Below are 70,244 nucleotides of genomic sequence, written 5' to 3' on the forward strand. Positions count from 1 at the left end.
TAATAACACCCCCGCCGCCTCAACATAAAAATCACAACTGTTTTTGCCAACACTTACTTTATTGGAAGTGCACAACAGTAACATCAAAAATACCTCCTGACATTTTAAGTTGAACTTAAAAACTATTTCCTGGAGGAAAAAAAGAATAAAAATAAAATAAAGATAGTCTTATAAAAAATAAAATAAAGACAGTCTTTCTTTACCTGACATGTCCAAACTTACCATTTATAATGTACATTGTTTATATATGTAACTATTACATTCTTTTTAACATGTTTTATGAATATTGGACCTGTTGTTCACAGCATTAGAGCAACAAGGAGTGGTTTTACAAAACAAAACAAGTGTATAACACCACATGTAGGCTGATATCATGTCTACTTTTGTTACTTATCACATGCTATGAGTGAAACAGTGGAGTGGGGCGAGTAAACCAGTGGTTGTACCTCATTAAAAGAAGCTTCTCAAACCTCTTGTCAGAAAGTCTATTTCTTCTAGGCGTGAGTACCAAACCTGAAAAGCCGCTCCACAGGAGCACTTGATGGAGTTGGAGTATTATATTTCAAGAAAATGTTCTTTATGTCTGAAAACTGATGCAGAATCTGAAGGTCATAGGCTGACCTCAGGTAGTCCATGACTTCATTTTCTGCAGAGTAGGTCTCCTCTGGCTCTGCCTCAAAAGTAAAAAAGTCCATCTCACCTCGGCTGGCAGATGTGGTGGCCACACTGGCAGAGCTCTGTGCTGCAGGAGCAGTTGTGCGGCGGCATTCTGCTGTCAGAAGCTCTTTTACTCGCTCCCTCCTACTTGCAACTCTCAGCCATCGGAGTTTGAATTGTGGACAAATGACAGCTGCAAGAAGGGCATCTTTGTCGTCCAGCACACCAGCAAAACGAGTTTGAACAGCCTGAAAAATATAATTGATATGTTTATGCCTACAAGGCCAACTATTTATTATGTCATTGAATTACTTGCAAACCATGCCTAATATGGGATTAATATTATGCATTTAATTTTGTTTTAAGTTACTTATTGACATTTGTATTTGTTTTAATCTTCTTTTGCAATGATAATGAATATTCTGTTCCATCCATGTTCATGAATAATGTGATGCAAGAAATTTTAACTAGCTTAAAAGATGGAACATACCTGCACTATGGCATCTGGAAGGCCTGCAGTCATCCTGGAGAGGGTGTCTTTTTACAGCCAGGGTCTTCTGCGTCAGAACTTCAAGTGTGGGTAGTAAGGTCCCATAAGGACAGTCGCCTTGTAAAATGTCCAGTGCTGTAGTCAGAGGCTTCATGGCTGTGCAGTACTCATGCAGGAACTGGTACTCTTGGTCTTTGAAGCACTTAACTCTCAGATTGGTGCTCAGAGTATTCAGCTCACTCATGGGGATTTCTGCAATTTTCTGTACAGCATCAAAAAAAGAATTCCACCTTGTGGATGTTGGTACCAGGAGCTTTCTTTTGCTGACTTCCTCCACTGTTTCTGATGCAAGGGTAGATCTACTTGATTTGGTCCAAAGAGCTGCACATTTTGCTGTGCTGCTCCTATACACAGCCTTGCTCTCTGCATTGGAAGTTAAATATTTCTGCACATCATTTGTGCAAATGAGGTTGATGGTATGTGAAGCACACCTGTGGTGCGGGGGAAGAGACAGCTGGCCATCACTTTCATCCTCAGCTGAGAGGATTTCTGACAGATCTAAAAAAGTAACATCATCATCATCATCTGTGGGGGTGGACTCTCCCTCCTCCGTATCATCATCGGACTCTGTGACGGGCTGATAAACTTTAAATGCCTTAACAAAGTTGGATCCATTATCAGTCACTGTTGCAACTACTTTGTTGAGTAGTCCATATGAAGAGTGAATATTTTCGATTTCTGCACCAATAACATCATGCGTGTGTCTACCGCGAGTTCTCCTACATGCCAATGCAGCCTTGTTGCGCTCTAATGTGGATCTACTGATCCAGTGGAGCGTTACTCCCATATAACTTCTGTTGTTAGCGGTCCAAATATCCGCGGTAGTTGACACAAAGTCGACCTCATTCAGCGCGGCCTTCAGATTTCTCTCCATCACTGCATACTCCTTCTCCATGTAAGAAGAAAAGGCTGTTCTGTGAGGCAGCTTGGCATTAACAGTAGTAGGGATCTTGTTTATAATGGCACGAAACGAGGGCGAGTCAACGGTGTTTAATGGCAGCATTTCCTCTACAACATACTGCCCGACCAACTTTTCAACTCTTCCCCACTTACTGGTTTTGCACTGAAGTCCAGCTTTTGTTGTTTGGGTGGTGGCGGCGGTGGGGGACCTCTTGCTTTCCGCTTCGCACCTGGTGGGACTTGCTCTGTAAGTTTGACTGTGCAGTGCTGCGACTCCAAGTGTTTCTTCAAATTTGACGTAGTGTTTTTGTAGCTAGATAGCACTTTGTCGCCACCAGCACAGAGTGTACAACAAACTTTAATATTGCCATCATTAGCTGACACAAACTCAAAATAGTGACTGTATTTCCAGCTAGAAAACGCGCATCTCTCTCCTCCCTCCAGTCTCGCTGCGTGTGTATTACACGTGACGTCACGTGAACTGTCCTCATGCTGAAAACGTGACTTGTTGCATACGTGACTTCTTTTCCCGAGACGCAAGAAGAAAGCAAAAATATATATTTTTACTAAGGAAAATGATACAAAATAGTAACGCACAGTGACTTGGAAAAGTTACTTTAATCTGATTACTGGTTTGGAAATAGTAACGCGTTAGATTACTCGTTACTGGAAAAAGTGGTCACATTAGAGTAACGTGTTACTAAGTAACGCGTTACCGGCATCACTGGCCGTGAGACGGCACACGGCGCACTGAACACTCAAGAGCTTATGAAACAGGCAGGATTAACAATGCACCAATGTGGTCATGCTCTCATGAGAAAACATGAACCACCCACGAACACAGTCTCAACATGCTTGCGATGCGACAGAGGAGTGGGGGCCCACGGAGATGTACTAGGCAGGGAAGCCTCACTGTAATCCTCAGGTCACCCAGGCTTATCAGCCAAAGTAGCCCCTTTCTGGTGCACCAGAAAATAAACTAGATCTGGGTATAAGCGAAGGGACTCAACCCCGTTTGAGGTTTCATAGTCTCGACCGCGCATCTAGAGCGCCGAGCGACACGCTGGGTTGCCGTGACAACCCGCGCTGTCATCCGGCAGCTAGACGGCACACGGCTCGCTGAACACTCAAACCCTCACGAGGAAGGTGAGACGAACAGCGCGTCAACGTGATCCCGTTCCCCTTAGAGAACACGGATCACCCACAAACACAATCTCAACATGTTTATGCGAGAGGGATTGTGGCCGTCAACAAGGACAGGAAACAAACACATCCAGAAACGCACGGGTGGAATGACGTTTTGTAAAAGACTCAGTGTCACACTCGCGCTGCTCTTTTAGAAGAAAAGCTCTTTAAATGTGCTGAAGCACCCAGGAACGACCGCGGCAAAACACAGGAGAGTAGTGCAGCCTGTGTATGCACTCACCATTGGGAACGCCCTCACCGAACCAACAGATCAAACAGTGCTGTGAAAATAGTTTATCACTGTATCAGTGAGCTCGTGGCCGCCACTGATTGCACCTTCTCTCCCAGCACTAAGCCTATTCTCTCATTCTCTCGCTTTCTCTCTCTGCTGAAGCAGGAACAGTCTCCTTCATCGACACCGTGTTTGGCTCCGAAGTGAATGACAATGGTGCGCTGAATCCGCGTCCTGTTTATACCCGCAATGCGGGGTGGAGCGCGAGATGCAAATCTCCCATGCCAATGGCCATTGGCCCATTCTCTATATCTCGATGCTTCTATACAAAATCTTTGAGCAAGTGTGCATTGAATTAGTGCGAACAAAAGTGGAGCTAGTGTGCGAGTGAGCCATTTTATCAGAGCAATATTGTCAACGTCACCGAGTTTTTGCATTAAATTATTATTATTATTATTATTTTCTAATGGCATCAATAAAGCTTACCTGCAATTAAGTGTTGGGTCTTCTATTCGCAGACCCTTATTCTGAAGGGGAATATCTGCCTTCAGAAGATGACGGTGATTCTGAAAGTGAAAGTACAGCCCTATACCAAGCACAAACGGTGAATCCTTTGCCCAATGTAGATGGTCCTTTGCCCAATGTCAGTGGTGGGAACAGTGTTTCCCGGGGTCGGAGTGTTCATCGCAAAGTTAGCAAGCGTGTTAGTGTTGTGGGAACAAGGCGTGTGCTGTGCACACTTGGCGAGCTCGAGGCAGATCTGGCACGGTGTAACATGGGGCAGAGGGGCCCGTATTATGCATAGTCTACTTGTGTTTGTGTGTCATATGAATAATATACATGTGCCCCGTACATGGAATCAGGGTGCCTACTGTATGTAGTAAATGGAAAATCTCTACAGCAAAAGGCCAACCGCTACATGCATTCAGTTTGTTTCTACCATTTATTAGTAATGATTTACACAGTTTGTTTACTATTTACCTGAGCATTCAGTATTGTGCAATACAGCATACAGAAGGTGAGGGACATTTTGGGGGATAAGAAGTGCTGCATTTTATCATTTAAACGTGACTTTTCATGAAAATTCTATAATCCAAGATGGCCACCACCATATGACGTCATAATATGCAAATTATGGGAAAATGCAATCCCTACATAAACTTTGGGTCATCTTTAATATTTCTCTAATTTACAGAAAGTCTCTATCTTTTATCACTTTTAAGATATAGCCTTTTGAAATTAAGATGTCAAAATCGAACGTTTTAGGAAAAAACCTCTGGCATACAGCATACATATACAACATACAGGGCATGATTTAATGGCTCATAAATACATGTTAATAGATAATATGATAATAGTGTGTTTAAATTAGATTGCAAAACATTTGAAATGGCATTGCAACATTTGCATAATATGTTTTGGAAAATAAAATAAAAATATTATTCTGTTCTTAGATGTTTTATTTTTTTCAGATAGGGCTCTTCCACAGTTCTGCAAAAGGGTGCAAACAACTGATAAGGTCTTATAGCAGCATGATTTACTGAGATATCAAAACTATTCAAAATTTGATTTGATATGAAAAGATATGCTTAAGCTTGTGCTCAGAGAATTTGTGACTGATTTTATCAAAGGTACTTGGCCTGAAAAGTGTATGATCCTCTGCATTACAGCATGCATAAACCAGTTCACCAGAAGGCAGGGTTTAAGTACAACTTTATTAAACATAGAAAAGTCCAATGGACAATCCAAAATGTAATTTTAACCAAACCAAAAAACTCAAAAGGCAATAATCTACTTAAAACACACTGACTTCCTCCATAATCAGAATCCTCAAATAATCAATAAGACCAGTGAGGAAAAAATACATGCATGACTGATAACTGAATGAATGATGAGCACAACAAATACAGCACCCCCACCCCCAAAGCATCCACAGCATCCAAAGAAGACCTTCACTATTCAAGAAGCAAATGTGACCTTATAACATTACAGAAAACTAAATATTAATATATACAGTATTGATATGTAAATGTATTGTATTGTCTGTGCACAAATATTCTCTAGAAAGCACACAATTTCATTCAAACTCACAAATTATGTTTGAACAGCTTTGATCAATTAATACAGTGATAATATAGCATTATATCACATCATTATATCATTTTCAGAGTGCTCTTTTCTGATTTTTTCTTTAACTAGCTGAGAGATTATAACATTCTTTCATGTATCCCAGCACTTTGTTTTTTTTCTTCTCCCGCTGTCTTCTTGATGTTTTCCAGTGTTTCTGCTTTTTCAGGCTCATTTATTTCCTTCAGCTTCTCAATCAGAAAATCAATGTGCTGAAGTACGATCAGTGAATCAGTGTTGAGTGCGATCATCTCCAGAGTTTCCGCACAGTGAAAAGCATCAAACACCAGCTTTACTTTCTCTGTCTCTGGTTCTTGCAGTTCTTCTTCCAGCTTCTGGACAAGAGACTGACCATCTCTAATCTTCATCATATTGTCATCATATTTACTCTTTAAATCTTCATATGTCCTCTTTTCCTTCTTTGTCTTTGTTTCATATATTTTTGCTTCTTTGACGTGTTTGCTGTAGTGGCATTTATTAGTGCACACTGTACAGTGCTCATCTTTCATCACACTGCACCATGAGAGATCTCTGACCCACCAGCATCCTGGATAATGACAGTTCTCCTCACAGATGGTGCAGCACATCGCCTCTTTGGCTACAGCAGGATCAATATCAACCTTCTCTTTATATTTCACTTCAACTTCAGACTCAAAGTTCTTCTTTTCTTCAACAAGTTTCTTGTGTTGCTTCAGATCTTCTTGAGTTTGTTTTAGCTGATTCTGCTTTAGTTCCATCTTTTGAACATATGATTTTATTTTGGAGATATTTGCCTCAAACTGCTTCCTTTTCTTTAAAACATCTTGAGTCATCTTCAAGGTTTTTGGTTTTATTTTGTCAAGAAATTTGAAAAATCCTGTAATTTCTCTAGAACTAAGATTCCATGAATGCTCTTGGACCATCTGGTATTCTGGACGAAATGTCTCTCCTTGGCAGTTGTCAAACAGGAAATACACTGGCTGATTCTTGTCATCCACTGCACTCTTGACTTTAGCCTCTTTTACAGCCGTCAGAGCATTTGTAGGGATTTCTCCACGTGAGTATGTGAAGAGCAAGACAATGTTTTCATCAATATTACTTCCAAATAAAGACTGAACTGCATCAAATATGTATATTTGTCTGTCAGAGAGTCGATTTTGGGTTGCTTTGATCACCAGACACACTGCATCTAGTTTATGGACCCAGTCATCACATTTGCTTAAACCAAGCAAATTCACAGCGATCTCTTTATCGTTCTCAACTCCATGTGTGTCTCCATATCCTGGTGTGTCGATGATTGTTAGATGGATTGGACTCTCTTGCAGATAAAACCCATAAACATTGACACTGGAGGTCTGACTCTGAACTGATGTTCGGTCACTCTGGTCATCTGTGATCTCAAACCAAACCTTGTCTTCTCTCTTTACTCCTAACATGTAGTTGATCATTGCATTGATCAGGGTTGTTTTTCCTGTTCCTGTTTCTCCCACCATCAGAATGGTTTTGTGGGGTTTGTTTTCATCTCTCTCACCAAAGGTCATTTTTTTATATGGCTTAGATTGATCATGAGACTCTGTCCTCAGTGTCAGATGGTATCGGGTTGGAGTCCCCTCTTCAATTACACTACTTTGATTGATGATTGCATCAAATCTGTGTAATTCTGGTTCTAAACTGGCCATATTTTTCCTGTAATGTAAAGAAGAAAACACAAAAACAGACATTTAAAAATGCAAAAAAAGAAACAGTTGGCTACTAGTTATTTTTTTCTAATACTGAGGTTCTGAACTCTGGAAGTTCAGTCAATTCAGAGTATGTTCATGGTGAACACACAACATATTCTCAACAGAGCACCGAATCAACGAGTCACCATAGAAAGAGACACTAAAAAGCACACCATACTTTTGTTTAGTTAGTTACATTCTTAGTGCATATTGCCACCTAATGGGTGGTGTGCAATAATTTTTTTATCTTATTAAATATACACTGATCAGGAATAACATTGTGAATAACACAGATTTTTTGATTGTTTACTTTGCTGGATATACAACCCCAAATCAGAAAAAGTTGGGACAGTATGGAAAACGCAAAAAAAAAAAAAAAAGAAGTGATTTCTAAATTTACTTTGACTTGTATTTCATTGCAGACAATATGAACACAAAATATTTCATGTTTTGTCTGGTCAACTTCATGTAATTTGTAAATATGCATCCTTTCCTGTCATTCAGACCTGCAACACATTTCAAAAAAAGTTGGGACAGGAGCAATTTAGGGCTAGTAATAAGGTAAAATGGTTAAATAATTATGTGATTTGAAACAGGTGATGTCAACAGGTGATTGTAATTACGATTTGGTACAAAAGCAGCATCCAAGAAAGGTCTAATCCTTTAGGAGCAAAGATGGGCCGAGGATCGCCAGTTTGCCAACAAATACGTGAGAAAATTATTGAAATGTTTAAAAACAATGTTCCTCAAAGAAAGATAGGAAGAGATTTGGATATTTCACATTAAACAGTGCATAACATAATGAAAAGATTCAAGGAATCTGGAGGAATTTCAGTGCGTAAAGGACAAGGGCGCAAGCCTAAGCTGAACAACCGTGATCTCCGATCCCTCAGGCGGCACTGCATCAAGAATCGTCATTCATCTATAAGCGATATCACCACATGGGCTCAGGACTACTTTGGCTAACCTTTGTCAAGTACCACAATACGTAGTTACATCCACAAATGCCAGTTAAAACTGCACTGTGGCAAAAGGAAGCCCTATGTTAACAGTGTCCAGAAGCGCCGTCGACTTCTCTGGGCTCGGAGGCATCTGGGATGGACCATCACACAGTGGAAACGTGTACTGTGGTCAGATGAATCAGTATTTCAGGTATTTTTTGGGAGGAATGGACGCCGTGTGCTCCGGACCAAAGAAGAAAAGGATCATCCAGACTGTTACCAGCAACAAGTCCAAAAGCCAGGGTCTGTCATGGTATGGGCTTGTGTCAGTGCCCTTGGCAAAGGTAACTTGCACTTCTGTGAAGGCACCATTAATGCTGAAAAGTACATAGAGGTTTTGGAGCATAATATGCTGCCTTCAAGAAGACTTATTTTCCAGGGACGTCCATGCATATTTCAACAAGACAATGCAAAACCACATTCTGCACACATTACAAAGTCCTGGCTGCGGAGGAAGAGGTCCCTAATATATATATATATATATATATATATATATATATATATATATATATATATATATATTAAGGGTGTAGTGATATATCGTATATCGCGATTATATTGTTGATGTAAAATATGACTCGCGATAGTTACTTTTATCCAAGACTCTGTATAAAAGTACTCACTGTATTTAAATCACCCAAAAAAATGTATTCTGTCATCTACTCACCCTCATGTCGTTATAACCTATGAGATTTTTGTTTTTCTTTCAAATACAACTGAAGATATTTTTTATGAGAGATTTCTGTCTCTCCAATTAAAGTCAATTCCCCTAAAACTTAAAAATGTTCAAAAAAATAATAACAATTGTATATATAAAAAAAAATATATATATATATACTGTTTATATATATATATATATATATATATATATATATATATATATATATATATATATATATATATATATATATATATATATGTATATATATATTTATTCTTATGTAAGTACATTAATCTGCGCAGGTGCCTTGTCTGTGTAAAAGAGATTCAACAAATGCATTGTAACGTGTATACTGCATTAGAAAAACGTTAAAGCTTACAGAGTTTACAGTAGCTACTAGCTACTACATTAAATTACTATATAATGTATAATAATGCAATGGGGCAATATTTGTGGGTCCTGAAAATGCCAAATGTCTAATTTTACCAGTAAAAAGGGCTTACATTATTTATAGGCATAGTAGGCCTGTAATTCTGTATTTTCAGGTTCAGAATCATGAATATTTTTATTCTGGTGTCACCATTGTTTTACTGCATTACCTGTACTCTCTTAGGTTTCATGGTTCAATTTCATGTTAAAATGTTATTGTTCAGTGACACACCTTTATTAAGTTGTATGTACAACAAAATTATTGAATTTTATTTGATATTTAATTTATTTTTTAATTTTGTTCAAAATATCATGATACGTATCATATTTGAACATATTGTTTAATAAACACTTATGGCACTTTTTCATGGAAAACATTTCCACTTTTCATTTGTCTAAGTTTTCATTTGTCTTTTATATATATATATATATATATATATATATATATATATATCATACCGTGGACTAGGACTGCACGATATATCATTTTAGCATCGATAACGTGATGTGCGATAGTCACATTTGAGGATGTGCGATGTCAAGTATAGGGATTATAGTTGATCCATGATCCATATGGACCAGCTGCACCCTGCATGTGATTTGCGGATTAATTCCATCATAGAGTGAAAGTTTATCATTTGCATCAATGCATGAGTTTTAATTCAAGTCAGGCATCAAGTGCAAGGGGACTCACGCGTTATCTTAGCACACACACACACACAGACAACACGTGAACAAATTCACTGTGCATACAGAAAAAAGCGCACAGGCATTTCAACTTAATTTTCTTTTAAGCTTAAATGGACACGTGCACGCAAAATGAAGTCAAAATGCCCATCTCGACAAGTATCCTCGTAAAACAGTCAGTTATGTGGAGCAAACAATTGGAAACCGAAACGGATGCTTGTAATTTATATTAGGTTTGTGTGGTCATCCTAAAGGGACAGCAGCCTTATGTACCAGCAGCTGAATTACTTTTGGAGCTTTAACAATGATAAAACGTATTCATTAATTAAAGGGGTGGTAAAACACGATTTCACTTTTCTAACTTTAGCTAGTGTGTAATGTTGCTGTTTGAGCATAAACAACATCTGCAAAGTCACAACGTTCAAAGTTTAAAGCAAAGGGAGATATTTGCTTTTAAAGAAATCAATTTCTTAGGGCTACAGCAAACGGCCGGTAGGGACTACTAGACATTCCTCCAGGGTTGCTGACTTCACCAGCCCCAATATTTACATAAACCCTCCTCCGAGAATAAGGGGGGCAAGGCCATTTTTTATTGCTGTGACGTTAGGGATCAATGGTTATCTCGCTCACTGTGCTGCACATTTTACGGAGGAAAGCTTCCACAATCTTCACGAGTTCAATGCAGGATTCCCACAACGGCCAAGATGGAGCAGTTACAACTTTAAAAACAGAAGCTGTTTACGGGCCACAACCTGTAAGTGTGATTTATTTTTTGTCTATGTGTTTTCCTGTAATAGTTTGTATTGTTAATTGTACGTTGTAGCAAGGAAGTAAACAGATGACAACGGCGTTTGGCTCTGCAAACCAGTTTGTTAAATGCTTATTCATACTTAACGTTATCCGACAAACATCTAACGTTACAAACTTTTTTAAATCTCAACAGCGAACTTGGAATTAGTGTAAATTATTCTTTGATTAGAGCTTTTATGTATTGTTTATCTACATGCTTGTTTATCTACAGGCATGCTAAACATGGTTCTGTGTTTGATTTGGCTACTAGTAAAGCCAATGTTTAGTGTTCGTTTTGGGTTAATAGTTCTTGCGACAGATATTTGGCTATAATCGTTCTAAAAATACAAAAGTAACTGTGCCATTCAGTAGCGATCACTATAGATTTGCAGTCTTTACTCAAAAAAATCCCTTTGAGGACTGTAGTAGGCTATACAACAACAACAAAAAACAAACCATTCTGAAACGTCATTTAACAGCTGTTCTTGAACAGGTTCTGCTCGATCATCTTCACAAAAATGTTCTGGGTCTGATTCGGGCTCAGATTGGTATGGTTTTATTGACGCCATTGTTTCTAATACTACCAAAGCACAGTCTACCGGTAAAGGTAAGGGGCGTGACATTTCCGACAAACGTGCACTAGGTGGTTAGCGAATCACAACATACTGGGCCAGCTAACCAATCTGAGCCCATTGCGTATTTTTGAGGGACCGGCTTCATAGAACCCGGAAACCATCAGACCGTTTTACAGGGATGAACAGAGCAGTGTAGAATAAAGATAAAATATATGAAAAATAATGCATTTTTTTAAAAACGAAGCATGAACACATGTTACAGTGCACCCCACAAACACAATCAAGTCTTCGAAAGAATGTGTTTTCCCACCCCTTTAATTATATTAGTTATATTTCATTTATACAGCGAAGACTGTTATTTTACATTTGATTATTCAATTTCTGTACCTGAATACAGTTAGATTTACCTGAAAAACACAAAGCACTGATTATTTCAATATCTTTCTTCTATTGTATTTATCTATGCTTGTAATTTGTTTATTATTCTCTGTGCAGATTCACCCCCCTACAAAATCAGCCCTATTTATATAGCGCAATATATTTTAGAGAAAAACAAAATATCCTAATGTAAGTTTTTTTTCAATATCGGAACGACACTTTTGGGAATGCCCTCAGCGTTGCGTGTCTGAAGCATGAATGAAACTAAGACCGATCTTGATTGGTGCTACGTCATGACGTAGTATGTGATGGTATACCCGGAAGTATAAAGGGACGCCGGTTCACAACAGCGCTAGCTTTTTCCGCTCTTCAGCAGCGCTCTGTTGTGTATTTGTGTGTTCTGAGAGTTTTCTAGTTCAGTAAAGTAACGAGTGAAAGAGAAACAAAAGATGACGAGTCAACAGTTCAAGCAGTGTGTGCACCCCTGCCCTCGTTACATCACGGGTGGGGACACACACTCTATGTGTGTGAACTGTTTTGGAGCGCAGCACGCTCGGTTAGCTCTCGAGGGAGCTAGCTGTGAGCACTGTGAAGCACTCCCCATCAGAGTGCTACGCTCCCGCCTGGCCGTGTTTTACGGTGAAGCACTGTGAAGCACTCCCCAAGTGTTTGACGAGTTCAGGTCCCGCGGCCGTTGAGGCGGCGCGGCGGCTTAGATCACAACAGTGCTAGCTTTTTTTTCACTATGAAGCAGTCGCTCCCAGGCATGGAGAGGCGTGGCAAGGAGACGCAGTGTCTCGTTCCCTTCTCAGGGAAAAAGGGTTATAGTCATAACCCGAGACGTTCCCATTCGAGGAAACTCGCACTGCGTCGGAACAACACTTTTGGGAACGAAATGCCCACTATGCCACCACGAAGCATGCCTGCCCTAGTGTGAACCTGGAACCCAGATGCAGACTATAAAACCTGATAAATGTGTGTTGGGTAGCCCAGCCGGCTGCCTCACAAATCTCCTGAAGCGGGACCCCCATATGAAGGGCCCGAGAAGAGGCCATGCCCCTGGTGGAATGCGCCCTCAAGGCCAAAGGTAAAGGCAAGCTGCGCACTTGATAGGCCAAGGCAATCGCCTGAACGATCCAATTACTGACCGTTTGCTTGGACGTGGGCAGTCCTTTCTTAGGAGACCCGAAGCACACTAACAGATGGTACGATCTTCTCCACTGCGAAGACTTCCGCAGATAAATTTGCAGAGCTCTGACCGGGCAGAGCAAATTAAGTGTCCCCTCGTCCGCCGACACATGAGTTGGAGGATGAAACGCCTGCAGGACCGTAGGCCGTGCTACATTAGATGGCACCTTGGGCACATAGCCCGGCCTCGGATGAAGGATGGCCTTAACTCCGCCAGGGGCAAACTCCAGGCAAGTTGGCGTAATTGCCAAGGCCTGAAGGTCCCCCACTTTCCTCAGAAAAGTGATAGCAAGGAGCAGCGCCACCTTTAGCGACAGAACTCGATCTGTCGCAGACTCGAGTGGTTCGAAGGGGGCCGAAGCCAATCCCTCGAGAACCACCGCCAGATCCCAAGTTGGAACTCTGGAACGAGTCGCAGGCCTCATCCTCCAAGTCCTCAGGTGTGGGTCCCTCGCCTTCATCCAAATCTTTTAACCCCTAGGAATCTGAGCTGTTTTGGGGACCTTTAGAAGTTTTGACATGCTCTGACATTTGTGTTTTTTTCAGTTGCTTATAAACACATTAATGGCAAAAGTGTAATTACACTGTATTCAGCACAAACTGGGCTACCATAATATGTGAGCAACTTGTATGTACATGCTTGTATTTTTGAGAGAAAAATGTTTATGCACGGATTTTGAAAAAAAAAAAAAAAAAATGTTTTAAAATGAAAGCCTCAAAACACACAATAGATATCGGTTCCCAAGACTTTTGACTCCTGTCTGTATTTTCATAGAGTTTTTTCTTTATACTGATGTGATAATCATTGAGCCTACTCATTCACATAAAACAATACACTGATTTAAAATGTGTAAGACAGTTTCTCTTCACAAAGCCAATATGCGAGGATGCGTGATATCTAATGAATAATGATGAGATAGCACCTGAGATAACAAAGGACTCGCATTAATGAGCTGCATAATGAATGAGCTGCAGGTAGGCCTATGTGACAGAGAGCAACAGAGCAAAGGAAATATATATTTTTTGTAGTTTATTTGATTTGGAACGTAATCAACAAAGGCCTATTATACAACCCCAAATCAGAAAAAGTTGGGACAGTATGGAAAACGCAAATAAATAAAAAAAGAAGTGATTTCTAAATTTACTTTGACTTGTATTTCATTGCAGACAATATGAACACAAAATATTTCATGTTTTGTCTGGTCAACTTCATGTCATTTGTAAATATGCATCCTTTCCTGTCATTCAGACCTGCAACGCATTTCAAAAAAAGTTGGGACAGGAGTAATTTAGGGCTAGTAATGAGGTAAAATGGTTAAATAATGATGTGATTTGAAACAGGTGATGTCAACAGGTGATTATAATTATGATTTGGTACAAAAGCAGCATCCAAGAAAGGTCTAATCCTTTAGGAGCAAAGATGGGCCGAGGATCGCCAGTTTGCCAACAAATACGTGAGGAAATTAGTCAAGTCAAGTCAACTTTATTTATATAGCGCTTTTAACAATGTAGATTGTTTCAAAGCAGCTTTACAGTGTTAAACAGGAAAATAATGCAGCATAATTTTATTCAGCTGTATAGCCATTCTGGAAAAAACGCTGATGTCATCAGTTCATTTCAATTATCATACAGTGACAGTGTGGGCTTTAGATCAATAATTCGATCAGTAATTTAGTTTAAATGGTTAATTTAGTTTATTAATTAGATTTATTTCAATGTTTAGTTGAAAAATTGAGTGTCCCCAACTGAGCACGCCAAGCCAGAGGTAACAGTGGCAAGGAAACCAAAACCCCATTATTGAAATGTTTAAAAACAATGTTCCTCAAAGAAAGATAGGAAGAGATTTGGATATTTCACATTCAACAGTGCATAACATAATGAAAAGATTCAAGGAATCTGGAGGAATTTCAGTGCGTAAAGGACAAGGGCGCAAGCCTAAGCTGAACAACCGTGATCTCCGATCCCTCAGGCGGCACTGCATCAAGAATCGTCATTCATCTATAAGCGATATCACCACATGGGCTCAGGACTACTTTGGCAAACCTTTGTCAAGTACCACAATACGTAGTTACATCCACAAGTGCCAGTTAAAACTGTACTGTGCCAAAAGGAAGCCCTATGTTAACAGTGTCCAGAAGCACCGTCGACTTCTCTGGGCTCGGAGGCATCTGGGATGGACCATCACACAGTGGAAACGTCTACTGTGGTCAGATGAATCAGTATTTGAGGTATTTTTTGGGAGGAATGGACGCCGTGTGCTCCGGACCAAAGAAGAAAAGGATCATCCAGACTGTTACCAGCAACAAGTCCAAAAGCCAGGGTCTGTCATGGTATGGGGTTGTGTCAGTGCCCTTGGCAAAGGTAACTTGCACTTCTGTGAAGGCACCATTAATGCTGAAAAGTACATAGAGATTTTGGAGCATAATATGCTGCTATCAAGAAGACATCTTTTCCAGGGACGTCCATGCATATTTCAACAAGACAATGCAAAACCACATTCTGCACACATTACAAAGTCCTGGCTGTGGAGGAAGAGGGTACAGGTACTTGCAGTCCCGACCTGTCTCCAATAGAGAATGTGTGGCGCATTTTGAAGCGCAAAATGCGACAACGAAGACCCCGTACTGTTGCCCACCTTAAGACTTGTTTGCAGGAAGAATGGGACAAAATTACACCTGAAACACTTCATCACTTGTTGTCTTCAGTCCCTAAACGTCTTTTAAGTGTTGTGAAAAGGAATGGCAACATTACAAAGTGGTAAATGCTTTACTGTCCCAACTTTTTTTGAAATGTGTTGCAGGTCTGAATGACAGGAAAGGATGCATATTTACAAATGACATGAAGTTGACCAGACAAAACATGAAATATTTTGTGTTCATATTGTCTGCAATGAAATACAAGTCAAAGTAAATTTAGAAATCACTTTTTTTTTTTTTTTTTTTGCGTTTTCCATACTGTCCCAACTTTTTCTGATTTGGGGTTGTATTTTAAATGATCAGAATATTTGACTACACTGCAAAAAATGCTCTTCTTATTTGGTATTTTTTCTTGTTTCCAGTCCAAACTTTTAAATTCTTAAATCAAGATTAATTTACTAGATTAGTAAACATTTCTGGGGGGGAAATCAAAATTAAGTGAGTTTTTGCTTAGTTAGTTAGTTAGTAAACTTTATTGTCCCCAAGGGGAAATTCTGCTTAGGTACAGTGCAAAGTTACTTCATAAAGGTAGACCAGATAACTTAAAACAATCTATATTCTCTGCCACAACAATTTATGATTTATTAAACTATAATTTATGATTTATTACACCAATTGTTGAGATGAGAGCAGCTGACACTCGTATTACTATCTTTAGAAGGTACCAACGCAGTTTTCATATTCATAACTCCTGACACATATTAATACGGTCACTATATGTCTTTGAGAATAAAACAGAGGTCAAAAATGGAAGCTTGAGTCTTAGATCTTTTAAATGATGTATAGTTTGTCAAGGTAATTACTTACATCTGACAGTAATTTTGAGCTAACTTAAACAAAGAAAGCTTCAGTGTGCCTCGTTGCATGATGTGTTTGTTTGAGCTGATGTGTGTGTGGGCGTCGACTCAGTATTTGAATCTCAATAGAGCGCGCGCTTAGTGGGCGTGGTCACATTAGTCTATAATGAGCCGCTCAGGAATGACTAACATCGATCTGCTTTCAAACGGATTACATAAAAACAGAATATTTGTTTTTGATTTGGTTTACAGTGTTTAAAACCTGACATTTCAGCGTTTCTTTAGACATATGGCTCATGTTTGTGAGAAAGGTTTTCAATAAGCTAGAGGTCATTTTCTGAAGACTATCTGAATGAACGTCTTTGACAGAGAGGCTGCAGATCGCGCATCATGTTTGATTTCTTTATTTTGCAAAAAGCACAACAATTGTTTTTTATTGTGACTGTACTAAAGAAAAATAGAAACTTAACAGATTATAATGATGTATAACACTTGCCTGAATGATAAAAAACGACAGAGTTATTTGAGTCTCTTTGGCACTGATAAGAAAAAAAGCAAGCCAATCACGCCGGCATGATTGCCGACTCGAGAGGGTTAACAGGTCGGCCTGGTATGCCTGCAATAAAACCATGGTATGCAGACATGCACCAGCCCGACCTGCCGCCATATATGCCCTGCCCACCATCGCCGATGTATCTCTACATGGCTTGGTGGGCAGCACCGGGGTTTTCAGGGAGGACGCCGCATCAGGAGAAAGATAACCGGCCAAAGCCTCCTCCACCCGCAGCATCCTCCCATAGCCATTCTCTCCCGCCCCCATAATATTACTATGATGGGGAGTGCTTCACAGTGCTTCACCGTCTTGGGGAGCACTTGGGGAGTGCTTCACAGTGCTTCACCGTCAAACACGGCCAGGCGGGAGCGCAGCACTCTGATGGGGAGTGCTTCACAGTGCTCACATCTAGCTCCCTCGAGAGCTAACCGAGCGTGCTGCGCTCCAAAACAGTTCACACACATAGAGTGTGTGTCCCCACCCGTGATGTAACGAGGGCAGGGGTGCACACACTGCTTGAACTGTTGACTCGTCATCTTTTGTTTCTCTTTCACTCATTACTTTACTGAACTAGAAAACTCTCAGAACACACACATACACAACAGAGCGCTGCTGAAGAGCGGAAAAAGCTAGCGCTGTTGTGAACCAGCGTCCCTTTATACTTCCGGGTATACCATCACATACTACGTCATGACGTAGCACCAATCAAGATCGGTCTTAGTTTCATTCATGCTTCAGACACGCAACGCTGAGGGCATTCCCAAAAGTGTCGTTCCGACGCAGTGCGAGTTCCCTCGAAAGGGAACTTAAAGTATTTGTTAAATATTTGTTGTAATTACATATATTTATGAAGGGCAGTATCACTGATACTAATACTGGTATGATGTCCATGACAATTATTTTTTTAAAACATTAATGATAGACATTCAACATTACAGTATAATTAACACAGTATAATTGAAAGCTATATCAAATTCAACATTTATAAACTTTTAAAAAATTTAAGTGAACTTAAAACAATCTTCATATAAACCCATTATAATAAATATCATATTTACCTGTGACCTTCATATCTGTCTAACAGATTGAATAAAGTTATAAAACAGTGTGCACTGTAAAAATAATCAATTAAATACAGATTAATCCTTATTAAAACTACAATTCTCTCTGTTACCTTTGTTCTGTGATTAACGTTAATGACAGACATCATTAGTGACTGCTGTGACTTTAAGATCTGACGTGCTGTCACGCGCATCTCATTCTCTCACAACTCTTTAAGTTAACTCTTTGACGTTATTTAACTCATATTTAACTCCTATAACTCAATTCTCTTTCTGTGTGTGTGTGTGTGTGTGTGTGTGTGTGTGTGTGTGTGTGTGTGTGTGTGTGTGTGTGTGTGTGTGTGTGTGTGTGTGTGTGTGTGTGTGTGTGTGTGTGTGTGCGCTTGTGCATGTGTGTGTGCGCGCTTTCTCTTTTGTCTTATTTTAACAGATATACAATCACACCCACTCTGAAGTAACCCTGAAACATAACCTGCTCCAGAGCATATTATATTCATAGCATAAGTTCAGCATAATTCAGAGCGAAATCAGAATGGATTTCGGGGTACTACTCTCAAATGGGGCATTCTGACACTGCATGAAAAGTGGGATTTTCGTCAGTATGTGGCACTGTAGATTGCCGTGAAACTTCAGGTTTACGACTGTGCACGGCAATTTGCAGGCAACACCGAAAACTGCCGTAAATTGACGTAAATTGACGTAAATTGACGTGGGCCTTGCTTGGCAGTTGTTTTTTAAGTAGATTCAACTTGTCCGGGCTAACAGAGTAGATTAATTACTCTGTATGTCATTAGCAATAACCAATGTTATGTAAAAAAAAAATACACACAAAATAAAAAGTTACGGTGTTATGCCTATATGTAATTGAAGCACATTTGCCACACCCATTAACTTAAATAAAGTGAAAATAAATATAATAGGTTTTTCTGGAGCTCCTTGGTGGTCTGAAACCTCAATGAGGTTGAAGAATATAGGGATAAATTAAGCCCCTCTGTGGACTGATTTCCTGACTCTTGTGATTCTCTATCTCTCTCTCACACACACACACACACACACACACACACACACACACACACGCACACACAGCCAAAATACATCAACATTTTTTTATTTTATTCAACTCTTAACATTCTTTGTTTCATTTTCTTGTTAATTTAATACATTTCTTGACGATACTTGACAATACTTCACGTGCGAGGTCATGGCCATGATGGTACAAAACTTGAAGACTAGCTTTAAACAGACGTGTTTTGGGCCATGTCCACACAAAGCCAGAACTTTCCCTATCCAATCTTTTTTTTTTCCTCGTTTCAAGAAATATCAGCGTACACATGAGAGCATGAAAACGGCTCAAAACGATGTAGTATACATGCCAGGCCAGTATGTGGCACTGTAATTCTGCCACAGATATACACTAAAAACGGAGAAGAAGAGTTGTGGCTAGAAGGGGTGCGGCAACAGTCGGAGGTGAGGTAAAATCTCACAATAAAATAACAATAAATAAATTTGCTACTTACCAGATGTGTTTTATTAACACATACACCTATACGAACCCTAAACATACCCTTATAATAATGCAAATACAGTAATTAAACAACGCAGTATTGATGTGCGCATGCCCAGTGCCCGTAGTTGTATCCCTTCAAGTCTTCCCTGCGCAGGACGTGGTGTGATGACACCATCGTTTCACAAAATATACGGATTGGCCGTATACACGAAACCGCAAGGGTGTCGTTTTCAGATTTATCCACTTTAGGTGAAGTGATCCACTTCAAAAAATAGCGGTTTCAGTCTCCCAAAACGCCGGATTCGTGTGGACGAAACGCCAATACGATAAAAAATGTATACGTATACAGTGATACGTGTCTCCGTGTGGACGGACCCTTGGACTCTTTTTTTTTTTTTATACATTTCCTGTGTGTTTGCTGCTTTGCTTTTTCGTGATCAACAATGACAGGACGCCGTTTCGCCTTCAGCTCCCCTTCAACTCCTCTGCATGGACACGGCTAACTTTTTCGACTAATTTTCAGCTGTCTTCGTATTCACAACTCTGAGGCAAACTGCAGTCACTATGAACCAGAGCATGGGTAATGTAACGTTACGATTTAAAGAATATGCTTTTATTCAGCTGAATAAGGAAATGGATGCGTTAATAGATCCGAGCTTAAAACTGCACATTTTGTTTACACAGACTATCCTCGCCTCATAACGAAGCCGTGAGCTCTTATCAGCTTGGAGCGATTTCCGCAAGTCCAGATTTAACCGCTGATCACGACGACATTGTGTGTAAGTATAACTTCTAATGTTTTTCTCATTCCTTGTTTAATTTTACCGTGACTGTTTTTATGAATACCAGTCTCATGTAATTGTTTTCCAGCTGCCTGTAAGACGTATTATGAATCGACACGCCGGAGCTTCAGATACAAACAACCTGAACTTACATCGCAGGCGGATCAAGAAGAAAAAGGGTAAGATTTATTATATTAGATCCGTTTTTTGTCAATGTGAGTATTTTTCAGGTTGCTTATTGTCTTTATGGATTGTATTACAGTTGCTGGAAGCGAGAGTGTGCTGGATGAGGTGGACATTTGGAAGTGCGCGACCATTGAACTCATGTCTGACGAGGAAGACGGCATTGTTGACGGGGTGTCTGGATGGATTGTGCGGCCACCGCCCTCTCGCAGCCTGGAGCTCGCCGAACTTTACATTACATTACGAGACATTACTGCTGCACTGTACATAGTTGTGTGTTTAACAATAAAGCTCTTTCTTTGAATAAACAGCTGTGTGTTTATAAATGAAGCTCTTTCTTTGAATAAACGGCACGGTCCATATAATTTTCCCATATATTCATTGATGGTATGAATACTTCATAGCACAATAAAATTAATATAAAACATAAATTATTACAACATAAATTATATATTTATTATATATTTATTATTATTATTATTGGGGTTTACATTTATAATGAGCCAGGGGGACCAATAATGATTGGTTTTCAGTGATCTGCCAACCAATCACGAGGGATTTTTCTTGTTTAAAAGTAGTGGCCTCAGCCAATACTGAGTGAGTAAATTCAAGTCAGGCCGTTGACTCTCTGGTTTCGCTGCTATTCATATGCAAATTAGAGGCGTCGCACCTCCGCGCTGTCTCTCAGCGGGGGGCTCTCCACCTACGTCATGGTTCGTTTACGACAATTTGTGCACAGACGAACGCGACGTTCGCTGCCTCTAAATTGTCGAAAACTGCCGAAAATTAGGGAGATTTCCGGGAGTCTACAGGCGTTTACAGGGTCGAAAATCCCACTTTTCATGCAGTGTGAAGTGCTTGGAGCATCAGAGCAAGATCCCAAGAGGGTACGGAGGGAGGACGATGAGGATTTAACCATCTCGCCCCCCCAAGGAACCTGACGACCAGGTCGTGCTTCCCAACCTACTTACCTCCTATGGGGTCATGATACGCAGGTATTGCAGTAGCATACTTTAAGGGTGGAGGGAGACAGCCTTCACTCCAACCCATGCTGCAGGAAGGAAAGCACAGATCTGTTCGAACATCTTCGGGAGTCTTCTTGGCGAGAAGAACACCACTCGATGAACAGGTTCCACGTCAAGGCATAAGCGTGTCTCATAGACAGTGCTCGTGCCGAAGTGATAACTACCTCTTGGGGTAAGTCACCTAGAACCTCCGCATCCCGTCCAGGGACCAGACATGGAATTTCCAGAGGTCTGGATGCGGGTGCCACAGGATGCCCGGTCTCTGAGAAAGAAGATTCTTCCTCAGAGGAATCTGCCAGGGAGGGGCTGTCACAAGGAGCATCAGTTCTGGTAATCAGGTCCGGTTGGGCCAGTAAGGCTAAGGCTTCCTCGTCCTCCCTGACTTTGCACAGAGACTGAGCAAGTGGGCTCACTGGGGGAAACACATATTTGCGCAGGCCCGGGGGCCAGCTGTGCGTCAGAGCATCTGTGCCGAGTGTTCCCTCGGTCAGCGAATAAAACAACTGACAGTGGGACATTTCTGGAGAGGCAAACAGGTCAACCTGAGCCTCTCCAAACTGTCTCCAGATCAACCGGACCGCCTGGAGGTGGAGTCGCCACTCTCTCTGGGCCGGGAGCACAGCTCATGAGAGCTCGTCGGCCACACGGTTGAGCACACAGGGACATGAATGGGCCGAAGCGACCTCAAAGGAGGAGATAGCGGGCGAGTTGCGACATGTGACGGGAGCGACATGTGAGGGGATCACCTTGTCGGTTGATGTACGCAACGGTCACAGAATTGTCCGTATAGATCAATATGTCTTTAATCCTGTGTTTATATGAACTATAAAAGTGTACTGTACATCCGTGGTCGGGGCCATACTCCGAGATTATTTTTTTATGCTGAAACTTTGCAAGTAAACCAAAACATTGAATGGGGCAATTTTTCTACCTTTTTTAAATAAGTCTCAGTGTGATTATTTCTTAACTATTATATGAAACAGGGCTGGATTTCCCGAAACCTTCTTAACACTACGTCGTTCTTAAGTTATACCTTAAGGTGTATCTTATCATTAATACGTGTTTCCCGAAACAATCTTAGTTAAGAATACCTTCAGTAAGACATTCGTTTGTAAGGTTGGTCTGGAGCACTCTTAGCTATACCTTATCACTATTGACAGTTCATTCCGATAGTGGCCACCACTGTTTCTTTACATCTCAGTCTTTACGAATATGATTCTGCTAATTGAAGTGTTTTCATGCAAATAATACTATTGTCATTACACTGATGGCTTTTCGCTTTTTAATTAGTCTATATTATCCAAAGGTATATCAGCTGGCAAACCATTATGGAGTCTATTTAAAGGGAATGATTGTAGAGGGGAGTTTGGTCAAACTATGGCAGCGATACAGCAAATAGTTGTAAATCAAAGACGGCGCCGTCCGCGGAGCCATTTCTATGTGCACTATTTCATCTGTGAAAACTTTAGTCCCCTGGCTACCATATCAAAAGCTGCAATTCAAAATTAATTTCACCTGCCATGGCAGCGAATTCAGCAGCTTTTAGATCTTGTTGGTCCCACTTTGTCAAGACAAACCTGACGGAGCTTGGCCCCGATATTCAGCTGTTGGCGCTTTTCTCTTTCTTTCTTTTTTCTCCGCTGTAGCTGTTGATTATCTTTCGCGTGTTGCGCCTTTATTGAGTAGGTCATCCAATAACAGAAATGAGTGATTTACCAATAATGTGATTTGGGCAATCAACTCTGCTTGTGGAGTAAATGAAGACTATGGCAAAATATATTATGATAATATAAATGGCATACTGCCAGTATAGTGGGTTGATACGTTTGGGCATGAGAGGTTGCGGGTTCGCACAATCATTTCAAATTTATTTACAATATCCACTGTTGGATTTAGTTTGCAATTTGGATTATATTTATACGATCTCACGAGTCCTGATAAATGCAATTTCAACTTTTTCTGAAGTGCTTCTATTATAAAGAACACCGCTTTCTCACATAATGCTGTTAAACAGCCCCTGCATAGAGTGAATCATTGATTTTTGAGTCATTGATAAACTAATTCAGCACCGCCGCCATGGACAGCGTCTGTTAACGTTGCACTTAAGAAGGTATACCTTAAGCAACCTCCTAAGGTTTAGTTCGGGGAACACGCTTAGAAATGGTATACCTTTAGTTAAGTTATACCTTTAGAGTCTTCGTAGCGCAATAAGAGACGACGTTATCGGGAAATGCAGCCCTGGATATTATAACCTATCAGGCTTCATAGAGGACTGAACCTTGATTGAGCTTGGTACGGACGTCCCTAGATACCAGTGGGCAGCACTCTCAAACTTGATGGTAAGGACAGATCCTATGATTTGCTCTGGTTTTAGAAATGTGTACTGGAATATTTAGTCATATTAGAGACGGAAAAAACATAACAGTATGCATGGTTTTGCATACGCCAGATCTAGCTTTTGTGCGTACGCACACTTTTAGGATGAAATTTTAGGATGAAATGAAAGTTTTATACATGAGGCCCCGTCCCACCCAGATAACATTCTGTAAACTTTACTAGAAGAACGTTTGTTCATAACCTTGAGAGAACCTTGACAGAACATTACCCAAAGATATGAGAATGTTCCCTGTAAGCTGGGCATATACACTGAAACAAAGGGCATGCCTTTTTTGTTGTGTCCCACTTACCAGCAGCCATATCACCCTGTAGCCCAAGACTGGTTTCCCACTGAAGCTAAGCAGGGTTGAGCCTGGTTAGTACCTGGATGGGAGACCAACTGGGAAAAACTAGGTAGCTGCTGGTAGAGGTGTTAGTGAGGCCAGCAGAGGGCGCTCACCCTGTGGTCTGTGTGGGTCCTAACACCCCAGTATAGTGATGGGGACACTATACTGTCAATAAGCACCGTCATTCAGATGAGATGTTAAACTGAGGTCCCGAGTCTCTGTGGTCATTAAAAATCCCACGATGCCCATCGATAAAGAGTAGGGGTGTAACCCCGGCATCCTGGCCAAATTTGCCCATTGTCCCCTGTCCATCATGGCCTCCTAATCATCCCTATATATATATACTGATTGGCTTCATCACTCTCTGTCTCCTCTCCACCAATCAGCTGGTGTGTGGTGGGCGTTCTGGTGCAATATGGCTGCCGTCGCATCATCCAGGTGGATGCTGCACATTGGTGGTGGTTGAGGAGATCCCCCCCTTCTATGTAAAAGCGCTTTGAGTGCCTAGAAAAGCGCTATATAAATGTAACAAATTAATTAATTAATTATTGTAAAGCTTTTTAAAATATCTTCATAATTTTGCTATATAAAATGTGTCCATACTTGTGTTTATGTCTAAAGAAAGTTTGTTTTTAATGTTGATTATACATTTAATTTTAAGCATATCAGCTGTTCTTGTATCCCTAAAAACACTGTAATAGAGACAAAAGTATAGTCACAATATTTTTTTATTTGGAGTGTATTCACACCAAGTGCAAATAGCGTGCCTTGTTGGCAAGTGCTATTCGCACTAGCTCCGCCTAACAATGCCTGGTTGGGCCAAACAAGATTTTAAAAACTGATTGTATTCCAATGTCTTCAATGGTCCAATCAGTAAAGCATATGGTTAATGGTTCTCAATTTTGACACGATTGACATGGGTTTCGAATCCGCCTTTTGCAGAGTTTTTTCTTATCTCTTTTCTTATCACAACCAGAAATGCATTTACTTTCAATAAAAATTAAGAAAATGTTCTAAATGTGGAAATAAAGTGCCTAACGAAATGTTTAACAATAATAAAAGCATTTATTGGGTAGGGTTAGGGGTTGGTGTAGGGAGGGCTTTTATTGTTAGGGCGGCATCCATTTAATCATTTTAATAAATATAATAATTTACACTATGTTATTATTGCATCCTGTTAATGTACAACAATACTGAGGTGCAAATAGTATGTATCTGTCAAAGTATATAAAGTATAAATTACATCTAATTACTATTTACACATATTGCAAAGAACTGCTACTTTTATATGGTGTAAATATAATATATCAACTTAGTATGCTATTTCACTTAGTAAATAGCATCTACCGTTATTTGCACTTAGTGTAAATATCATCTATCGCTAAGAAAAAGTTATTTTCACTGAGTGTAAATAGCATCTATTGCTGTCTCTTTTTATTTGCAATTAGCTGCTGCCTAATTTATTCCACAAAATGATGAAAAGTTACTATAGACGTATTCCAAATTACTTGTGGCTTCAGAAGACATGAAATGCAGAGTAAAAATATCTCTCTAGCAGTCATATCTCTTTCAAAAGAAAAATACAACATTTCATGTCAAAATCAGTCATGACAAAGCCAATGACATTTGACATCAAAGCTGTTATAATATATACAGTTATTTTAACATTTTAGTAAATGGGGACAATGATTCAATTTTAGTCTGTTGCTCTTACAAAGACTTGGAAAGCAGCAGTCATTGAGAATAATTGGATTTACTTTTATCTGCCTTAAAATCTGCACACATAAAATTACAGTAAGTAATATTCTTACTTTTCATTAGAATTGGTCATGACTTGTTCCAGGATCGAAGTGCTTCAAGTTCCCAAGCAAATTATTGCTAAAGAAAGAAAATCAGAAAATGTTTGTATTACAATAAACGTGATTACAATAAACAATATACAGTATAACTCGGAATTTGAAATACTATTAAATAGCATCACAACACTGAGATTCTACAGAAGAGAAATACAGATTGACTTACAATATTGTTCAAGTGCTTCTTTGTCTAACTCACTTCAGGTGCTTGCAGACAGGAAGAAACAGTCGAATTTATACATTGGCCAACACCCATTTTTTGAAGGTTGCGTGATTTGAAGGAAAGCATCAAATCACCATGTTTCAAACCATGTTTAAAACTTAAATCTATTTTTTTCCCACCATATTATTTGATGCTTTCTTGCAAATCACGCGACCTTCAAAAATGGGTGTTGGCCAATGTATAAATTCGACTGTCTCTTCCTGTCTGCAAGCACCTGAAGTGAGTTAGACAAAGAAGCACTTGAACAATATTGTAAGTCAATCTCTATTGCTCTTCTGAATAGGCTCTGTGGCTCAGTAGTAATATTGTAATGAATTGTAATATCTCAGATTGGCTTGCTGTAAATGTTACTGTATATTATTGTAGGTATTTGCTAATAGTGCAAATACAGAAATAGGAACAAAGAAAATGTTAGACTAGTTTCCACAGATTTGTTGTACACTATACATTCTGTGTACAGTTCACTGTTTAGGACTATGTCTTTCTGTTTTGGGAAATTAATTTAATGTGTAAATACTTTGCTTAGCAACAAACTGCACCTTGCCTTGAAGACTACAAACCTCAAATCCAGAGTCATGGCAGATTCTATTGTAAGGTAGGACTACGCCACAGTCATTTTAGTCTTTAGTCTTATTGTTAATAGGGCTTTTAAATCACATTTTGCCAATTCTAAGATACTAATATTTTGTTAAAAATCTAAAAATCACATTTCACAATTAAAATATAGCTGCAATCAATAATCCCTTTCATTCAGAAACATTTCCAACCATCGCTTAGTTGAACCAGGTGAATGTTCATCATATCTGTTATCTTCTGTGTTTATCAAATTTTGCAGTGACTGTAGATTTTTCCCATTAAAAAAAACCCTTTTTATGTGGCCGTTATATTGTGAAAATGTACTCTTTTTACTCTTATGAAGACATTTTTATTTTTAATTAAGTGATGTGCAATTTTGCCTTGTATCATTAGGAAAAACAAATTAACTACATGAATTAACTTTTTTTTTTTTACATTATAAATGTCTGTGTTTGTGTTTTCTGCACAGACAAAACAAAGAACCAGATTTACACAAATTTGATGCCATCATCAATCAAAGTGTAATTGAAGAGGGGACTCCAACCCGATACCATCTGACACTGAGGACAGAGTCTCGTGATCAATCTAAACCATATAAAAAAATGACCTTTGGTGAGAGAGATGAAAACAAACCCCATAAAACCATTCTGATGGTGGGAGAAACAGGAACAGGAAAAACAACCCTGATCAATGCAATGATCAACTACATGTTAGATGTTCAGAGAGAAGACAAGGTTTGGTTTGAGATCACAGATGATCAGAGTGACGGAACATCAGTTCAGAGTCAGACCTCCAGCATCACTGTTTATGGGTTTTATCTGCAAGAGAGTCCAATCCATCTAACAATCATCGACACACCAGGATATGGAAAAACACGTGATTTTGAGAAAGATGAAGAGATCGTTGAGAGTTTGCTTAGTTTAAGTGAATCTGAAAAAGGGATTAATGAAATAGATGCAGTGTGTCTGGTGATCAATGCAACACAGACTCGACTCTCTGACAGACAAATATACATATTTGATGCTGTTCAGTCTTTATTTGGAAGAGATATTGCTGAAAACATGGTCTTGCTCTTCACACACTCACGTGGAGCAATCCCTAGAAATGTCCTGACGGCTGTTAAAGAGGCTGAGATCAAGTGTGCCATGAATGACAAGAATCAGCCGGTGTATTTCCTGTTTGACAACTACGAGTCAGACGCCACTAGTGAAGAAGATGAAATGCTGAAGCAATCATGGGATCTTAGTTTTAGAGAAATTACAGGATTTTTCAAATTTCTTGAAAAGATCAAACCAAAAACCTTGAAGATGACTCGAGATGTTTTAAAGAAAAGGAGGCAGTTGGAGGCAAAAATCGGCAACATAAAATCACATTTTCAAAAGATGAAACTAAAGCAGAATCAGCTGAAACAAACTCAAGAAGATCTGAAGCAACACAAGAAACTTGTTGAAGAAAATAAGAACTTTGAGTCTGAAGTTGAAGTGAAATATAAAGAGAAGGTTGATATTGATCCTGCTGTAGCCAGTGTGGCGATGTGCTGCACCGTCTGTGAGGAGAACTGTCATTATCCAGGATGCTGGTGGGTCAGAGATCTCTCATGGTGCAGTGTGATGAAAGATGATCACTGTACAGTGTGCACTAATAAATGCCACTACAGCAAACACGTCAAAGAAGCAAAAATATATGAAACAAAGACAAAGAAAGAGAAGAAGACAAATGAAGAATTAAAGAAGAAATATGATGACAATATAATTAAAGTTAGAGATGGTGAGTCTCTGGTCCAGAAGCTGGAAGAAGAACTGCAAGAATTAACGATAAATAAAGTAAAGCTGGTGATGGAAGCTTTTGGCTGTGTGGAGACTCTGCAGATGATCGCACTCAACACTGATTCACTGATCATACTTCAGCACATTGATGATCTGATTGAGAAGCTGAAGGAAATAAATGAACCTGAAAAGGCAGAAACACTGGAAAACATCAAGAAGACAGCGGGAGAAGAAAAACACAAAGCGCTGGAATACATGAATAGATGTGTTAAGTCAGAAAATTGCACTCTTACAGTGTCCTTCTGTGATGCTACACATTATGTTCATTGAAGCAATAATGTGTTCATACATAAAATGTGAGTTTGACAAAAGCCTTGCTAAAAATGTAGCCGAATGTTTGTTTTGAGAATATTTGTGCAGAGTCAAAAAAACATTTACATACATGTCAATTTACATGTTAATATTTAGTCCCCACGTTTACTCCATCTTGTTGTGTTTGTTGTGTTCACCAGTCCCTTGTTAGTTATTAGTCACAGTTTTAATATATCTCCTGCAAGTATACTGGACTTTTTTGTCCTAGTTTAATAAATCTGCACTTGGGTCCTGCCTGACAAGTTCCAGAATATCATGCTCGACATAAATATGGCCTTGTTTGTGTAACTGGATTCTGATAGGCTGAATACTACAGTCAATTTTTTTAGCTAGCCTATAAAAAGATTCAAGCAATAATTTGAGGTATTTATATAAACATGTTTTTCTATTTTGTTAAAACAGTTTCTGAGGCATTTGCCTTGATTTTGGTCTTCATGTAACCAGTTTTGAGTCAATATGACAGTGTGTATGAGGAATCATCCTGATAGAGTTACTTGACAATAAATAAGACAACTGTTAAAAATTAATTTACTCAAGATATAAGGCCATGTTACAGTAATCTCTCTCACAGACAATTTGCTGTTAAACAGCGCCACCAAGGGGTCAAATAATAAAATCACATAAACACAATATATGCAAATATTGCAATATAGCCACATTTTAGTGCTTTTTAGAGAATATTTGTGCAGAGACAATTAAATAAACATTTGCACATTAATATTTAGTCTCTCTTGGGATGCTGTCACAATATGAACAATGATGTTAATTGCTTTTACTGCATCTTGTATTGTTCACTAGTCCCTTATGTCTGCAATATTATAACACTTTTAATAGTGAAGCAATTACTTCTCTTTAAATGTTTTGGTTACTTACCTGTTGATCAAAAATTGTGGTAACACTTTACGGTAAGGGTACATGAATTATCATGAATTCATCCACTTATGCATTACTACATGCATTAATATCTCATGAATCATCAGAAACTAACAGGAGTTCAAAGTCTTTCATTCATGACTTCAAGGATGAACAACACCTTAATTAAAACATTAACTAAGTACGTCATCATGAATTATGGTTTATTACACATGATGTTTTCTATGTTCACAAAAACCATTGGTCTAAATCATGTATGTAAGACTACTTGAAATTATGTTTTATTTATTTTATTTATCGGGAGGAGCACATTCAGATAATTAACCTAATTAATAGGATACTCTGGGTTTGGGCCAGAATTTAGAGCTCCGAGCCCTCCCCCGGACAGAACGGCAAATACACATAAACTTTACTCTATTTAAAATAATGCAAGTGTGAACTCGTGAATTATTAAAGGAATATACAAAAATCCACATTAACTTATGCATGCACTGGCTAGACCAGTATATTAATTCATGTGAGAAGTTTTTCATTAATCATGATCTCTGAGTTAAGCATGTTCATGTCTTCTTCATAGCCTGCAGATAAATGGACAGACCCCAAAATTGGCCAATCTTAGCACACAGCACATTAATTCTGTTGACATTCAAATACAGTAGTCATCCTTAACTAAGCATTAGCTTCTCATGACTTCATCGTGTGTGTGGCTCCTCAACTAAAGTCCTTTGAAACACTGATGAACAATGTGTTATGGCATAATTGTGAAATGACATGAATATGAACATGAAAGTTCAAGCCTTTACACACCGTTTTCTTAAGCTTTTTCACAGTTTAATGTGAGGTATGAATATTTAAGTTGTTAAATTCAAGTTCACGTAAACTCTTCCACCTCCCTCCGCTGTCAGTCATTCTCCATTCAGAACTATGTGTCGCGTTTGGTTATGACAGTCCACAACACGATGATGATTCATGATTCCTATTGTTATACTTGATCTAGTTCTATGGATTTGCGTAAAGGACTTTATCTTGCTGAAGTGTATTGCGGTTTCTAAATCCTGTTACTTTCTCCCGAGTGTCTGTTAGATCACAAGTAAGGTGTTGAGTAAGGTGATCAGATTTCTGAAATTAAAACCGGGGACATTTCCTATTTGAGTGGTCAAAATATCACTAAAAAACCTAATTTGTTATCATCTATTAATTAAAAACGGGGACAATATTTTTTTTATAATATAATTGTATTTAATACTTTCATTTTCATAAGTTTATACTGTATAAATTATTATTATTTATTTATTTTTACATCAAATGTTTTATGTTTGTGCTTGAAAATAATTCTTACTATCTTTAATTGGTCTTATTTTTTTCATTTTAGGCTTATTTTTATGTTTAAGTATGTGTATTCTGCACATGTATTTGTTGCAAGTATAGTTGTTTAGTTTTTTATATATCAGACCTGCAAACTCCTCTGAGTAAAAAAGGTGACAGTGGGGGTGGTATTTTAGCATATTTTAAAATGCAAATGATACATTTCTGAGCGTGACTTAAAGAGAATGACACATTTAATATTTTAAAAATGATTTTATTTACAACACGGAAACGCCTGGAACTCAAGGAAGTGTTGTGACGCATGACACAAAAAATAAAAGACTCACATTAGGGGTGTAACGGTACACAAAACTGAGTTACTATCAGTTTTGACAGCCGTTTTATTGACAGCAGTTTTTTTATTTATTTTTTATATTTAACAGTGGTTTACTGAAGAAGAAAAAAAGTATCTGTCCTTGAATTAATTAAATTACATCTAAACGTTTATTGAGATGGAGATGATAGTGGACTTCAGGAGGAACAGCCCAGCTCTCCCCCCACTCACCATCATGAACAGCACTGTGGAAGCACTGTGACTCCATTGTGAAAAAGGCCCAGCAGAGACTGTACTTCCTTCGTCAGCTGAGGAAGTTCAACCTCCCACAGGAGCTGCTGATTCAGTTCTACTCGGCTGCCATTGAGTCTGTCTTATGCACTTCCATCACTGTCTGGTTTGGTTCAGCTACCAAATCTGACATCAAGAGAATACACCGCACAAACCGGACTGCAGAAAGGATTATTGGTGCTCCCCTGCCAACCCTCCAGGACCTGAACTCTTGCAGAGTGAGGAAGAGAGCAGGGAAAATCATCACAGACTCCGCTCACCCTGGACACCTCCTGTTTGAACTGTTACCATCAGGACGGCGACTCCGATCACTGGCCACCAGAACATCTGGGCACAGGAACAGTTTCTTCCCACAGGCCATTTCCCTCTTGAGCAGTTAAATACACCCCCTTCCCTTCCCTAAGTGCAATACTCTGACTGTTTAGTGTAATCTTCTAAACTCAGGAGATTATTTATATTTATATATTCATACTACTCAAATACTGTAAATATGTTCACAATCTGTAAATGTTTAGTCTGACTAAACGTAACTGTGACCTTATATTTTTTATACTATTTTTCATATTTTTATTCTTAGAATTTGTATTACTATGTTCTTGTTGTGTTTGTTTTGTATATGTGCACTGGAAGCTTCAGCACCAAGAAAAATTCCTTGTGTGTGCAAGCACACTTGGCAATAAAGCTCTTTCTGATTCTGATTCTGATTCTGTTTCTGATTCTGATTCTGAACTGACGGTTCGGTACCTCGGTTTTGAAATCACGGTTCGGTACGAGTTTTACAAAATTGCTTTTTATTTATTTTTTATATTTAACAGTGGTTTACTGAAGAAGAAAAAAAGTGTCTGTCCTTGAATGAATTAAATTATATCTAAACGTTTTTTGAAGATATTGCTGTAAATTATATAGGGAGCCCTTACTTGCACATTAATATTAAAGGTTCACAACAGAGCCCAAACTATTAGCCTTAATTCAGTTGCTATTTATTTTTAGGTCTAATAATCAACACTCAAATAACACATTGTATGCAAACATATAAACTTCACATAAGGCAGTTTTTGCATTAACTTCTAAATCTAAGTATAAAATAGTTTTTTTCTCCAATTCGTTGTTGAAATATAATAATGTATACACAGTGTCTGTCATTTTCATGACAGGTTTATTTAACATGGATGAAATAATCAAGACATCGCTAACAGGTCAAGTAGAATATAATGAATATACAGGCTAATATAGGTCATATATTTAGTGAAAGAGTTGATTTTTCTAGTGAATAAAATTCTGTGGACACTGAATGACTGCCTGAGGTAAATGTGATGCTAACGTTACATGACATTTACAAGCAGTTAAATTGACGTCTTTCCGCCGTTGAAACACTGATTAAGCGATTACACCACATATATACACATGACAGTAAGTTGTAATGTATCCTCAACATAACTACAGATGGTCATTAATGTTTATTCTTTAGTAAGAGATGATCGATCGCCTTCACAGATGATCACGTTCACGCGCGTGCATGCCCATGCGCATCGCGCGGCCGCTTGAACTGTGATCAGTGATCAGTCACGCCAAATAGAACGTCAAAACGGCTTTTATCATTTGAATTTCTTGATAAAATGGACTGAATACTTAATATGTTCGTGTGGGAACTCGGATTGAAGTGTGTTCCGCTCTTAAAACAAGACTGTGAACTGTTAAAGATTGCACCCGGAAACCGTTCGGTAATGTTAGATGCGTGCACCAATTCTAATTCCAATTTTATCCAGGTGCCACCTGCCGCTGCAGCCGGCAATTCTTGTGGTCTGAGTCTGTCCAATGGCAATTCCATCTCTCATGCCAAGCATGAGCAGAGCAGGAGAGGCCTGAGTGGTGGTGTGCTGGCTAGCTCTGCAATGCATCAGTGTTAGGTTGAGTGCTGTTTGGAATGTATACCCCTGGGCCTGGTGTGCACGAATGCCATTCTTAGGTCTCACGGACCTTTTCCTGGACCGCCCCAACCTGGTGGAATGACCTGCCTATCTCAATTCGAGCGGCCGAGTCTGTAGCCATTTTCAAAAACCATCTAAAGATACATCTTTTCCAGCAGCACCTGACCAATCAAGAATAGCACTTAACATTCTATTCATTTTCTGTCTGTCTAATTTATTTAAAAAAAAAAAAAAGTTCTGTCCTGTGTGTTCTATGTTAGATTAACTGAGACTTGTTACAGCACTTGCATACTGTTGCCCTTGACTGCTCTAGTTGCTTCTATTGCTCTCATTTGTAAGTCGCTTTGGATAAAAGCGTCTGCTAAATGACTAAATGTAAATTTTAGGCTTTGATTGAATCTTTCAACCCCACCATTTGCCTGAGGACGGTAGAGTGCGGCACGGAAATGCTTAATTCCTTTACTGCACAGGAAGGTGGAGAAGTCTGCAGAGGTAAACTGTGGCCTGTTATCAGTAGTGATGGAACGGGGCATGCCCCAGCAAGCAAACAGACTCTCCAGTACTTGAGTGATGGTCTGTGTTGTCACTGTTCCGGCTGGTATTACCTCAAGCCATTTAGAATGGAGATCATACACGACCACTAGAAGGTGCTGATGGTGGGGAATGCCATGGCCATGAATTTCCCCTCAAATGTCCAGTTGCAGGTGCTCCCATGGATGAGATTGCCATGGAACAGGCTGCAAAAGGGGTGAGACCGGTTGTCCAGTCTTTCCACTGAGTAGACACAGTTCGCAGTCTCTGACCAGTCCTTCAATGTCACGATCAATGCCTGGCCACCAGACCAGGTCCCGGCATCTTTGCTTGAGCTTTACAATAACCAAGTGCCCCTCATGCGCCATTGATAACACGCGTGCATGCAGGCTGCCCAGCACTACTGTACAAAGGCCTCTAGAGACACAAACATCGCCCCAACAGGACAATTTATTTTGTACCTTAGCAAAAGGTTTTAGGTCCTCTGCCACCTGTGTTGGCCATCCCGAGCGTACATTAATCTAAAGGATTATTAGGAACACCATACTAATACTGTGTTTGACCCCCTTTTGCCTTCAGAACTGCCTTAATTCTACGTGGCATTGATTCAACAAGGTGCTGAAAGCATTCTTTAGAAATGTTGGCCCATATTGATAGGAGAGCATCTTGCAGTTGATGTAGATTGTGGGATGCACATCCAGGGCACGAAGCTCCCGTTCCACCTCATCCCAAAGATGCTCTATTGGGTTGAGATCTGGGGCCTAATTTATAAAACTTTGCGTAGGATTTGCGTCAGAAGTGGCGTGCGGATGAAACATAGGACGTGCGTACGCACAGAAATATTTGGATTTATAAAACCGTGCGCACGCACATCCTACGCTGTTTTCCCTTAATAAATCACAATCAATTCTAAATGTAGCGCAGCTTTTGCGACTTCATGTCACGCCCATAGTTGTCCATAAATAGTCCGTGAAACGCCCACAAATTAATATTCATAATTAGCGAAATCATGGCAAACACAGAGAGGAAATAAAAAAAACGTAACTTCACTCAATGTGAAGTAGAAGTTATCGTTGGCGAGGTGGAAAAGAGGAGAACAATTTTGTTTGGAGGGCACAGTGTGGGCATTACTAATGCCAAAAAGGCACTTGAGGTGCAAAAGGTTGCAGACGCCGTAAATGCTGTAGCCTCACAACCTCGGACCGTGGCCGAAAAAAAAAAAGAAATGGTCGGACATCAAAGTCGAGGCAAAAAAGCGTCTAGCGCTGCATCTCCAGAGTGTGTCTGCCACGGGTGGGGGAGACGGGACACCGGAGCTGACCCCTCTTGATGAGACACTGCCGGCAATTATTGGGGAATCGAAAAATAAAAATAATATTTATCGAAAATAAAACAAACTAAAGGCATTTGCATGAATACCATGATTGAGTAGCTGATGAAGACATTTTTACTATGAAAAAAACTTTCCCCAGTGGACAATTTATACATCTATCTATCTATTTATCTATCTATCTCCCTAATTATCTATCTATCTGTCTATCTAATTGCATCTATATCTGCTCCGCCAGACGGACACATTGACGAGAATATCAGTTTTGTACATTATTTCGTTCTGTTTACCATATTATTTATGAGGATGAATTGCATAACATGCCAATATTATTGCAGAACATATTTCACTTTTCTTTTTGCAAATATGTGTTAATTTGCATTTCTGTTGTAATTTTCGTTTGTTTTACACTGCAGATCGATCAAACGGGTGTTCGTGAAGGCTGTTAATTGTAAGACTTTGTGAAGTCTTCATGTTATTTATGAGAGGCAGTATAGCCATTTCTTTTACACAACGGTCTACAGTTTCACACACTTTCACGTGTTTCTTCATCTGCCGACGGTGTCGCCATTTCTCATTTCACCCATTTTTGTGCGTACGCCTGGGTCAGAGCTTGCGTGAAGGACCGCACATTTTCCCGTCAAGTTTGCTTTTTATAAATACCAATTATTGCGTAGAGAGCGGCGTACGCCTTTTTTGTGCGTACGCAACGTTTATAAATGAGGCACCTGGTGACTGTGGGGGCCAATTTAGTTCAGTGAACTCATTGTCATGTTCAAGAAACCAATTTGAAATGATTCGAGCTTTGTGACGGTGCATTATCCTGCTGGAAGTAGCCATCAGAGGATGGGGACATGGTGGTCATAAAGGGATGGACATGCTCAGAAACAATGCTCAGGTAGGCCGTGGCATTTAAACAATGCCCAATTGGCACTAAGGGGCCTAAAGTGTGCCAAGAAAACATCCCCCACACCATTACACCACCACCACCAGCCTGCACAGTGGTAACAATGCATGATGGATCCATGTTCTCATTCTGTTTACGCCAAATTCTGACTCTACCATCTGAATGTCTCAACAGAAATCCAGACTCATCAGACCAGGCAACATTTTTCCAGTCTTCAACTGTCCAATTTTGGTGAGCTCGTGCAAATTGTAGCCTCTTTTTCCTATTTGTAGTGGAGATGAGTGGTACTTGGTGGGGTCTTCTGCTTTTGTACACTGTTAGACATTTCTGTAATTTGTACAGTTATTTACTATATATCACCCAGTATAATACTGTAAATTCTCTTTACAGTAAATAACTGTAATTCCCGTTGCATCATGGGGATATTCTATGACGTCAAACACCAAATACAGTGATTTCCTGTATTTTTAAAAAATAAGTATAATAAAGTATAATACTGTATTTACCACAACGGCCTCTTTGACACAATTGGGATCGACAGGATTTGCTTTAGATTTATATTAGGAACCTGAGCTGAGCTCACGGTTTCAGAGAACATGAGCTGTGTCCGGACACCTTGCGAAGATTTTTTCATCCCCGTGAGAACAGCAAACAAGCAAGGTAAGTGTGATTTGTACTAGCCGCGTTTGTCTGCACCCCAATTTTAGCTTGTCAGCATTGGTGCTAAAAACTCAGGTAAACCTAACGTTTTATAAAAAAAAACAGTGCAGCGTTGTAAGTTTTGCCTGAGGAGAGAGCTCACAGTCCGGACAACATATAGTTACTTTACATAATGTTAGGCTATCATTTGCTACAGCTTTGGTGCTAAAACTGAGGTAAACCTAACATTTTATTTAAAAAAATTAGTTTATTGAAATAGAATAGAAACCAGTGTAGCGTCATAAGTTTTGCCCGAGGAGAGAGCTCACGGCCCGGACAACATATCCATTACTTTACATAACGTTATTTGCTTCAGCTTTGGTGCTAAAGCTGAGGTAAACCTAACGTTTTATTTTTATAAAGACTTAGTGAGTTTATTGAATTAACTTTACCAATAAAATTAAGATTTTTCTTATTGAGCATATTAAGCGTACATTAGGACGACGCTAGTTAGTAAATTAACGTTGGCCACTAGTTGCGAAAATAACGTCGTTAACAAGCAAAGTTTACATTAACATTAAGTCAAGTAACTTGGTTAATGAGATATTATCTGTCAGCGTGTAGTTAACGTTGGTCACTGGAGAAAAAAGTTTTTTTTTTCTTTCTCAAATTTTACATTTGGATTGACGTGATTTATTTTACATTTTAGATAAGAATACCAGAAGCCTGCCTGTGCGACACTGGAACTCATACAACGGTAAGTAACGTTACCCCTCTTTGTTTCTCCACATATTACTGTTAAGTCAATGTTTTTCTTGTATGATTTAGTCGGGTCTGTTTAACTGAATAACAAAATTATTTAGTTTTTCCCACTTCTTTTTAGCTTTAACTAGCCATGTACCATGTTTTTTCATAAATTATATTATACTAAAATAATCAAAAAATGTGTTTGTCCAGGACTGACAGAATATAATTGGCCAATGGATATAGTGGACAATTTTTGGATGATTTTGGCAGATGAAATATAATTTATGAAAAAAAAACATGGCAAAACTTTAGAATAATGTTGCTCACATGCAAACCTGAATACATTTCTGAACACAAAAGAAGATGAAGAATGTTTGTAACCTAACAGATTGAGGCACCATTCACTTCTATAGTATTTTTTTCCTACTATGGAAGTGATGGTGCCTCAAAATTGTCTGGTTACAAACATTCTTTTTAAAGGTTTAGAACAACAGGGTGAGTAAATGACAGAATTTACTTTTCTTTTTTTCTTTGAGGTGAACTATCCGTTTAATGACGGACCATTATTCTAAAGTGTTACCAAACTCATTTAAAGCAAAGGCACTAAGGGTGATGAAATTTAAAATATCTTTATTTTCACTTAATTTTCTCTTAAGGAGGGAACAAGATGCACCACCAAAACCGGAGTGAGTCGGAAGACCGGGGAAGTTGTTAACAGGAAGACAATTGTAATCAACAACAGAGTGTCATCCTTCCTTCGCCACCTAATGGAGTTTGAATGGAAAAACTTGGACTAGGTGAGACACTTTTTTAATAGGATATGTAATGTAGCCATGAGCCATGAGCATTCTGGTGACCATGCGCATGCGCAGGTTGTGAGCGCGTTGTTTGTGTTAGAGCTCTGTAGAATTGATTCATAATCCTTGATTTTCTTCTTAACACTCGCTTACAAACGAATACTTTCTATTACTTACAGCGTGTGAACATATCTCCGATACGATTCTCTACAAAAAAAAACAATCGGATTGCTTTGATATCGCTACTTATATCCGAACTTCCGCTACTAGCCGTAGCCCGCTAGCATTGCACGCGTGGTAACTTATTTACACCCGTCACCACTGAAACCTACAATTTCGCCATCGCAGCACATCTGCTACATTGGCGAATAACTCGGATGTGTGTCTAATGTTACCTTTAAGTGCAGGTGAGGACACGTTCGAGCTGCATTCGGTGCAGTTGGAGTTGGAGTCGTTGGAGAAGCAGATTCGCGGCCTACTAGACAGACAAGCCGTGCTGAGAGAGCGACGATCAGCACTTGAAACATCACGCGCCGATGCGCACAAGTCAGTGGATAGTAACCTCTTGACTCCGACCTCGTCTACTCCGTGTGTTTCTCTGCACAGTACCCAAGCACCCAGGACGCAATCATCATCCCTGGTTTCGTTCACTCCGGCACCGACACAGCACCATGGACCCTGGGTGTTTCCACAGCGGAAGACGCGAGCCAGGACCAGAGCTAGGACCTCTCCGCCCCTCCCAGTCTTCGAGATCTCCACCCGGAACCGCTTCTCCCCTCTTCGCGAGACGGAACGCGACGCTGTGGTCATCGGTACTTCCATCGTCCGACATGTCCACGCTACCTCAGGTAAAGGCAAGGTAATCACTCACTGCTTTCCTGGTGCTCGTGTTCTCGATGTCGCTGCGCAGGTTCCCGAGATCCTGAACGGTGACGAGCGCATCGGACCTGTCGTGCTGCACGCGGGAACGAACGACACCAGGCTGCGGCAGACGGAGGTTCTGAAGAAGGACTACAGGAGTCTGGTCGAGACGGTGCGCAGAACATCGCCTGAAGCAACGATCATCGTTTCTGGACCGCTTCCCACGTACCGACTAGGACATGAAAAGTTCAGTAGATTATTTGCTCTAAATGAATGGTTAATGTCATGGTGTAATGAACAGAAGCTGCTCTTTGTAAATAATTGGAATCTGTTTTGGGAGCGACCTAGGCTCTTCCGTCCTGATGGCCTTCACCCCAGCAGAATCGGAGCGGCTCTTCTGTCGGACAACATCTCCAGAGCGCTGCACACCATCATTTGACTAGTAAGTCAAAGTCCAAATCACAGTATTTGCTGTCCTAACTTAATTGACATAAGTACCAATGTAGAACATTATTTAGAAACTGTGTCTATTCCTCGTTTAGTGAGGTCAAACATTAAATCTACTGTAGGATCTAGGAAAAATCTAATTGTGATTAAACCAGAAAATCTCAATATTAGTGAACAAAAACAATTTTGTCCTAACTTAATTGACATAAGTACCAATGTAGAACATCATATAGAAACTGTGTCTATTCCTCGTTTAGTGAGGGCAAACATTAAATCTACTGTAGGATCTAGGAAAAATCTAATTGTGATTAAACCAGAAAATCGCAATATTAGTGAACAAAAACAATTTCTAAAACTAGGTCTTCTAAACATTAGATCGCTCACACCTAAGGCGGTTATTGTAAATGAAATGGTCACAGATAATAGTTTCGATGTACTTTGCCTTACTGAAACCTAGCTTAAGCCAAATGATTATTTCGGTCTAAATGAGTCTACTCCGCCAGGATACTGTTATAAGCATGAGCCCCGTCTGATTGGTCGTGGCGGCGGTGTTGCAACAATCTATAGAGATATTCTTAATGTTACTCAGAAAACAGGTCACAGGTTTAATTTGTTTGAAGTACTATTGCTAAATGTTACGCTCTTAAATGTAAGAAAGAAATCCGTATTAACTCTAGCCCTGGCTACTGTATATAGACCTCCAGGGCCCTATGCTGATTTCCTAAAAGAGTTTGCAGACTTTCTCTCAGATCTATTGGTCAACGTCGATAAAGCATTAATTGTTGGAGATTTTAACATACATGTAGATAACACAAATGATGCGTTAGGGGCTGCGTTTACAGATCTATTAAATTCCTTTGGGGTCAAGCAAAACGTCACTGGTCCCACTCATCGTCTTAATCACACACTAGATTTAATTATATCACATGGAACCAACCCAACCGATATAGATATTATACCACAAAGTGATGATGTCACTGACCATTACATGGTAACTTGCATACTGCGTACTGCTGAAATCTGTCATGTTGCGCCACGTTATCGACCAGGCAGAACAATCCTTCCAACCACTACAGATAGATTCTCAAATAGCTTACCTGATCTGTCTCAGCTGCTCAGTGAACCCAAACAAACAGATGAACTAGAGGAAATGACTAGCAGTATGAGCACCATTTTCTCTAGTACATTAGAAATTGTTGCACCAATTAGATTAAAAAAGGTTAGAGAGAAAACTAAAGCACCATGGTACAACAGTGCTACACATGTTATCAAGAGAGAAACTCGTAAAATCACAAATGATTTACTTCTAGCTTCTGACCAAGGCTGTATCTCAATACTAGTTCTACTCGATCTTAGTGCTGCGTTCGATAATATAGATCATAAAATACTCATAGATCGACTTCAAAATTATACTGGTGTTCAGGGACAGGCATTAAACTGGTTTAGATCGTACTTATCAGACCGCTACCATTTTGTCTGTCTAAATGGGGAAAAATCCAGGATGATGTCAGTAGACTATGGGGTGCCGCAAGGATCCGTATTAGGCCCTCTGCTATTCTCAATATATATGCTACCGCTTGGTAATATTATAAGAAAACATGGAATTAATTTCCACTGTTATGCTAATGACACTCAATTATATATTTCATCACGACCGGACGAAAACGCTAAATTATCTAAACTGACAGCATGTGTTGAAGATATTAAATACTGGATGACGTGTAATTTTCTGCTATTAAATTCAGATAAAACGGAGGTATTACTTATTGGTCCAAAAAACTGCCCACAAAACCTCGCACAATACAATTTTACCTTGGAAGGATGCCCTGTCACTTTATCCACTACAGTAAAAGACCTAGGTGTTATACTAGACCGCAACCTGACATTCGAAAATCATATTTCATATGTTACAAGAACGGCATTTTTCCACCTTAGAAACATTGCTAAGCTACGTAACATGCTATCTATTCCTGATGCAGAAAAGTTAGTTCATGCATTCATGACCTCGAGATTAGATTACTGTAATGCTTTATTAGCTGGTTGTCCTGCATCCTCAATAAACAAACTACAGTTAGTCCAAAACGCAGCTGCTAGAGTTCTTACTAGGTCAAGAAAATATGATCATATAACACCAATTTTATCATCTCTACACTGGTTACCTATTAAGTTCTGTATCAATTACAAAGTATTGCTACTGACCTATAAAGCCCTAAATGGTTTAGCTCCAGTGTATCTAACGGATCTTCTATCGCCCTACAACCCATCGCGCTCTTTAAGGTCACTAAACTCTAGGCTTCTGGTCATTCCTAGGATATCCAAGTCCACTAAAGGAGGGAGGGCTTTTTCACATTTGGCTCCTAAACTCTGGAATAGTCTTCCTGATATTGTCTGAGGTTCAGACTCGCTGTCCCAGTTTAAAACTAGATTAAAGACACATCTCTTTAGCCAAGCATTCACATTATAATTACCTTTTATACTACAGTTAAATTGGAACAACAGCATTAATATAATATTCTGAACAGCAGCTACGCTAATTATTTCCCATCTGCTTTTCTGTTGTTATCTCGGGACACTAGTCCCTAGGTAAATAGTTCGTCAACTCCAGTTTGTATCCAGCCTCTCATGAAGACTTCGGATGCCCCAACACCTGTGATGAGACGACTCCACGCCTGTGAAGAGACGACTCAACGCCAGCGTTGTTATGGCCTAAATTAATATACGACTGATTATCTTTTTCGAACATTGTTCTTTAACATTGTGTTTCTAACATTTTTGTTACTTTCTGTAAAGCTGCTTTGAAACAATGTGTATTTTGAAAAGCGCTATACAAATAAATTTGAATTGAATTGAATTGAATTTGGATTTTAAAGTGCAGGGTTATAATAATGTGCGTAGGGATAGGATTATTGGAGTAGGAGGGGGAGTGGCTACGTTTATAATGGAAGGAGTAAAATTTAGAAGGGTAGAAGTAAGAAATGAATGTGAAGTAATAGAAGTAGAGGTGTGGGTTGGGGAACAGAATTTAAGAATTATAAACTACTATAACCCAAGTGAAAGTTAAGCAAAGCAATTCTGGAGGAAATTAGGGGAGTAAATGAACATAATCTGGTTTGGTGTGGAGATTTTAATGGGCATTGTACGCTATGGGGGAGTGGAAAAAATGATTTTAATGGAAGTGTCATCGAAGATATGTTAGATGGGTGTGATTTAGTGTGTTTAAATGATGGAAGGGCAACAAGAGTTGATTTAGCAAAAGGGAAGTTTTCTGCAATAGATTTAACCATTTTTACTGGAAACCTGGCAAGGAGGTGTGTGTGGGATACATTGGATCAACATTTAATACGTAGTGATCATTTTCCAATTATTTGCAAGATAGGAATTGAGTTGGAGGTGAATGTAGAGGGGAAAATGTCTAGATGGAAATTTAAGTCAGCTGACTGGGATAAATATAAGGAGATAAGTGAGATTTTAATGAAAGAAATAGAAGAATCGGTAGAGAATGTTGAAAAATTGAATAATAAAATAAGTAGTAGTCTTTGTAAAGCATCAGAGGAAGTGATTGGTAAAGGTGAAGGAATTGAAAATAATCAAAGATATTTGATATTTGAAATCCAACAAAGAGATTTGCTTTACTGTTGCCAATCACATGATCAAATAGTTGCGCCGCATTTTGGCAACGGAAGAGGTGTTGTTCCCCAGTGGTTCTAACGTGTTAGCAACTCTGAAAGTTTATCAAAGCGGTTTCCCAGCATCAAAATGTGTGGCTGTTGCGTTTTCGGTTGCACTAATCGATATTCCACCAATGGGCTTAAGTTTTATAGGATTCCGACAGGATCATGGCCGTTTCAGAAGAACCGGCGGCACCTGTGGCTGCAGGCGATTAAACGCGTTGATTGGAACGAGGACATAATAAAAAATGCTTGCGTTATGCTGTGAGGACGTAGTTCTCTCGTTGGTTGATTATCATGGCGTTCCGAAGGGTTCCTTAATATGACTTTCGGCAGACGCAGGCGACACGTTCATTGAGACGAGTGCATGTTGCAAAGTCATATTAAAGAACCCTTTGGAACGCCATACACAATTGACTTTCTCTTCTCTCATTCCTCTCAATGAACGTGACATTTGCGTCTGTCTTATGCCGTGATGTCTGCGCCTGTGATTTTATTTGAGTGTGTAAATGCGTGTGTGAATTCTTGTTTAATCCCACAAATATATATATATATACAATAATTATTATTATTGGGGTTGTTATTGTAAATAACCCAAGCCTCATACATCGTTGTCTTGTGTCCTTGTCTTTGACTAGGGAGAATTTCTGATTTTAACACACAAAACTCTGAGTCTATGTCATGGTATTTGACGTTCTGTACATGCCCACAGACAACGTATTCATAAACATCCAGTGATTTATATGCTCGTAATTTCTCTCGGGTGTACACGTTCGGTTTCTCAACTAAATACGTATATATATCCGGCCACTGTATATTTGGCCATCTGCTAACGTCTTCTATCCACTCCACTATAGTACACGGATCTGGTAGCCAAATACCATTTGATAAAATCAACTTTTTAAAATAACTTTCTCTGTCTGTGTTTCTTAATCTGCTTGCGTAGCTTGACAAGCTGCTGATTCTCGCCATAGTTTGTTGCCAAAATGCGCGCGCATACGTTGCTACGTCATCATTGTGTACAAACAGTAAAAGGGTCTATACAGGGAGTGCAAAATTTTTAGGCAATTGAGTATTTTGACCACATCATCCTCGTTATGCATGTTGTCTTACTCCAAGCTGTATAGGCTGGAAAGCCTACTACCAATTAAGCATATTAGGTGATGTGCATCTCTGTAATGAGAAGGGGTGTGGTCTAATGACATCAACACCCTATATCAGGTGTGCATAATTATTAGGCAACTTCCTTTCCTTTGGCAAAATGGGTCAAAAGAAGGACTTGACAGGCTCAGAAAAGTCAAAAATAGTGAGATATATTGCAGAGGGATGCAGCAGTCTTAAAATAGCCAAGCTTCTGAAGCGTGATCATCGAACAATCAAGCGTTTCATTCAAAATAGTCAACAGGGTCGCAAGAAGCGTGTGGAAAAACCAAGGCGCAAAATAACTGCCCGTGAACTGAGAAAAGTCAAGCGTGCAGCTGCCAAGATGCCACTTGCCACCAGTTTGGCCATATTTTAGAGCTGCAACATCACTGGAGTGCCCAAAAGCACAAGGTGTGCAATACTCAGAGACATGGCCAAGGTAAGAAAGGCAGAAAGTCGACCACCACTGAACAAGACACACAAGCTGAAACGTCAAGACTGGGCCAAGAAATATCTCAAGACTGATTTTTCTAAGGTTTTATGGACTGATGAAATGAGAGTGAGTCTTGATGGGCCAGATGGATGGGCCCGTGGCTGGATTGGTAAAGGGCAGAGAGCTCCAGTCCGACTCAGACGCCAGCAAGGTGGAGGTGGAGTACTGGTTTGGGCTGGTATCATCAAAGATGAGCTTGTGGGGCCTTTTCAGGTTGAGGATGGAGTCAAGCTCAACTCCCAGTCCTACTGCCAGTTTCTGGAAGACACCTTCTTCAAGCAGTGGTACAGGAAGAAGTCTGCATCCTTCAAGAAAAACATGATTTTCATGCAGGACAATGCTCCATCACACGCGTCCAAGTACTCCACAGCGTGGCTGGCAAGAAAGGGTATAAAAGAAGAAAATCTAATGATATGGCCTCCTTGTTCACCTGATCTGAACCCCATTGAGAACCTGTGGTCCATCATCAAATGTGCGATTTACAAGGAGGGAAAACAGTACACCTCTCTGAACAGTGTCTGGGAGGCTGTGGTTGCTGCTGCACGCAATGTTGATGGTGAACAGATCAAAACACTGACAGAATCCATGGATGGCAGGCTTTTGAGTGTCCTTGCAAAGAAAGGTGGCTATATTGGTCACTGATTTGTTTTTGAATGTCAAAAATGTATATTTGTGAATGTTGAGATGTTATATTGGTTTCACTGGTAAAAATAAATAATTGAAATGGGTATAAATTTGTTTTTTGTTAAGTTGCCTAATAATTATGCACAGTAATAGTCACCTGCACACACAGATATCCCCCTAAAATAGCTAAAACTAAAAACCAAAAATATTCAGCTTTGATATTTGATAGAACTTGCCTAATAATTCTGCACTCCCTGTATAGTCACATTATAGCAACGCTCTCCCACATATTTTGCTATTGTAACTGCACTTACTTCCGTCGTTGGTATAAGTTGCAGTGGGTGGAAATAGATGAGAAATGTACAGTTTTCTTTCATCTTTCTGATAACGTTTCTTTAGTCTTCTGGCAACCCTGCAGATTGAACCATCTACAGGAGTCCACTCTTACACAGTACAGGAGAAAACACAGAATGTCTTTAATTTGATCATACACATGATTTCAGACATGATTTCTATTGAGTGTTGTTTTGCAGAAATCATTTCTTTAAAGTGAATTTCGTTTTCTATAAATTGTATTTTAATTTTGATCAAGGTTTCATAAACTAATTGCCTGTATATTTAATACATAAGAAGCAAAATAAGAACACCGGGAATGGATTGACGTGCGTAACGAACCCACTGGCCTGTTTCCGCGGCTTTTGAGTAAGGCTGAAAGCCTCTTTCTTTTTAATACATTTCTAGAATATATGTATTACAGTATAACATACAATATATTACAGTAGGCCTATTATAGATAGTTGATATTTGTGCACCGTGGTCCGTAATTTCAAGGTCAAAGTTATGCCACTGATGCGAACATGAGCAGTCCATGAAGGCACCTGTTACCCGTGGCTGTTATGAACTGCAGGCTACATCAATAAATTACAAAACTTTCGTGCTATGGATACTGCCACTGATACAGGCAGCGGAAGAGCCTATTTTACCGAAGAGAAGGAACTGACTATTTTCTTTAGCGGAAGCACAATCGTGTTTAAATCAATAAACTCCTTTTAAATCAATATTTTGTGTAAAATTATTGATTTATTTGATTTATTTCGATCTTGGGTTAGATTTTTTTTTTCCTGTTTTCAGTGGTTATGAGGAGCAACATGAGAGAGAAATTTGGTAATCATTGTTTAAGTACATTAAACCACGTCATGGCCATGTCATATTGTCACCATGGTACTTATGATGCAGATTAGTGGGTCATATCATATGTCTATGCTTTTTGAAAACTTACGGCTTTCTTCTTCATAAAATGAGTCGGACATCATCACATGATTTTTGTATACATTTTTATTTATTTACATTAGTAAGCTACAGGACATCGTCTTTCACAACATGACCTGCGCGAAAGAGAGAAAAAAATGAATGCATCATTGTACCCAGCACTTCTGAAAATGCACTTCTGAATGCGTCTGTCCCCAGCACATTTCAAACCAAACTGACACCCATGGAGGTTGTGTAGCCTACGTGACGTCACCCATAGGATTCTGAAGAGCAGTTTTGAAGCGCAAAGTAGGGACGAGCTGGCTGACGCCATCTTGTCAGCGCGGCATCGCGCGTCGCTCCCAGATAACAGAAAATGGGCAAAGAGGGGACGTGGGCAGAGCTGAGGTGACGAGATGACTAACAGACAGCAGACAAACGACAATCCACCTGTCACTCAAAGTGACCACGCCCTTAATTATGCAGAACTTTAAAGCTTTATATAATGTAAACGCATGAGTTATAAAAAAATTCACCCCCCTCATAGTCGTCATGAAGGGCAAAATTAGCCATATAGACCAAAACCACAGTTTGTCCCAGACTGTAAACATGTGTTCTTCTGCTGTAAAGTTGGGCATTTTAACATGAGCTCAATGAGATTCTGCTCCTTCTGGAGTCTGGAGCCAGTCCATGAACTGCAGTTTAAGTCACTTCCGTATCGGCTTCAAGTGAAACTGCGGGAGGAGCCGCTTGGTCTCAGTCCGCTCCCTAGTTCAGTGGTCAGGGCACTGATCAGGGAGTCGTCCACATTCATGTTTACGATTTACTGATTCACCACCTAGGAAGTTAGGGAGCTGATTGAGTCGCACCCATCACACTGGTTCCCTTATGGTTCCATAAATAACTGTGTGTACATGGTAAGATTTGTGAAAGTGTACATATAAGATTACAAGTGTAAATTAAATTTGCATGCAAGAGAAGCTTTGTAAAGGTGTGAATTGTCTTTCAAGTGTAAGAAAAAAATATTTGCAGCATTTTACTGTTATAAGAGTAATAATTCAAAAACTGCAGCTTCATGCTAACACAAAATAAATATGATCTGTATTCTTATGACTTCCATTTTTCCACTTTTGTCAGGAACTGCAAAACAGATTGACCGCGTAAAACCATCTCTTTGTGTAAATTTTTTTTTGCACATTTCTAAATGACTTGTGTACAGTTGCGAGAAGGAAGGCGGGTCCACCTTCTTCTGTAGCCAATCAAATGAGCTGCTCCCTGACTCTCGATTTACTCTTATCTGATCAATATTCAATAAACAATAAAAAATATAAAAAATTCAATAAACACGCCAGACCCAGTTCTCGTTGCCGAAATGGTACTTTTAATGCACACAAATTTTACTAAACAATTAAATAAAGTATGATAAGCTTAATAAGCTATGAACCATTAGGCTGACTATATGTGTTCATACTGAATTTCGAGCTGGTGTGTTAAAAACATTTCTGTGTATTCAGTGCATGTATCCTGCTCATCATCATCTTCATCCTCCTCAGCAGGCCATGGTATTAGTTTGAAATCTTAATGATGCTGAAAGTAGGCCTATCTGCACTACTGCATGCATCATTTCACCTGTCTACTGATCAGGGGCGATTCCAGAATTACAATTATTATTATTATTTTACTAAAATTAGGTATAATATTTTTTTTCCCTTTAACATGTATTTAAGGGCATCTCTAAATTATGCACCATTTATCATCTGCAATGCATTGTGTAACCTCTAGATGGCTGTGTGTGTGTGTGTGTGTGTGTGCGTGTGTGTGTGTGTGCGCGTGTGTGTGTGTGTGTGTGTGTGTGTGTGTGTGTGTGTGTGTGTGTGTGTGTGTGTGTGTAGGTGAAGTGAATAACACTGATGATCTCTTCATCTCCTGTTAGTGGGTGGGATATATTAGGCAGCAAGTGAACATTTTGTCCTCAGAGTTGATGTGTTAGAAGCAGGAAAAATGGGCAAGCGTAAGGATTTGAGCGAGTTTGACAAGGGCCAGATTGTGTTGGGTCAGAGCATCTCCAAAACTGCAGCTCTTGTGGGGTGTTCCCGGTCTGCAGTGGTCAGTCTCTATCAAAAGTGCTCCAAGGAAGGAACAGTGGAGAAGTGGAGAACCGGCCACAGGGTCATGAAGGACCAGTGGAGAACCGGCCACAGGGTCATGGGCGGCCGAGGCTCATTGATGCACGTGGGAAGCGAAGGCTGGCCCGTGTGGTCCGATCAAACAGACGAGCTACTGGAGCTCAAACTGCTCAAGAAGTTAATGCTGGTTCTGATAGAAAAGTGTCAGAATACACAGAGCATCTCAGTTTGTTGCGTATGGGGCGGCACAGCCGCTGAACAGTCAGGGTGCCCATGCTGACCCCTGACCCCGCCCAAAGCACCAACAGTGGCACGTGAGCATCAGAACTGAACCACGGAGCAATGGAAGAAGGTGGCCTGCTCTGACGATCACGTGTTCTTTTACATCACGTGGATGGCCGGGTGTGTGTGTGTGTGTGGCTTACCTGGGGAACACATGGCACCAGGTGCACTATGGGAAGAAGGCGTGGCGGCGGAGGCAGAGATGCTTTGGGCTGCTGGGAAACCTTGGATCCTCCATCCATGTGGGTATTACTTTGACACGTCCCACCTACCTAAGCATTGTTGAGACCATATCCAGCCTTTCATGGAAACGGTATTCCCTGGTGGCTGTGGCTCTTTCAGCTGATAATGCGCCGCCACAAAGCACAAATGCTTCAGGAATGGTTTGAGGAGCACAACAATGAGTTTGAGGTGTTGAATTGGCCTCCAAATTCCCCAGATCTCAATCCAATCGAGCATCTGTGGGATGTGCTGAACAAACAAGTCCGATCCATGGAGGCACCACCTCACAACTTACAGGACTTAAAGGATCTGCTGCTAACATCTTGGTGCCAGATACCACAGCGCACCTTCAGGGGTCTAGTGGAGTCCATGCCTCGACGGGTCAGGGCTGTTTTGGCAGCAAAAGGGGGACCAACACAATATTAGGTAATGTTGATCAGTGCATATCAGCTTCATTGTGTATGCCTAGTTGCTGGGTTTTGATTCAGACAAAGTTAGTTATTTTGCATTTGATTTGGATATGTATATTTAGACATGAAGTATCAGTTTTGCATTACAGTCAAATCTGGACACAGAGAAAGCATTTTGTTATTCATATCTACATAATAGCCTGATCAGTCACACAAATGTAATCAGAATCAATATTAACAGTGTGACCCGGATGATATTTCAAAATATATAATTGAGTGTTAAATGCCATGAACAGAGATGTGATCTGAAAAAGTCTGAATCATATTACACAGAAATAATTAAACCTATACATAAATGTAACCAAAATCTTAACCATTATCTTGCAATACCATGCATGAATAACAGTAATCATTGCATTATAGTCTCTAATACATGGATTTCTCGGCGACGTCATCACTGCTTGCGCACGCACCCGAGAGGCAGAAAGAAGAAACCTCTCGTGTTGTAGGTTAGTAGCGGCGTGTCTGTAAGTCAAAATGCCAAGGAGTTGCTGCGTGGTTAATTGTACCAACAGAGCCAGTGCTGGGTGCCTGATGTTTAACATACCTAGGGGGAAGCATGCGTTTGCCAAAAAATTATTTTTGTTATTGCAGGTACATTTTGATAGGTAGACGTACCCTGCCATGCATTTAAAATCACGTTTTATTGAGTCAGCAGTTATATACAAACAATAAGGAAAGCTTCAATACTTAAGGTTGTTGCAGTAGCGGACCAGCTGAGCGATCTGTCTTTCTGCCTCCAGAGGCCCATTGCACAAAAGTAGAATTAAGACATCCAGGATAAATGACTGAGCTGAGCTCAATGAAGCCAAAACAAGTGCATCCAGGCTTAATTGGTTGCACAAAGACCAAGCCAGGATGAGCAGACACGGATTCATCAAGCCAGGTTAAACCAATCTTGGATAGGTGCGCGCTCACGGCTCACTCAAATACACCCGCCGCCGATCACAGATTCACTGATTCACCATTGCAACTAGAGCGGCGTACTTTTCCCCGTTGGAGGCACAAATCCTCATGGAGGCATACGAGGAGGTAAAATACATAATTAAGAAGAAAGGCAACAGCGACACAGTGATAAAGCAAAGAGAAAAAGCATGGCAAAGTATTGCAGACCTCCAGAATGCGAAAGTAGTGCACAATTACACACTCACCGCTCCGCTGAAACATCACAATTACAATCCAAATAGTTAATTCACATCTCCAAAAATGCAGTTGTACACTGATTATGAAACAGTTTAACTTTTAATTGAAATGGACAACAGATATGAGTGAAATTGTGTAAAGTAACCCCATCACACTGTATAAGGCTTTGATAAATTATTATCAAAGGCTTACATAATTACTACGCTTAGTAGTAGGCTACAGTTTAATCTTAGCCGTTGTACTCTGCTTCTTATGCTATCCACTGATGTATTTATTTTTTTGGCCTCTTATGATGTTTGTGCTGTATACTGTGTGTAATACAAGCTTGTAGGGAGGCTACTGCATCCATTCATTTGTCTGTTCAGTTGATGTGTATGGATTTGTCCTGCATTTATTTCAGTGTGCAGACAAGCAGGGTGTGTTATATAATCTCTATATATTATATAATCTCTATCTTTGAATGTGTATTTATCCTTTTGTTGTATAATCCTTTTGTTGTATTGTTGAGTCACTGTGTGACTTCAGTTTCGAAAGGAGCTGATGGTTTACCTGCTTTGTTTTATCCTTATTCAATAAAGGAACCTAATGTTACACTTTGTGTTTTTATATTTATATGGAATGTGTATTTTATACGACCGAGTATTAGGGCCACACTGAGGAAGAAGGAAAAAGTCATACATTTATGAGGCTGGTTCTTTCTGCGGAAAAGATGCATATTCTTTTTACAGTCCTGATACTTATGACAATGTGACGCTGATGTGCCAAAAGATTAAGTATGTCCTTGTTTGTGAAACCATACTGAAGAACAATTCCACGAAATGCCCCACAGCTGTCATTTTAACAACCGTCCTCTAAAACAACGGGTTACAATTTATGACTTAATTTATCGAAGTCTGTGACTTTTCTTTTTTTTCTCTGTGGCCCTAATGTTCTATCATTTTTATATATAGCCTTATAGTCTATAGGAAACCGTAAATTATCCAATGATAGCAACATCATCTAAAAATCATAATTTATCCAAAATGATTTTGAAATTATGATCACAAACGTTTAAATAATGACAGTGGGTCTAGTTATATGTGATAACAATGTATAGTGGGCAGTAGAATAACTATTGGTTTCCGTTTGTGGAGACTGCTGACTGACATAAGGGATGAGATTAAATAGATCCTGGACTTTAGCCTGGTCTGGAGCAGGCTAGCTCCACAGAATAAATCTCCATGGTAATTTATACCATAACATCCAACTGCCACCCTATCCAGCTTTAGTGCAACCGGATCACGGATAAATTGAGCCAGGATCACCAAGATATCCCGGCTTAATCCCTTATCCTAGTTTTGTGCAATAGGCCTCAGGATGCGCACGCACCCTGTAATGTTTGTAAACAGGAAACCCGTGTATACACAATACAGAGCAAAAACTGGATGGAAACTTGGCTATAAAAAAAAGAATGCTATTGAATCATTTTCCCCATATTCCCTGTCTCGAATGGTGCACTTGTGCACTTCATTTACACCTGTCAATGAAGTGTGTGTGTGTGCGTGCGCGCGCGCGCGTGCGTGTGTGTGTGTGTGTGTGTGTGTGTGTGATTATGAAGTTGAAACAACTTATATTTTATCGTATGTATTACTGGAAGCAAGCATCATGGAAGATAATGATGAAAATGATGGGGGGAAAGAAACAGAAAAGAAAGTCGTGTTTCACTCAATTTTGGAACATAAAAAAGGGAAAGTTTGACTGACCAGCAGAGGGCAGCAGACACTGGCATTTCACACAAAGTCAAACTATTGTTAATGATATTCATTTGATCAAAATCTTCAAAATAACATGGAGATGAATTTGATGATGAACTTTTGATAATACCAACCGGCTCATTCTTGAATCCTCTCAACTGTGTAACTTGGAAAAACTGAATTGAGTTTGTGTTGTCATTTTAAGACGTCTCTGCATTATAGTGCAAATCAGACTTTAGACAAATCTGCTCTGGTCAAGGTCAGACATTTCAACTTCATTAATTAGGTATTAATTTAATGCACATGTAAGGGACGTATTTAATGACAAGTATTGAACTGGATGTTCATAAAGAGTTACAATGAGTCTCAGTGAAGTACAGTTCAGACAGGACCACTCAAGTCAAAATACCATAGACAACGCGTTTAATTAAAAAAAATGTATTGGCATGTTTTAGTTCAATTTTGGCGATATGGCTCTGTTCTAAATTCCCTGTCCTTTCATGAGCTCCATGAAAAGCTAAGACAGAGAACAGCAGCAGCTTCTGGGGACGATCCTCCCATTTTCTTACTGGGAGAGCGTTGCAAAATCCCCCATTGAGAACAGAGCATGCATCAATGACAACAGAATGACATTGATTCATTTAAACGCAGTTTAAGGAGGAGGTGGGTTGCAAAGCAGCGTGCAGTGGAAGCAGACAAGCAGGCAAACTGACGCTCCATGTATTCCTCCTCCTGCTCTCTTCTTTTTTTTATAATTCAAGTTTTTATTGTTTTTAAGGAGTCAGATAGAACCTGTGTATGTCATAATGGATAATCATTGCATGTATCAGAATTAGCCTACCTATTTGCAGTAATGACGATCAAGCAGGCGTCATTGGACGAGCAGATTCGTTTCTTCACTAGAGAAGCGTTCAGTTTTCAAATTCCACCGTGTAAATAGCGAATCCGCCATGGCACAAGTGCAACCATATTTTAAAGGGAATGGGAGATGAGACTCTGATTGGTTTATTGCACATTATGCCCAAAACACACCCATTACTCATCATGAGAATCGGTACAACCTTTTTAGACAATGTGCCGGGCACGTTGACCGTTTTCCCGTTGATAAGGCCTAGTCCACACGTACACTGGTATTTTTATAACCGGAGTTTCCTTTCTGTCGGTCACGTTCGACGTACGTTGGACATCACGACGAATTGGGATCACTTCAGGGAGCCCCTATCAGCTTCGATACATAGAGAACAGGCCAATGGACCATTGGCGTGCGAGATTTGCATCCGCACCGCGGGTATAAACAGGAAGCGAGAGCAGCACACTATTGTCATTCACTTCGGAGCCGAACGCTGTTGATGAAGCAAGACTGCTTTTCTAAAAGAGAGCCTATCTACAAGAGAGATACTCCAGAGAACGAGAGGGACACTTTGTGTTGGCGATAAGGCACAATCAGCGCGACCGCGTGCTCACCGCTGCATCAGCATAACAAACTGCCGTTCTCACAGCAACAATCGTTCGGTGAGGGCGTTTGTCTCAGTGAGTGCAGACACAGGACTGCATCTCCTGTGTGCTGCCGCGGTCTTCCCCTGGGTGCTTCAGCACTGTTGAAAGAGCGTTTCCTCACAAAAGAGCAACACATGTGTGACACTGTGTCTTTTTCAAGACGTCATTCTACCCGCGCATTTCTGGATGCGGTTGTTTCCTGTCCTGACGGCCACGATCCCTCTCGCATAAACATGTTGAGACTGCGTTCGTGGGTGATCCATTACACTTGGGATTGCTGGTCCTTAAAAAGAAAAGGGAACTAGCGTTTCATTTGGGGCTCTAGCAGAGGACAGATGTCAATTGCTGCATCGAAGAGAGGGCTATTATGTGTTGAAAATGAAGATGATGATTACCACTATAATAGTGGGCGCTCATGCTGAATCAGATTCATACTTGACAGCCATGCTTTCCCGGGTGACTGAGGCATAGTGCAACACATAAATCGCCTTGCCCGCCGCTTGCCTTTTCCCGGATGTGCATTGGAAGGCTTTGGCATTGTGGAACTATTTGGTGCCAAAATATGGAACACCAATAGGGCCATAATCTGTATAAAGTTTTCCTCTCTCTCACTACCCTCATCAGTGGGGTGGCAGTGCCACTGACAGGCCACCTCCGCCCTGCTTAGTGCCCGAGGGTAGTTCTGGGCGGAGGTTGAGCTGCGCACAGTGATTGACTATATTTAAAGTCACAGCGCTGGCCCTCGGCCTGACAATGTCCACCCTGGTCCAGAAACACCATTGGCGACCCCTCAGTCTGCTCGTCGCCATGGGCATCGGTCCCACGATGCCATCCGTCCCAGCTGCCAGTCAGCTGAGACGGGTGACCCGGATTTGGTCAAGAGCTGCTCTTCCCCTGGAGGAGGGCCGGGTGGAAAACCATTAGTAATTCTGTTCTGCCACTGGTGTTAAAAACAGCCAGTGGTACCCAAATTCTCAAGAGCAGTTCCAATACCTCTGGGTCTCGGGAGTTCAGGAATGGCAGCGTGTGACGCTACAAAGCCTCGCCGCTCTCATTCCCCTCCCCACAATATACCAGCGGTGCGGAGCGTGAGATGCAAATCTTGCACACAATGGCCCATTGGCCTGTTCTCTATATCTCGAAGTTGATAGGGGCTCCCTGAAGTGATCCCAATGGTGACGTCCGACGTACGTCTCCGTTCCCTCCTTCTGAGAATGAGGGTTACCATACGTAACAGAGAAGTTTTTCCTCCTCCGTTTTAAAAAACAATCGCATCCACACAAGCACGGTTTTAAAAAAAAATCTCTGTCCACATGAAAACGCAAAACCATGCTATGATTGGCTGCCTGATTTCCACATGGGTCCCATCCACAGCACTGATGCACTGAGGGATGCCATGGGCTCAGTGAAACCCTTCTGCAAGTTTACTTTGGACTCAGTGACAGGTAACTGTATATACACAGGGGCAGGGCCCAAGTGGACTGTAATAGCTTCACACACTTGCCTTACTATTTTGTATTATTGCATTCTGGCGCCTCTGTTCTGCAATACAATGAGATAACTGTGCATGTATCTGTATACATGTGATAAGCGCTGTTAGCAGAGTTATTAAACACTATACGTCCACCATTACATAGACTCTACTCTTGTAAACAAAAGAGATAACGGCGCACAATCTGATGTCAAACAAGGGAGAGAACGACGCACACTTCGACTTAACAAGACGAAATCTCCGGTTTCACCTTCAACACTGCAACCGTAGTTTCTAAAAATCATCACCCTGGCCGGAGTTTTCAAAAAAGTGTGTGTGGACGAACAGCCAAACCGCGGGGGTGGAAACCTATTGAATTTGAAAATCAAGGTAAAATGTACTTAATTTGTCTTCCGGGGAAACATGCAAGTATCTTCTGTTGCTTCTGAAGGGCAGTACTAAATGAAAAAAATATATATTTATACAAAATAAGAAAAATTTGGACATCATCATCCTGTTCAAAAGTTTTCACCCCCGGCTCTTAATGCATTGTGTTTCCTTCTGGAGCATCAGTGAATGTTTGAACCGTTTTTAGTAGTTGTATTTGAGTCCCTCAATTGTCCTCAGTGTGAAAAGATGGCACTTAAAATTACAGTCAATGCTGGAGAGGGTTCAAATATGAAAAGAGGCTGGAAAGCTGAAGAATGTGCAGGACCTGGAGGATTTTTCTGAAGAACATTGGGCGGTTTAACTGCTCAGGACAAACAAGGGACTCGTGAACTACCATCACAAAACAAAAAAACAGTCAAATGTAATGTAAATGTAAAATATCTTATTCAGGACAGTACTAAATGAAAAATCACATGCATTGTATATGATCCCTCTTATTTAGTTCAATTTATTCCCATTTTCACAGATTCTGCAAGCGGTTCACATACTTTTCCATGCCAATGTATACAGTAACTGTCAATATCAGCAGATATCAATACTCTAAATTTGTCATTCAAAAATGGAAACTGGAAATATGACTGCAGATAAATACAAATCGTAAACAAAGCAGGGCTTGCTTACCTGCTTGCCGTTTTTAGGCATAGGCGAACTAGGCGGTCGCCATCAGCTGAAGGGGTGCAGATGAACACATATCAGGGGTGTGTGTAAAGGGTGTCAAGGCCACCCTGAAATATGATTGCCGCCCCCAATGGTTCCCCTAACACTATTGGATCAGAGGACTGTCAATTACTGTCTGACTGTTGCATGTACAGTTTGTATTTGGAGCGCTCAACACCATTAGATCGGTCAAAGCTTTGGCAAGGTAACGCTTTTTTTTAACTACATAATAACGCTAAATTCAAAGGCCAATTAAAAAAACAGGTACAATAAAAAGTGCACAAATCTGTATTTTGTTAGGGCCGTATTTTTGGCAGTCGAGAAATCACGCTGTGAAATGGGCAGATAGTGTAATATTGCTCGGTGTGTATTTTAGAGGCAAGATGTAGACTAACCACACTCACTTTAGCATTTCATGATATCATTATATCTAGACTCTATTAAGCTTTCTTCTCTTACTTGCACCTCCAAAAGGTGTGTGTTTTTGCGCTAATGCATTGTTAAAGGATCAGTGTGTAATTGTCCCATATAAAACTTCAATGGCCAATTTAAAAATAGTATAATAAAATGTGCTAATTCACAATATTATCCTTTATTAAACCGCTTTGTCGAATTTAATGCATCTTTACGGGTGGTTTTGAAAGCTGAATCGATTCATTCAGTTCTAATAGTGTCGTACAGGGAATAGCGTTGCATTATGTAAAGGGGAAGTTCAAGCGTCAATGAGAAATAAAGACCGCACTGAATCAATATTTATTCTTGTTACTTTCATGTGACTGGAACAGCTTTTATACGTGGTTTCCAAATTGTATTTGAATATATTTGTTCATAAGAATTACAGTTCCAAAATGGTATGTGTGTATGCACTTGTTAATAAGGATTACAATTAATACCAGTAATACCATGTTGCTTTAAGATTTGGCTTGGGGGTGCCAATAAGGATTTTGCCTAGGGCGTCAAAATGGCTAGAAACGGCCCTGAATCACGCTGATCACTTTCTTTTTTCTAGTCGGTGCATGTTATAATGAAAATATTCAAGTATAAGGAATTGTTAGAAAAATTAGCAGAATTGTTTTTCGAAAATGTGCATGGTGTGTGTTTTATTTTTTAAATAATTAAAATGCCCAAAGTCAATTATTCCGCTTATACACACAGAAAAAGGGTGTCAAAATGGTACCTTTAGGGCTTAATTCACACCCTTAGAAAAATTTGCTTTTCAAAAAATATATATGTTTGTATTAAACATTAAATGTATTGTTAAGTTTACCTGACTAAGTTTATCTGCAAAATAATAATGATTTTATCGTTTATTTATAGTCTACAAGAAAAAATAACCGAATTTCCAAAAAATTATATAATATAATATAATATTATATATTTCACTAAACAAAAAATCACAAATATTTAAAGATTTTATTTTATTTATTTCCATGAGTTTTCATGGTCTGGAAATCATTTAAAACAGGGGTCTCAAACTCGCGGCCCGCAGGATGATATTTTGTGGCCCCCTTCTTGACATCAAAGTTTAGTGTTAGTGCGGCCCGCGCGTTGCTCTGAAAAGCACCTTTTTGAAGGAAAGCACGACGTAATCGAACACTTCCGGGGGTCTTCCTGGCGGGAAGAGCACCAACGACGAACAGGTTCCACTTCAGAGCATAGAGGCGCCTCGTAGAGGGGGCTCTAGCTGAAGCGATGATGTCTACCACTGCTTGCGGTAGGCCATCTAGAACCTCCGCGTCCCGTCCAGGGACCAGACATGGAGTTTCCAGAGGTCTGGACGCGGGTCCCATAGAGTGCCCCGTCCCTGAGAAAGAAGGTCCTTCCTCAGGGGAATCGGCCAGGGAGGGGCTGTCGCGAGGAGTGTGAGTTCGGGGAACCAGGTCCGGTTGGGCCAATAGGGCGCAACTAACAAGACCTGCTCCTCGTCCTCCCTGACCTTGCACAGGGTCTGTGCAAGAAGGCTCACTGGGGGAAACGCATATTTGCGTAGGTCCCGGGGCCAGCTGTGCGCCAGTGCATCTATGCCTAAGGTACCTCCGGTCAGGGAGTAGTACCACTGGCAATGGGTCGACTCCGGGGAAGCAAACAGGACTACCTGCGCAACCCCAAAGTGGTCCCATATCAGCTGGACGCTCCGGGGGTGGAGTCGCCATTCGTCCGGAGGTGTCGACTGGCCAGAGAGCTCGTCGGCTGTCTGGTTCAGCGCACCTGGAATGTGAATAGCACGAAGTGACCTCACAAACTTCTGACTCCACAGGAGGAGATGGCGGGCGAGCCGGAGCATGCAACGGGAGCGTAGACCACCCTGACGGTTGATGTACGCAACGGCCGCAGTGCTGTCCGAACGGACCATTACGTGTGTGCCCTGGAGCGGTTTCTTGAACCGGGCCAGGGCAAGACGTACCGCCAGAAGCTCTAGGCAATTGATATGCCAACGTAGTTGGGGTCCCGTCCACAGTCCCGAACCTACGTGCCCGTTGTACGTGGCCCCCCAACCCGTGGAAGAGGCATCCGTGAAGACCACAGCATGCCTCGACACCTGTTCTAAGGACACACCGGCCCGGAGAAACGAGGGGTCAGACCACGGGTTGAAGGTTTGGCGACAGTAAGGAGTCACTGGGACCCGGTACTGACCGCTGTGCCACGCCCATCTCGGGACTCGGTCGTGTAACCAGCGTTGAAGCGGCCTCATATGAAGCCATCCGAGCGGCGTTACCGCGGCTGCGGATGCCATATGCCCCAGGAGCCTCTGAAAAAGTTTCAGTGGGGCCGCTGTCCTGCCATTGAACGTATTCAAGCAGTTCAACACTGACCGGACGCGCGTCATCATCTCCAGCGCATAACAGCCCTCTCTCCGATGCAGCAATTGACATCTGTCCTCTGCCAGAGCCACAAATGAAATGCTGGGTCCCCCTTTTTTTTTTTTTTTTTTAAAGGACCAGCAATCCCATCTGGGCTACCAGCAGGCATGAGAGACAGTGGGCGTGGCCGCCAGACTCGACGGCACACGGCACGCTGAACGCTCAAGCCCCTATTAAAGGGGCAGGACGAACAACGCGCCGACGTGGCCATGTCCCCATGAGAGAACATGAACCACCCACGAACAAAGTCTCAACATGCTCATGATGCGATAGAGGAGTGGGGGCCCGAAGAGATGTACCCGGCGGGGATGCCCCACTGTAATCCTCAGGTCACCAAGGCTTATTAACCAAAATAATCCTTTTCTGGAGCACCAGAAAAGAAACTAGATCAGGGAATAAGCAAAGGGACTCAACCCCGTTTGAGGTTTCATAGTCTGGACCGCGCATCTAGAGAGCGCCGAGTGACGCGCTGGGTTGCCGTGGCAACCCCCGCTGTCAGCCGGCGCTCGACGGCACACGGCGCGCTGAACGCTCAAGCCCTTACGAGAAAGGGGAGACGAACAACGCGCCGACGTGACCATGCTCTCCTGAGAGAGCATGAATCACCCACGAAAGCAATCTCACATGTTTATATGTGAGAGAGATCGTGGCCGTCAAATGAGGACAGGAAACAACCGCATCCAGAAACACACGGTTTGAATGACATCTTGAAAAAGACGCAGGGTCAAACCGTGTTGCTCTTTTAGTGATAGAGAGAAGAGAGAACCGCTCCAACAAGTGCCGAGGCACACAGGGGAATAGCCGCGGCTCACAGTGGTTTAAAGGTGCAAGCCCACTGTAAGCACTCAGAGGAAACGCCCAGCGAACCGACAGATTTCTTCTGCTCGCGACCACCGCTGTAAAGCGCCGTCACACCGACACTGGAACAGGTAAGCTGATCTTCTCGTAGAGACTCGTTTAGTTTGTGTAAACACACTCTTCGTAGGAACATGTAATGCTCGGCTCCGAAGTTGAAAGCGGTATGCGGCACTTCCACTTCCGTATTTATACCCGCGCTGCGGGGCGGTGCGTGGAATGCGTGATCGCATGCCAATCTTCATTGGCTCGTTTTTAATACACTCGAAGTAGATTGGTCTCTGAAACAGATCCCAATTCGTCGGTCAGTTCCGACGTACGTCGAACGTGACCGACTGAAAGGGAACTGAGTTTTCTTATATTGCTGAGTAATTCATGACAGAATTTAGATTTTGGTGTGAACTATCCCTTTAACATTGTGTTTTTGTGCACAATGTACTCATCTGATTATAACCTAAATTTAGAGCTTATCTGTGTTTGATTTTTCTCTGATCTTAAGAGACTTTTTTTTACGTTATGTCATATGATGTCAATATGGTATCTAAATGGTGTTTTTAATATTACTGGTGTTGAGTAATAATTTATTTATCATTAGGTCACTTAATATGTGCGAACCAAATGATCCCTTGTCCCTATATTTACCTTGAATCAGGTCCGGTTCTAGGTTTGCGGCACTGTTGGTTGTTGTGTGGGGTGGCTGCGCCGCGGTCATCTCCCTGAGTGCTTCAGCACATAAAAGAGCAGATTTCCTTTCTAAAAGAGCAACACGGTTTGACCCTGCGTCTTTTTCAAGATGCCATTCAAACCGTGTTTCTGGATGCGGTCGATTTCTGTCCAGTTGACGGTCACGTCCGTTGTCTCACGTGCAGGGCCGTTTTGAGGCATAGGCAAACTAGGCGGTCGCCTAAGGCGCCATCAGTGGGGGGGGCGCCAATAGCGTATATCTGGCACTATATTTTTGTGTGTAAAGGGTGTCACGGCCACCCTAAAATGTTATTGCTGCCCCCAGTAGTTCCCACATTGGATCAGAGTACTGTCAATTACTGTAAAAAAAAGAAGACAGTTTGCGTTTGACAGCGCTCAACAACACCATTAGATCAAAGAGAGGGAACGCTTTTTTAACCATACAATAAAGCTACATTGCTCGACTCCGTCCTTCACTCTCGTTCTCCGCTGCTGAAACCCTCATCCACGCCTTCATCACCTCCAGAATCGACTACTGTAACAGCATCCTGTACGGCACAGCATTAAAAAGCTTAAACAAACTCCAATACATTCAGAACTCTGCTGCTCGTCTACTCACCCACACCTGCACCCGTGACCACATCACCCCAGTCCTTAAGAACCTTCATTGGCTCCCGGTGCCACAACGAATTCAATTCAAAATCCTTCTCCTCACTCATAAAGCACTATATAACCAGGCCCCTTCCTACCTCACTGACCTGCTCCACCGCCACAACCCGTCTCGTTGCCTCCGGTCTTCCAATGCAAACTTCTTGACTTTACCTCCCAGGACCAAGCACCGAACCTGGGGGGATAGAGCCTTCTCTGTCGCCGCCCCCACCCTCTGGAACTCTCTACCCCAAAAAATCCGTGACTGCACCGATCTGCCAAAATTCAAAATCTTGACAAAAACTCATCTTTTTAAAATTGCTTTTAATGTTTAATTTAATCTTGCTTTACAATTTTCTATGTTGTTACATCTGTTTTACAATTTTCTGGCACTAGATTTTTGTGTGTAAAGGGTGTCACGGCCACCCTAAAATGTTATTGCCGCCCCCAGTAGTTCCCAAATTGGATCAGAGTACTGTCAATCTGACGATTCCTATTTGCCATCGGATCAGAGAGAGTACTGTCAATTACTGTAAAAAAAAAAAGACAGTTTGCGTTTGACAGCGCTCAACAACACCATTAGATCAAAGAGAGGGAACGCTTTTTTAACCATACAATAAAGCTACATTCAAACTGAAGGCCAATTTAAAAAACAGGTACAGTAAAAAGTGCACAAATCTGTATTTTGTTAGGGCAGTATTTGCGGTAGTCGAGAAATCATGCTGTGAAATGGGCAGATAGCATTGCTCGATGTGTATGTTAGAGGCAAAATATAACTGCACACTTCACTTCATCATTTCATGAGTGCGCAGTTATATTTTGCATCTATAAAGCTTTCTTCTCTTACTTGCTCCTCCAAACGTTTTATGCACCAATGCATTGCTAAAGGATCAGTGCATTTTGTAATTGTCCCATATAAAACTTTAACGGCCAATTTAAAAATGGCATAATATGTGCTAATTCACAAGATTAATACAGTCTTTATTAAATCACTATGTCAAATTTAACGTATCTTTACAGATGGTGTTGAATGCTGAATCGATTCATTCAGTTCTAATAGTGCTTAATGCAAGCAGTGTCGTACACACAGAGGGACGCTATGCGCGTTATTTAAAGGGAAAGTTCATCAGTGAGTAACAAAAAACGCACTGAATCAGTATTTATTCTTATTACTTTCATGTGAAATGTAATAATATCACGTAATAATTATGTAGTTATGTCTGAGAACAATTTAGCAACTATGGATTGCATTATATATATATATATATATATATATATATATATATATATATATATATATATATATATATATATATATATATATATATATATATATATATATATATATATATATATATATAAATAATAGGCCTTGAGCTATACAGGCATGTGGCTACACAATGGTATTACTGGTATTTATTTGAATCCTTATTAACAAATATCATTTGGAATGTATGTATGTATTTGTTAAATAATACCAGTAATACCAATGTTGCTTTTTAAAATTTGACTGGGGGCACCAATAAGGATTTCGCCTAGGGCGTCAGAATGGCTAGAAACGGCCCTGCTCACGTGTTTGGGCGTTCAGCACGCTGAGGCAGCGTTCGTGAATGACTCGTGTTCCCACTGCGGTAAGGTGACCAGATTTCTGAAATGGAAACCGGGGACATTTCCTATTTGAGTGGTCAAAATACCACAAAAATCTCATTAGTTATTATATTTTATTTAAAAACGGGGACAATACATTTTTAAATGTTTTTGTTGTTGTCGGCTCTCTATATTATTATTAACATTAATAATTATTATGATTTAGTTTGATTATTAGAATTTGTGGTCTGGATTTAATTAAACCCGCACCCACAAAAAAAAAAAAAAAAAAAAAACTATGAAAAAACTATGAAAAAAGTTAATAGTAACCATTGTAAATAACAAGCAGTTCAAAACAATATTACAACATGACTTAACAAAAACACATTACAAAAATAAAACAACATAAATGTCATAAATGCAATTATTTATGGAACGTTGTAACTGTAGTGGAGTAGAAAGTATAATAATTGCTGCAAAATGTAACAAAGTAAAAGTCAAAAGTATGCACTATTGATTCTACTTAAGTGTGAAAAATGGGAGGTTGTTGAGGATGACGAGCCGGTCTCCAGTCTTTACTAGGGAGAGCGCGTATTTATATTGTAAGATTTTATAATTGTATTTAATATTTTCACAAGTTTATACTATATAAATTACTTCTTTTTTTTTCAAATGTTTTGTTACGTTTTAGCTTGAAAATAATTCTTACTATCCTTATTGGTCTTGTTATTTTGCATTTTAGGCTTATTTTAAGCAGAACGTATTCTGCGCATGTATTTGTTGCAAGTGTAATTGTTTCGTTTTTTGATATTTATAATTCAGATGTGTGGTAATCATTGCTTTGTGACTGCAGAACTTTTGGGGGAAAAACAATAAACCCCAGGTTTATAATCACTGAGGTCCCAAATGTGAGGTTAGGGGGGTTTTGGGACTTGCTCCCCCGAGGATATTTGTATTTCTGTGATATATATATGTGCATTTTAAGATGTTCTGAATACCAAAAAATTTGATAACAATAGCTTGAAAACCATGTCAGTGGGCAGACATTTTCATCAGTGAAGAAAGTAAACATATGTTTAACTGATATTTATATGTTTTATTAATGGCTACCAGGTAACTTAGTTTATTAAATTAATTCACAATATGCACAAATTCATTACTAATCTTAAGCCCAATACAGGCTGAAAAAAACTGAGCTTTTTTATTTACTGAATGCTACAAATTGAATTATATTAATTTACAATGTACACATTCATTATTAATCTTGCCTGATCTGGCTTTGTTAGTATTTGTTAGTTTGTTAATATTTGTTTGTTTATTAATTACATTATGAATTACATTACATACACCTATTTTCAATTAAAAATGGCGAAATTATTTATTAATTTGCCTGAATATTTTTGTAATTTGTTCAACATTTCTGACTTGAATAAGGCATAGCTGTCAACATTGAACATTGAAAATAAGGGAGATTTCCCGGAATCCATCCACAAAATAAGGGATGCACTCGCATGCATTGAACAAAGTTTATGAAAAGAGAGAATTATTTGAAAAATTTGAACAAAAAAAAAATATTTTAAGGACTTTTACACGGCACCCCTGCTCTCGGTTGGGAAACACTGGCCTGAGCTACTGTCTGTGTACTGCCCCCTGCTTGACTGGAGGTCTAGCAACCCAAGTGCAAGCCACTTCACAGACACAGATAGTTGCGTGTTCTGAGTTAAAGGATTAGTTCACTTCTAAATAAACTTTTGCTGATAATTTACTCACCCCATGTCATCCAAGATGTCCATGTTTTTCTTTCTTCAGTCGAAAATAAATTAAGGTTTTTGATGAAAATATTCCAGGATTTTTTTCCATATAATGGACTTCAATGGGCTCCAAACGGTTCAAGGTCCAAATGACAGTTTCAGTGCAGCTTCAAAGGGCTTTAAACGACACCAGATGATGAATAAGGGTCTTATCAAGACAAACCATCAGTTTCTGAGAGAAACCCAGCAGTATTTATGCTATTATTTTACCTCTTATCAGACGAACGTGATCATCTCTGAGCTCCGCCATAACTTCCGCTAAGTGAGGTCAAAATACAAGTGTGGTCATAGATATATCGATCGTAGATGCCTCATTCTACTGATCTGTGCAGTCACTAATGTGGCATCTACGTATACATCTATGACCACGCTCATATTTGACCTCACTTAGCTGAAGTTATGGCGGAGCTCAGAGATGATCACGTTCGTCTGATAAGAGGTAAAATAATATCATAAATACTGCTGGGTTTCTCACAGAAACTGATGGTTTGGCTAGATAAGACCCTTATTCATCATCTGGTGTCGTTTAAAGCCCTTTGAAGCTGCACTGAAACTGTCATTTGGACCTTGAACCGTTTGGAGCCCATTGAAGTCCATTATATGGAGAAATATCCTGGAATATTTTCATCAAAAACCTTAATTTCTTTTGACTGCAGAAAGAAACACATGGACATCTTGGATGACATGGGGGTGAGTAAATTATCAGCAAAAGTTTATTTAAAAGTTAACTAATCCTTTAACACAATCAGAGCGTAAAAATACAGGATATTTTACGGGAAAATACTAGAACGGGAAGACAGCGAGAAAAGAGCTAAAATACGTGAGAAACCCGGAAAAAACGGGAGGGTTGACAGCTATGGAATAAGGAGATCAAATATGAAATGTGTCGAGACGAGCTGCTAAAGTTTGCGCCTCATCAGCTTCTGTGTGAACATGAAGCCCGCCTACTCTGATTTGATTGGTTTTCTCAAATATTTTGACATTGACGAGTGGTGACAGACCAATGAGGCTCAGATGAACACACACACACCTCTGCTTGAGGTAAACTCTTCCCCGCGCCCCCTCCCCCCTTCTCACACACACAACCAAAGTGCAGTAGTAGTGCACGGCAGCTTCTCAGCAAGCAGGGTCGCCTGCAGCTGCAGTCTGTGCAGAGGGCGTCAATTTACCAATTCCCCACTTTGCAATATATCTGCGCGTTGTTTTGAAGGAGCTGTAAAACGGGGACATTTCCGGGGACAGCTCCAGTCGGGGACAGAACACCAAAAACCCGGAAAACGGGGACGTCTGGTCACCCGACACTGCGGGAACATGACCATCGCAGTTTTACGGTCCAGACTCCAATACCTCGAAAGGGGTGGAGTGCCATTATTATTTCGGGAAAATAATAACCGAATGTACACAAAAGTTTACATTTTGATTCTTAATACTGGATTATCAATATTATAAATATCACTAAAAAGTTACAGAAAAAAAAATCACAAATATTTAAAGGTTTTATTTTATTCATTTTGATGTGTTTTCATGGCCTGGAAATCACAATTTTAAAATAATTTTATTTTTAGAATCTGTGGTCACGGTCACGTAAAGAGTATTACTGTTCTTATTGACTGCAGGTGAAAATATTCACATTTGATATATTTAGCTTTTTTTAAATAAATGTTTAAGATTTATTTAAAAATGTATAAAAACATGTATTTTACCACAAATATTCAAGGTTCATCCTGGTCTAATTTAACAACAAAAGCAGTCACATTTTTCAAAGAAAAAAAAACTTTAAAATTACTGTTGTTTGCTGTGTCTAACATCTTTACTAAATCTGCACATAAAAATAGCTTATTTAAAAATGTGTAACAAAATGTTGAATTAACCAAATTGCCATTTAATCAAACTACGGCCTACCATTTCAACTGTTAGTTGCAGTTTTAATTGTGGATTATGAATTAGTTTGAACAATACTAGCATGAAAAATTATCATAACGACATGGATGTGTCATATGTACTTTTGCGTCACTGCTGAGTTTGCCATCATATTTTCAAACTGTTAAATAAATAAATTCTGTTTTAACATTACAGGGGGAGAAAATGGACAAAATCATCGGGAAAAGCATCTTAATTAAAGATGGAAATCCTGCTCGATATCGTCTGAAAACAAGTTCAGGACCTTTAGATGAATCTAAACCATATAGAAAAATGACATTTGAAGAGAGAGACAGAAACAAACCCCATAAAACCATTCTGATGGTGGGAGAAACAGGATCAGGAAAAACAACCCTGATCAACACAATGATCAACCACATGTTAGATGTAAAGAGAGAAGACAAGGTTTGGTTTGAGATCACAGATGATCAGAGTGACCGACCATCAGTTCAGAGTCAGACCTCCAGCATCACTGTTTATGGGTTTTATCTACAAGAGAGTCCAATCCATCTAACAATCATCGACACACCAGGATATGGAGACACTCGTGGAGTTGATCTTGATAAAGAGATCGCTGAGAGTTTTTTTAGTTTAAGTAAATCTAAAGAAGAGATCAAGGACATAGATGCAGTGTGTCTGGTGATCAAAGCAACACAGAATCGACTCTCTGACAGACAAATATACATATTTGATGCTGTTCAGTCTTTATTTGGAAGAGATATTGATGAAAACATTGTCTTGCTATTCACACACTCAACTGGAGATAAACCTAAAAATGTCCTGACGGCTGTTGAAGAGGCTAAAGTCAAGTGTGCTAAAAAAGCCCAGAAGCCAGTGTATTTCCTGTTTAACAACTGTCAGTCAGACGCCGCTGATGAAGATGATGATGAAGATGAGGAAGACCGTGAACAGAGGCTGAATCAATCATGGAGACGCAGTTTAATAGGAATGGAAGGATTGTTGAAGTTTCTTGAGACAATAAAACCAAAAACCCTGAAGATGACTCGACATGTGTTACAGCAACGGGAGCAGTTGGAGGCAAATATGAACAATCTACAGTCACGAGTTAAAATGATGGAACACAAGCAAAATGAGCTGAAACAAACTCAAGAAGATCTGAAGCGACATGAGAAAGATGTAGAAGACAATAAGAACTTTGAGTATGAAGTTGACGTGCCCTACAAAGAGAAGGTTGATATTGATCCTGCTGTAGCCAGTAATGCGATGTGCTGCACCGTCTGTGAGGAGAACTGTCATTATCCAGGATGCTGGTTGGCCACCAGTGCCTATAAGTGCTACATGATGAAACATAATTACTGTACAGTGTGCACTAATAAATGCCACTACAAAGAACACGTCAAAGCAGTACAAATATATGTAACAAAGACAAAGAAGGAGAAGAGGACATTTGAAGATTTAAAGAAGAAATATGATGGGCTGATTGGTGATGGTGTGTCTTTGGTCCAGAAGCTGGAAGAAGAACTGCAAGAATTAGAGACTGAGAAAGGAAAGCTGCTGATGGAAGCTTTTCACTGTGTGAAAACTCTGGAGATGATCGCACTCAACACTGTTTCACAGAACACACTTCAGCTCGTTGATTTCCTGATTGAGAAGCTGAAGGAAATAAATGAGCCTGGAAAAGCCAAAACACTGGAAGACATCAAGAAGAGAGCAGGAGAAGAAAGTGAAGCACTGGGATAGTTCAAATAATGTAAAAATGAAACGTCAATGAAGCCTCAGCTTAAATGATGCTGAAACTCTATAAATCTGAAAATCTGAACCTGAAAATGTTTCTGCTTTGTTCAAAAGCATGATCTGCATGTGATGTAAAGCTGTATTATCATTAATCATAACTGCTATATGAATTATAATATAAACGTATATCATCAGCATAATATAAAGTTTCTACTGTAAGATACTATTGAAATTATAGCAATAATTATAGCAACATCAGGAAGATTAGACCGTTCCTAACAGAGCACGCAACACAGCTTCTTGTCCAGGCCCTGGTTATCTCTGGACTTGACTAGAGCAATGCGCTTCTGGCTGGACTCCCCTCTTGTGCGATCCAAACACTTCGAATAATCTAGAATGCTGCAGCACGTCTTGTCTTCAACGAGCCCAAAAGGACCCACGTCACACCTCTCTTCATCTCCCTGCACTGGCTACCACTCGCTGCTTGCATCAAGTTTAAGGCGCTGACGCTTGCATACAGATCCACCACGCGCTCAGCTCCGACTTACTTGGACCCCGTTCTACAAATCCACACCCCCACCAGAAGCCTTCGCTCAGCAAAGGAACGATGGCTTGTGGTACCATCACAGAAGGGGAAAAAATCCCTTTCCAGAACATTCTCATTCAACGTTCCCAGCTGGTGGAACGATCTTCCCAACGCCATCCGAAACGCAGAATCATTGACATCATTCAAAAGTCAACTTAAAACTCAGCTCTTCCGCGAGCACTTAACCTATTAAAAAAAAAA

At 40.2% G+C, this 70,244-nt stretch overlaps 2 protein-coding genes across 3 annotated transcripts; one reads left to right on the forward strand and one right to left on the reverse strand.

Annotated features, from left to right (window-relative positions):
• Nucleotides 1-4,460: 4,460 nt before the first annotated feature.
• LOC307119547 (uncharacterized protein) lies at nt 4,461-26,612 on the reverse strand. The gene is made up of 3 exons (XM_079805889.1): nt 26,409-26,612; nt 26,198-26,264; nt 4,461-7,316 (listed from the first exon to the last, which is right to left on the reverse strand). Exons 2-3 carry the CDS (start codon nt 26,215-26,217, stop codon nt 5,732-5,734), a joined length of 1,605 nt encoding a protein of 534 aa, XP_079662015.1. The 5' UTR covers nt 26,218-26,264; nt 26,409-26,612; the 3' UTR covers nt 4,461-5,731.
• Nucleotides 26,613-26,673: 61 nt separating this feature from the next.
• On the forward strand, nt 26,674-30,472 carry LOC307119355 (uncharacterized protein). 2 transcript variants are annotated; one of them, XM_079805580.1, is made up of 3 exons: nt 26,674-26,717; nt 26,992-27,060; nt 27,511-30,472. In XM_079805580.1, the coding sequence occupies exons 2-3, from the start codon at nt 27,041-27,043 to the stop codon at nt 29,135-29,137; spliced, it is 1,647 nt and encodes a 548-aa protein (XP_079661706.1). In that variant the 5' UTR covers nt 26,674-26,717; nt 26,992-27,040; the 3' UTR covers nt 29,138-30,472. The 2 variants fall into 2 exon arrangements, with proteins under 2 accessions (XP_079661706.1, XP_079661707.1); XM_079805581.1 differs by lacking the exon at nt 26,992-27,060 and having other exon boundaries at nt 27,511-30,223.
• The last annotated feature ends 39,772 nt before the right edge of the window (nt 30,473-70,244 follow it).

This window comes from Gobio gobio (assembly GCF_949357685.1).
Source record: "Gobio gobio genome assembly, chromosome: 23".
NCBI lineage: Eukaryota > Metazoa > Chordata > Actinopteri > Cypriniformes > Gobionidae > Gobio > Gobio gobio.

What these genes read in the sequence shown, in the direction of transcription:
- LOC307119547 (XM_079805889.1), bottom strand. Translation starts at nt 26,217, where the DNA reads ATGACCAATTCTAATGAAAA. An exon ending in ATGACCAATTCTAATGAAAA is followed by an intron (nt 7,317 to 26,197) that starts GTAAGAATATTA and finishes TTTACATTACAG; the next exon opens with GAAAAATATGGCCAGTTTAG.
- LOC307119355 (XM_079805580.1), top strand. Translation starts at nt 27,041, where the DNA reads ATGGCAGATTCTATTGTAAG. An exon ending in ATGGCAGATTCTATTGTAAG is followed by an intron (nt 27,061 to 27,510) that starts GTAGGACTACGC and finishes TTTTCTGCACAG; the next exon opens with ACAAAACAAAGAACCAGATT.